The sequence below is a fragment of the Aptenodytes patagonicus genome, chromosome 7 (assembly GCF_965638725.1).
Source record: "Aptenodytes patagonicus chromosome 7, bAptPat1.pri.cur, whole genome shotgun sequence".
NCBI lineage: Eukaryota > Metazoa > Chordata > Aves > Sphenisciformes > Spheniscidae > Aptenodytes > Aptenodytes patagonicus.
The window spans coordinates 52,290,193-52,362,281 of record NC_134955.1 but is presented as its reverse complement, the minus strand read 5'-3'; the positions used below and the strand labels follow the sequence as shown (position 1 = coordinate 52,362,281).

The window sequence follows — 72,089 nt, the reverse complement described above, 5'->3', positions numbered from 1 at the left end:
AGAAGGTGGGGGTGGCATGAATCCCTTGTTAGATGTGCACAGCTTTGCCATTCTAATAATCACAGGCCTCTCTAGTGTAAGCCTGTGCCTTGCTGTTATTTACCATTCTTCTCATCTCTCACCTACTAATTTTTTCTTTTCAGCAGCAATTTCATATTTATTCCTGGATCCTGGATTAAAAAAAATATTGAATAGTGTCAGATTGAATACCATCTCCTCTGAAAACATTCTCATTCAGTGGTGAGTCCTCATTGACATCTACTTTTGGAGATCCATCACTTTTTATTCCATCTAGCATGTGCTTTATTTTGATACAGTATAAAGGTAATTTTTAAAAATCTGAATGTCAGATGTTTTAAGTCAAAAGTATTACAAAAATCTAAACATATTCAGGCTGTAATAATATCTTTATCAGATAAACATGTAATCCCATAAAAGAATTAAGTCAGGTTTGTCTGACAAGGTTTATTTTACATAAAACCATTTTGACTGGCATTAATTATATCCTTATCCTCTCATTCGTTATTAACTGGTTACTGTATTACCTCTTCTGTTATTTTGTCTGGATGGATGTTAGACTAACCAACCTGTAAATACCCTGGTTATTCTGCTTGCCCTTTCTGCATTCTGGCACATCTGTAACATTGTTCTATTGTTCTGGAACATTCAAAATATTTGAAGAATATTAAAAATTAACATTACTGGGAAAATTTTTTAAGCTGGGTCTGATGTTTATGCTTAGCAGCTGTTAAAAACTCTTCAGTTTCTAGTAGGCTGGAATATACTTCATCATCCTCTTAAGGGTAAATACAACATCCTATTTTTTTTTCCATGCAGTGCAGACATATTTATCAAACACATCTGCCAGCTCTGCATCAATTTTTAACAATTTCATTGTTTCCAATTAGTACACCTACAACAATGTAGGATTATTTTTTTCCATTCTGCTTTAAAAAACATCTTTTCTTTGTGGTTAATAATCAGCAACACCTTTAGTGTTTTGGGTTTTTTTAACCAGTTTTCTGCACTTCATAACTTTTAATGTATTTTGTCTCCTACTTTCCACTTTCTCCTTTGCTATACATTGCATTTTTAATTTCTTATTAATGCCTTCATAGTGTCACTGAATCAAGTTTAGTTTTTAACTAAAGCTTTTTTTTTAATTTTGCTCTTCAACAGTTCTCATTATCTGTGGACAAAGCACGGAGCCACAGAAAAGTGCTTGACTTCTGGATGCATTCTGGTGTGGCTGGAACTAGGTGGAGTGACGCTATTTTGTCATCTGCAAGTTTCATAGTCAATGTATGGACAGCCGGCTCAGAAGTCTCTTCATCTTTAATATAGGCATGCTGTAAATGTACAAGAGACTGTCCTTTTTTGTCATTGTGCTTCTGTGTTCCTGTCTGTAATCACTGTGGCTCCGCAGAGACTGCTTCTTGTGAAGTATCATTTAGCAAATGGGAGTGTGCAGGACAAAGAGGTGTCAAGACTTACTCTGTAGAAAACATGGTGTCACTCAAATTTTTTAACCCATCGGTTAATTATACAAATATCTTTTTTCAGTCTTGGCTGATCATGTCGTAACCTTTCTTATTTAAAGTACAATGTACAAAACCAATTAAAAATCCATCTTCCTGGCAGAATACTGTGAGGATATAATTCAAACTTGGTTTTGCAATATATCTTTCCCTATGATCTGGAATCTGAGAATCTTTGATACTCCGAATGCTTATGATTAAATCATTACTCTACTGAAGGGTTTGTGGGGTTTTTTTTTTAAATCAGTCATTATGTTTGAATGGCTGTAGAATCATTACCAAAGATCCACACTTTCAATAGAGTATGTGTGTGTATTATGGTCAGGAACCTGGAAGAGCTGATACCAATTGATCTTCCTTATCTGCACCAAACAGTTCAAATTCTGTAAACCCTGGGGTAATTTCAAGAAAGAGTTAAAGACAATTTCAAATGAAACACCAGCTGGATCCTCCATTCAAACTGAAAAATTCAATTGCAGTTTTACAGTGAAACAACTGTAAAAAAGAAAAACTACAGACCTTTAAAAGCCCCCCAGTAACTGCATCTCAGATCAGTTCATGTTAAAACATTTGTTTTCCTTACCTGAAATCTCTGATTCCATTTGAAGAGAAGACATGCTCCAATTTAAACCTTCCTATTTATTTATTTATTTATTTATTCATGGTTTTTCATATTGGGAAGGCTATAAATTGCTTCTGAACTATGACATTTTCAATTTTATACTCCTGGTGCAGACCATCAATGAGGATACCTCATGCTCTGAAATATCCATCTGCTTTTTTTTATATTTTGAAGTTTCTCGCCTGTGTTTGTTAGTAGTCCATTTAAATATATACATAATACACACACACACATTATGTATGTATAGTAAAAGTACTCCAGACAGATTAAGACAATTCCTCAGGTCCTGACATATAACCTGCCAGTCCAGGAAGATCTGACCTGTACAGTTCAGCTGCACTCTACTGGATCTTTCTGGCCTTTCCTGGACAAAACCTGTACTCCCATGTCATAAGGTAATTTATTTTTGATAGTAGGTTAGAAACTCATCGAACACAACAAAAAAATCTTTTAGATCTAAAATTCTCGTTGTTTATAGTTCCAACAATTTCCATTAACAGAGCAACTTTCATCCAGATTCCAAAGCACTTTGCAAATTATGTCTAACAGGAACACTCAGCCATTAGTGAGTTGAATGGTTCAGTTCTTCCTAACCATTTAAACTACACAGCAAATTACAGTGGTGGAAAATGATTCATCAGACTGAAAATGGTTTGTAAAAATAGGTGTTTAACTAAACAAGGGGGATTTTGATTTAAACACCAGCACTCGTACACCAGCACCTTACGGAAAGTTCTGTAGAAATTTCCAATGCCCAAGAAGTCACCTAGGATAAAAATGTGTCCTGTCAGACTGGATTTCTCCCACCATAAATGTGAACCTTCCCCTGACAATTTCCATCAGGTCTCAAGAATGAACCTGATCTTCTTTAGAGATTTATCATTCATGGTCTAAGCAGGTGTAATTTTTTTTTGTCTCATAAGATCTGACAAAGCTATGTGCCCAAAAAGTGCAGGAAAGCATGTTTTGACAAAAGTATAAAGTCTTTTTATAGGTTGTATGTGTTCCTGTTGGTGTCATGTACCAAGGGATAGTCACAAATGTTTATTTTTACCCAGGCCAAGTCCCGTAAGCTCCTGCAGAAAGTAGATTCTGATCACCTAGATTAAATTTCTGTTATGAAACATCCAGTAGGGAACCAATCCCCAGTATGGTCTCAGAAATGTGTGCCACACTAATGGCTAATATATAAAAACAAATCCATCCATGATTAGTAAATTAATACTGAAAAAACTAACTGCAAAACACAATATATTTTTTCTGTTCAGTGCTACATCAGTGATAGCTGCTAGTATTTCTATTAATTTCTTTCATTAGAGAGTGGTTTTAGTCAATGTATATTATCAAACAGAAAGTATCACTAGTCTTAGAAAAGTGAGAAATGAGGATGTGTAAAACCACTGCTGCACATTTACAGAAGGTATTAAACATGAAGGAAGGTTAGTAAAGTCTTTTCATGGAAAATTTACTCTTTTCAACTTGATGAAGTTATCTCAAAACCCCCCAAATTCAGGCTTTCTCAAGTTCGGGAGAGCTAAGATTGAATGACTGTGAGGGAAAATAAAATAAAAGCAATTTTTAAAAGAAGCCAATTTGAAACAGGAGACAAGTTATAGAACAATGTTCATGAACAGCAGGGAAATAATTGCTCAAGGTCTATAAAGCAACTCCCTTCCCTGACTGGAAGCGGTATAGCTGTCAGTTGCTAACTGAAATTTCCTTAGTGGATGGGCAATGGCAGCATGTTTCTGCTTTGGATATGGCAAATCTTACCAAGTACCTGTAGCTGTAAGCTTTAGTGATGATTTCAAGAGAGACATCCCTTGGGAATGGAGACCGAAAGGACTTTAATCACCTAGTACAGTTTCTTCTAAAACAGCATTTAAGCATGATGGAAAAGTATAATGTTTGTGTTTTCAGTTCTATCAGTAAAAGAAGACTTGGTCTTTATGACAAAGATTCTTGCATTTGTCATACCTCTAAATTTGTAAAACATGGGAGGACAACCTCTTTGTTTCTCATGAACATCAGTACCCCTATACAGAGACATGCATGTGTGCTTACCCAGAAAGACTAGCAGGAGATATGAACATAGACAAAGGGGACAGCAGAAATCAGCTTTTATGAAAGGAAATGATGGTGCAGGCTATTTTGCACTGGAAACACTCTATGGGTCAGATTAAGAAGTCCTGAAACAGCAAGGGTAATAGTATTGATTTGGAAGGAATGTCTGGTTAATTTTTCACAAGGCGTAGATTCCTCAAAGATCAATAACTTTCTGCTGTATCTTTATTCTTCTGAATAAACTGTGTCTGTCTAAGAAACTTGATTCCTAAGCTCAATTAGATTCATAAAACATTCACAGACATACACAGCACAAAAGAAACACAAGCTTTCCCAAGCAGCAGCGAGCATTTAACCCCAAGGTAGGACAAAGTGAGTTATTCTTCCTTGTAACAGTGTTGTCCTTGCACAGGGTTTCTTTTTCTCTTTAGTGCTATAATTTTCTTTATTTTTGTTGGTAATACACAAGCATCTACTCAGAAATTCTTTTAAAATTTTCCCTTTGTCCCATGAATATTACATTTATTGTATCACATTTTACATTTTTAAAGAATATGAAAGAAAGACAACTACTTTTATAAATGATACAAGCAAGGATGCACATGGCATTCCTGCTACGGTGGGCTGGCAAATGCTCTTTGAAGGAGAGATAACACCGCCAGAAGGACAACAAAAGGAAGAAATTGTGAGATCAATGTAAAATCAGGGAATTTTACTTAGAGGAGACTGGAGCAAACTCCACCTTGAATAACACTCCTTGAAACCTAGCTGTGCTATACTAGCTACTAAGTTAATCTTTCTGCATCTGATTTACTTAGCTCCATTGATTACCGAGCCCATGGGGAAATAAAGCTCTTGAGATAAGCACCTGAATTTGCATGTCTGAAACTAAATTGTGTAAATACCTTTCCTCTTTCTTTGGAAAGATGCTGAGTATGACTACACACCCATATTACACAACTCCTGATCTCAGTTACAGTTTTCCGAGTGTATTAAATTTGCCTTTGCATCATACAGTTTACTCTGTGCTAAGCTGGCCTCCAAGCAGATTTTGTGGTGTGCCAGGTGGACATAAAAACTAATCAAGAATTATATCCTTATTCGGAACTTCTTCAGCTCACATGAAAGCCCATAGCCCAGAGTTGTATCCTGAGTAGGAGCCTTCCCTAATCACATGAAAGTCAGTCAAGCAGTAGTCACTGCCATTCCTCTTCTTAAAGGCAGTGAATTAAATGACTTGTGAACAGCACTGCCCTCTCCTCCTTAATCTGCTTGCCCCTTCCACCTCAGTCTGTCTGTTACGAGCAATGAGTGAAAATGCTGGCAGACAGGACAATTTCACACCAACTGAACCCATTTTCTGCAACAATTTCTATGTCTTCTCCCCACCAAATTCATATTTTAAATGTTTTGCAGACATTCATAGACATTTGGTTCCTTTTGTTTTAAAAAGACTATCTAGAAGGTCTCTAACCAATTTGCTGTGGCAATAGGGAGGGAAGGAGAAGTAGTTAATTAGCACTAGAATAACACCCTCTCCTCCAGACACTGAACAATGAAGCGCAGGACTGGGATGCAAACCTGTGGTAGTAGATGTCACCTTGAGTACTGTTAGTTAATCATCATGTCTACACAGGCACAAACACATCCTGTAGTTGCAAGGCATGTTAAAACATACTTTGAAGCTTGAGAGTGGATTCAACAGTCCAAGTAGCTACAGCAAGCTTGGAGAATGATAAAGAAATTGTAAACTAAAGAAGGTTTTTTTTCCCACAGAATCAATGACAGAGACTGTATAAAAACCTGGATACATCATCAAACTTTCTTATTCTAAAATTATTTCTGATGAAACATTGCAGCAGTGAAGACAGGTAACCTCAGCAGCAGAGATGACTGTGGTGACAGAAATTTCCCTTGTTTTAGGTAACCAGCCGCACTGTTGGTCAGAATGTATAAAAAAAAATCTCTAAATCCTAAACTATATAGTTCTATTTTCTCTCATTAATTCAGTGTAGTGCTATCTGAGGTTTGGGTTTGGGTTTTTTTTTGTGGAAAACTTATAGCAACATGCAGGAAAAAAAAAAACAAAACACATTAATTTCACTTCCACTTTTTTTTTTTCTTCTGGATTCTGATTCCGATCTTTCAAATTTTACTTGACAAATTTTAATGTCCTTTAAAAAAATTATTGTGGATGTGGAACTGAAAAATATAACCCTAATGCTTATCACCTCCAATACTTATAGTTATCCTGCTTATGTGGTATCTCAAGGACAAACTGTAATAGGTTAGGAGCAGGAGTGTGCATAAGCACTGAAGTATGTCCGTATCTAACTGGAGTATATCTGTAACTAAGCAGATTCTATAAGACTGCAAAGGTTGCTTGAAATCTTATAATAATAGATTTTCTTATGAGCTATCTGTAATTGCCTAAACCTGATTTCACTCAAGTTACATTGGGAAACAGCTTTTCTCACAGTTAGGCAGCACGGTGTTCCAGCTCGAATCCATGCACAGGACGGTAAACCAACTTTGCATCCTACTACCATCATTAGCGAAAAGCCCTCCCACAGATGAGCCATTCTGATATATTTTTATTTCAGTAATGTATTGCACTGATTGTGGGAAAAAACCCTTTGCATTCTTACTTCTTAATGGGAGAATGATGGAAATAACAATATTCAAAGGTACCAAATTCCCTGTGGAATAACATGATGTCCTAGTTACCTAAATCATCCCAGATAAAGGATCTCTGACCTCCATAGATCTGCACTAAGGATGAGTTTGACATTAGGAGTAAAATTGCCACAAGTCTTACTTTAAGTTTCAAGGTGGAATGAAGTCGAGGCCAGTCAAAACCCACAAAGTTTCCCTTGGTTTAATGTCAAGTCTGTAAGCTTCCTGTAGTTTTCATGAGAGCACATACATCAGCCTGGGATTAGCAAAAAGAGCATCCACATTTTTGCCCTTCTATACCTTCTGCTGCGTTTTATACTTAGAGCAAAATTCGTGTTACCCTAAGGTTACATTATGAACACTTTGCAGCAATCTACTGAGAATAAACAGATAATATATATAAAAAATCATACTATGGTATTTTTATTACTGTATGTATTTTTTCTATACTTTTTCCAAGTACCATTTGAAATCTCTCATTGTATGAAAGATTGTGTCTTTGAATTTCAAATAAGAGAGGAAAATGCTTTTTCGAACTCTAATTTGTTCATAACCATTGGCACTGAACAAAGACAAAGCTAGTTTTTAAACCATGTTCTATAATAACAATAGGAACAAGAATAACATATGCTGAATGCCTAAGCAAAATGCCAACGACTGGAAGATTAAGGCTTTCTCTTGACTTCATGCAAAACATTTCACAGCCGGTATTTCAGCAGAAGCATGCTCAGTGCGAAACCTTGTTGCCAAGGAAAATCTTTCATTTTAACAGCTTTTTCTCTTTATCGGGTGTTTATTTCAGAATACAGAAGGGTTTGCGCAGAATATTTTGGGTTTCAGAGTATAAAAAAGAAACTCATTCCTTTAACATACTTACTCAATTCGTCTTTTTCTTCCCTCAAGTAAATTGCTTTTATTTTCTTTTTTAAAAGGAAGAGCACACTGGATGTAGAAGTGAAATGACATGGAAAAGATTAACTTTTGTAATTGATGACCAAATTCATCAAATACCAACACGTGCAGGACTTGGAAATCAATAGTCCCCCTTCCTCCTGTTCCATCCTTCCTCCCATCTCTTCCCCTGATCCTCTCTATTACAAATCCACTGCATTGCTGTCACTCTTGTCTTATATCCTGTTTGCCTATCAAAAGCAAACAAGATTCATTCTCTGAATCTTTTTCAAGTTGAAACTAGTGATGCTTCAGAGTGGTGGGTGAGGTGGGATAAGCTTCCTCCCAAATAAATCTTTAGCCAATGCTCCAGCTTAGCCTCAGCTTTCAAGGTACCAACTGCTGGCCCTCTGGAGGCCAATGTTAGAACTTGATTACTTTCTATAGGGTCAGTATTTCACCTTCAGTTTATGGCCAAAACTCTTTCAAGACTTCTGAAGCTTTTTGGTAGAAAAAACAAAGTAGGGTTTTTATATGGAATCCATTGTATAGGACATGTTATTCCTTGCAAAAAAATGTGACAAATTAAGGCTTCTGCAAGTATTTGCAGGCAGTTTTTGCCTAGTTAAAAGCCTTCTGCAAGCTAGCTGGCATAGAAACTCCAGATGGGACATAAGAGTAGTGGGAGCTTGCTACAGCTCTCCCTGTTTCCCTCTTTGCTCTACCAAGAATAATTTTCTAGCTGATGTAAGGCACAGTGCTGGACTTGGGAGAGGGACATTCAATGCTTCACTGCTGCAGTTTTGACCAGCAGAGCTTTTCTGGAGCACCCAAGAAATCCTTTAGGCATGGAAGGGCCCGGAAAAGACAGTGAGGAGCTAATGCAACACAGGCAATATTACAAGGTTGCTCTTGTTGCCGGTGTCAGGTTTTAATTTTTTTTTATTGCTTCTATCTGCACGCTATGTCAGAGGGCCTCTTGGGCGACACAGTACCAGTGACATCTGAGGGACCAGCTTGGAGGCAGCTGCTTTAAAAAATTCAGCCTCTAGGAATTGCCATAGTTACATTCATAAATGGATCAACTCTATCATTCAGAAGATCCTAGATACAGTGAGAGTTAACATAATTGTAAAGGACAGCTACATGAATGAATATCTGAAGAACAATAGAAACAGCCCATGGGAGTGAAAGAGCTGGTACAAGAAGATTAAACTTGAACTAAATGCCAAAAGAGAACAAAGGAGAAATATGCTCCAAAACCACTTTGTGATGTATAAAACACTGATAAGAATACACCCCTAAAAATGGTTTGGATTATTACCTGTGATAAATCAAGCTGGTCTTCGTGTTTATGAGCCTCAGCTTTGTACAGCTTCCACAACAAATACTGAATAAACCCTACAACTGTACCAGTTTACTATTATTATTGCAATATTTCTAAAATGTAGCCTACTCCCATTTTTATTACACTTCTAGATCAGGATAAGTGAAAACTGCAGTCTTTTTATGATTTGCAGCATCCAGCCTTGCAGGAGATAAACTACCATAGGCTCCTGATCTTCAGATATACATTAATTTATTAAAGTTAGTAACTATACTGATGAAAATGCTGTTCATGATGCTAAGGTCTGAATGTTAGCACTACTGTGCAGACAGAGGTCGTACAGAGTTCTCAATAGCCCCTTTCAGTGCACCTTAATCCATACTTAATCCCCTGGCTATTACAGGCCTACAGTCTTCACACGTTGCTCTGCCAACATACATCAATCCTGGTCTGGGAAGTGTCCTCTGTTATTCCCGTTCCACACCTTTCTTTAGGAGAAAAATGGATGTCATTCTTAATGGTATAGTGAAATCTGCAATGTGGATAAACTGCACCTGGGGGATCAGATTGAAGCCATTAAAATTATTTTCACTATGGGTCCTAATGCAGAACTGGAGCACTAATCTCCAGAGAAAAAGGACATATAGCCGATTTACCACTTTAGCCCCCACTTTTAGCTTTGATTTTATTATTTGTTTGCTCTGTAACTTTCATCTATTTCCTAGACCCCTGAGCATTCAGAAACTCTTGGCAACATAACTGCATTCAAACGTACTGCATCTGGCTTATAGCTCTGAAGTGTTCAGAACATACCTTCATTATCCAGACTGGAATTAATTGACTCTTTGTAGCACAGATTATATTGATATGAAATAGGCTATTATACAGTAGGAATACAGCATTTAAAAACCTTGTGGAATGGACAAAATGCTCACTAGCTTCACATTGATTTCTCCAAGCAGGAATCATGATCAAAAACTAATTTCAAGCTGAGTTAAGTTTCACTAAGACTGAATAAAGCTTTCTGTTAGTTCAATTACTACACACCAACAAGTGAGATAACATTCAAAGAATGGCATCTTGTTTGGAGTGATTTCCAGATCCCTGAGATTCTCTGAAAAACAGCTGGCAAGATTTACCAATATGCATTCAAGAAAACCTCAAAGCTTGAGGTGCACCACTTTAAAATTATTCTTTTGTTACTTAAAGCTGGGAAATTGATTTTCATGACTTCTTGTTAGTGGAATAGATGGAAGAATATAGATACTATGTGCTTCTTTTTACATATCTGTATTCTTTCTTCTGCGTATGAAATAAGAGATTTTAAATATTTGGAATATCTAAATTAAAGAGGCAATTAAAAGAGAAAAGTGTTATTTTTTTGCTTTCTTAAGGTTGAAGTCTGGCAATGAATTCAATGACTTCACTATATCCTTAAGGGATACTGAGTGTGAAGAGCAAACACCTCTGGAGACAGGTTTTGAAACATTGCATAAATCATGGTCTCCTGAAACAGTGGATGTAAACTGTTTTGATGGTTCACTGAAAAATGTTTCAGTGGCCATTTCGTATAAGAAATGCTATTTTCCTCCCTTTCTATTTGTCTTGGATGGAACACGTAAGGACTGGGAAATTGATTAGTGGTTTGGGAGAACCTGCAAGAAGAAAGCAAAAAGGAGAAAAAGGTACAGCAAAGGAACTGCACTTTCCCTCAATCACCACAAGAGCCATGCTATGATCCATTTGGCTTTGATAATTTTCCGTCAAATATTTCCAGATATCTGCAACAACATGGTCTCATTGTCAACAAATATCAGTATATAAAGTACAGCATGTGGTTATGGGAATAAAACCCTGTAGTGGCTAGACAGAGTTGATATTGGTACACAAATGTTCAGGGTAAAATCTGCAATTATGTGATTGTAATTGTATCACAAAAGATATATTGGATGTAAGATATCTCCTCAATAAATTTCTCCTTTGGACCAAATTCATTTCTTCTTCTGAGGTATAGGTAGCATACCCAGAGTTTTGATTCTTAGATTCTCAGAATATGCCAGTCTTTCATCAGTAGCATTTATTATTATTATTATTACTTTCACAAGTCGCCACAAACCACAACTCTCTTCTGGTCTTTAGATGAATTAAGGAAGTAAAGTTACATCTACAGAAAGATAAGTAAATTATACGCATCTAAATCCTTAATGTGAAAATGTTTATGCTCTTAACTATGGATTTGTTGGAGATGTTCCTAATATATCCACATTTCTTTAAGTGTTAAAAATATCTTTCTATGAATGTTATTGTTTATGTGTATTATTGACTGAAGCCCTCTAGTTTACTTAACTGCAAAAAAGTTAAAGACTCAAGGAGGAGCAAGGCAAGCTTCTCTATATTTCCTGTCAGACAACTCACTCTTCCCTAGAAATAAAAGACGTATCTTTATCTGGATAATGGCCTTTTTTTTCATGAAAACTTAATGAATGAAAGCTGACCAAGAGAAATAATGAGTCTTGAAAAATAAAAATAAAACAAACAAATAAACAAAAAAACCCAAACCCCAGGAAACAGAAAATTAGTTTGTAAAATCCTTAGTGAGATAGGGGGAAAGGTATAGGACAGGTTAACTATGAAGTTGTTATCACAGCTCTCTGAGCTATTTCAAGTCTACTTTCGGTATAATCACTGCTATTGAGCTGATCAATGGGAAAAGAGAAAACAGGCCAGAAGGGACCACTGCAGAATCTAATCTGATTGCCTCTGCACTCAGTATACAATTTTACAGTGATATTCCTTGACCCAGACTCTTGTGTACTGTTTACTGAACTGAGCGGAAAGTAGGGTAACTCTGAGGACCTGGAAATTCTAGGAGGGACTGAAATTAATAAATTCAGGATAGTAATTAGAAGTTGTTTCTAGTCACAAAAGAAATAAAGGTCTGAACCATCTTCCAGTAAGAATTAATAGTGAGAACAAACCCTTTTTCCAAGACATCTGTAGGCAGTGTAATGCGACATTATGAATTACATGTGTAAGGCACTATGAAATAATTGCCTGTTTTTATGGGAATTGTATTCACTAACCTTGGAGGTTCTTTCTAGTCTTATATTCTGTGTCTGTCTTTTTGATCACAACAGTGGGAAGGGTGCTCATGCCCTTGGCCTTTGTCCTGTGAGACTGAAACTCAATTTATCTTCATTACACAATCATCTAACCCTATCATTTGATTTTCTTTCACTTCTCTATGGACTGATTTTTCATGTGTTCATCTTTTTTTTGTAATTTTGTGCTTTAGCAAAGGTTTTCTTATCAATTCCATGTTTTTCACACAAAGTTTTCATGTTTTTCAACCCAAAGTAGAATATAAATTTAATAATATTTGAGTCAAGCTTCTAAACTCACACAGAGCAAGTAGGTTCAGAATCAGATATATCAAACATATCATCCCTATTTTAACACAAGGTCTTATAATATCAGGTGGACACTTGGCAAATTTAGAAACTTTATTGTACAGCTACGTGCATTTTAACCAAGTCTGAAACACACAACTAATATGATATGATGGAAGGGTTTCACATAGTAACTTTGCTATGTCATGTTGGTAGCACAGTAGCAGCTAGGTAAATATGAATGCTTAATGGAGTATGCTGCTAGAGCATTGTATATCAAATTAATGGCCCTATTTATAACTCACATTAAATTTTCCATCATCTTGTTTTAAGACCGGAGGCTATTTTTTTTTAAGTTGATATGGAGCGTTCCTTTTTTTCACCTTCCTCTCTCAGTCCTGAGATTAAGCACCACATTTTGAGCTGGCATAAATTGTTATCACCCTTCTGAAGACAATGAAGCAATTCCAATTTACACTAACTGAAGATCTGTCCAAACAAAATGAAGAACCTAATCCCTAAAGGGAGGTAGGTACATAGCTTCTCTGACTACAGTGATAGCTGGGAGTGTGAGAACATTTTAGGATTTAGGCAGAGGTGGCTTATTTGTACAACTAATTTCTGTAATTAGTGGTGAAATCTTACTTCCATATGTTAGGGAAAGCTATCCTTGTAGGATCCTACACAAGGCACCAGGCATTAAAAGATAGGATGCTAGCAATTATACATCAGTAACTTTCTTATATTGACAGTAAAAAGAAAAAAAAAAAAAACAGTCTTAAGTTTTAAACTCAGGAAAAGTGGCTGTTCATGTGCAGTGTTCATATTCTGTATGAACTTAAATAGCCATGCCTAGCAGCAGTAGCGTTTAATAATTCATTATATCATACTATTACAGTACTGTTTTCTCCCATTTGCAAAGGTCTAGGTATCAGCACTAGAAATACCATGTGATATAAATTATCAAGAATATTTCATAAGCAATAAGAAAGCACACAAAAACCCCAGTTCTGGATACTTACTTGACTTCATACAGTTTCTCCCTACACATAACAAATTTACCGAATAATCAAAATGGGTTTATAGGCCCTTAATGATGGCATGAAATCCCAGGGTCATTTATCCACAATCAAACAATGTGACCTTTACATAAACTTGAAGTCCTGACAGTCACAATGACTGTAGATCAGCTTACGGTATCATTGTACCATCGTAGCAGATGTTTGCAATTGTACTTGTTCCACCACCTCTCTAATGATGTGCAATTGTCTTGAGGGAGAAGCAAAAAATCAACTTAATTTAAGGATCAAAAAAGTGTTTGTTTGAACAAATTAAGAAAAGATAGACAAAGCAGACAGTATGAGATCTCTAAATAAGGTAAACCTCTAGGGATGAATTAGTTTGACTATATCTTTCATTAAGCTTACAAAAAAACAGAGCTGCCAAAAGTACATAATAATATGAATTAGTGTATCTATTCATGTTTTCGCTGTTTCATCTCAATCAATATTAACTTAATATTAAGTCAACATAAATCTAGCTGCTATTCTCAAATGTGTTTCATAGCCACTTCCCTGCAATGAAGGATGCTTTCATTTTATGCTTCACATAGCACAAAAGGATGCATTTGCATCATACCTTCCTCATTTCACCTCACCTCCCAACATTGTTATCATTTTGATGACTTTTTATCCTGTTTCCAGTGATACACAGCCCATAATTATGCTCACAGACCAGAGGCAAAGGAAAATACATCAAGTTAACAACAATTTTGTTACTGATTTTTAAGAAAGAATGGAGGGGAAAAGTAAAAAGAAAAACTTCTTTAAATAATTCCATTAGCAGTTTTTAATTTTAAGACTACAGAAAGGTTGTTTCATCAAAAAAAAATTTCTGCATGGTATAGTAAAATATCGCTTTGTAGAGTTATATTCTGATATAATTTTAATGCAGTGCTTTTAGATTTGTATTTCATTTTTCTCCCTTGCTGGTAACTTTCCTCTGATAGTCTCTGTTAGCATCTTAGGACTTATTGAGAACCAGATTAATAACTCTATGTATCCTCTTATTTTGATTTCTATCAAGCTGTAACCCAATGTTCATTAGTGTCGAAGTTTTTTTAGAAAAAAAAGACATTTATTATTCTGAAAATCTTAGAACCACAGCAGAAACAATGACAACTAACATAACAGAACTTTAAAAACAGGCAATCTACTTTTCCAAACTTCCCAAATCCAATAGCCCTCTCTACTTCTTATTCACTGTACAACATAATCCTGCCAAGGCAGCAGATGCCCTAAATTCCACACAACAGCATTTCACCTAAGCGGGTCTCTGAGGACTGGAAATTCCACAGGAAGCTTCCCTGTACTCAGAAATATTTCCTCCTGCAATTTCTTGGTGGGAATTTGCTGGCAACTTTTTTTGGAATAGCAAAAATCAAACCAACGTTTGAGAAAGAACAGGTGTTGATAAGCTTTTTAAATCCAAAAACTGTTGACAGACTTTGACAAACTTTCTGAGCTTGTTCTCCAAATATGGAATGACCTTCTACCCAATGGTCTACATAACTCCTTCCCATCCTTTACTGCTACAAATATATATATTTAAAGTGTGCACACAGACATACACGTGTGACACACACACATGCGTGTGCACTGACAAACACTCAATTCTATAATGTTTCAATTAACAATCTCCAAGTCTCTTTTATATTTTATGTTCCGATATTTACTTAAGATAGAAAAAGCTATGAAATAGAAGTCTAGCTAGGCTCTTCCAGACACTGAATTAGCGTCACAATTGAAGGCCACCATGTGAAAGCTGTACGGCTCCCTAAGTGCATCTCCTCTGTCTCACCTCCACCTCTTTACAATGACTAAATCACTCCTTCAAATACTCTTACATACTCAGTACCTTTAATACATGAGAGCAACAAATTAGAATAACGTGCCCCAGAAAATAATGTTGCTAATGGTATAGCCTTCTGAAACAGGAAAGACACTGACTTAAATTGCCAGTTGTCCTAGGAAACAGACTGCACTACCTGTTACAGAATAAGGCAAAAACTCTCTAATGTCATTGCCAGTCTAACCAGGGACAGGGAAAAGGGTAAGACAGGACTTTTTCCTGACTGCAAATCTGGAAATGGGTCTAACTCTGACATAATATTGGTTTAATAAAAGTGGGTTTAACCATAACATAATTCCAACATAGTGAGCAAAGCACACCGATCAGTCCAGTTGAGATTTCCCGGTACTAGTAGGTACACAGAAATATCTTACCTATGGACTGACTGGGATTCTTGAAACACCTACAGTTTTCATGACTCAGGGAAAATATTTCTTGCCTTTCTTCAGCTCATTCACTCCAAGAACAAGAAGTCATCAAGGACATCAGTTCCTTCTTTCGGTCGCAAAACAGACTCCTTCTTCCAGTAACACATAATTCAATGCACTGATAAAGCCGATCCAATGCATTTCATTTTATACCTGTGCCAGCTTTGGACAGATAATTTATAAAGCAAGCCTATGGTTGTAAAAAAGGGCATTGCATTCTCATTTGTCTTTAAACTGTTTGAACGTTTCAGTGTTGTACTGAGTTCATGAGTAGTCCAGCATTTCCACACAATGTGCATTACGTGCATTAAGGTATCAACCCAGTACAATGCATAAATATGACTTTGACTTTGAACATGTGAGTTGACTCTTTGAAGACATGTTCAGCAGAAATGGCCAGAGAATAAGATTTTTCCTGAAGTTAACACCTCTAATTTCCATTGAACTGCCTGAGACAGCTATGAGCAAATGACAACAATAAGCAGAGGAGGTCCCACAGCTGCATGGAATGCTGTTGTTCTTGAGGGGTATTTTAACTTTCTTCAAATTTAAGGGCAACAAATCACTCAAAGTCCATATTCTCATCAGCCTGCTCTAATCTCAGCACTTTAGACTTGCGGATGCTGATATGTCAAAAAAAAATTTCCTCTTTTGGCTCAAGGTGCTCATCAGCCATCTGGAACTGCTTCCCTAGTCTCATCCATTATGTAAATGAGATGTAGTATTCATTATGTTTGATCTACTGATACTAATACATTAATGTGGATGTTACAGCTTGAGCCCCTGAGAAGGAATTGGCTTCACATCAGTCACTGGCTTGAGATCACATCCCATTACTTTTAATGGCCCTGTGGCATTTAAGGTCACTTGATTCTTAATACAGCAGATTTCTGTGATGTCAGTAAAACGGTAGCTACCCCTCCTCATTTCCTTATCTTTCTTTTTCTCTCCCCAAGAAATTATAGTATTTCAGACCATTGCATTTCTCATTTGTTCTATGAGATTCTAATTTCTTCATTTACCTTCATGCTTTTTTACTCTTTGAGAATAAAATAGCTGAAAAGATCTTTCTCTATCCTAAAATAAAGCAGGGGGAAAGCAAGATTTAAAATATCAGGGAATTTGTTAACATAATTAGTAAGAAGATTTACACAGGAGCTGAAAAACAGTTCTGTTCAATGTTTCATCTGTCTTTGATTTTTGATACGTTAAATGAGACAAATTCAGTCTGGTAATATCATACCTGTGTAAACAGTCCTTAGTCACTCAAGTGAGTAAGTTGATATCAACGTGTAAATAAGCATTACAGCTCTGTCCTTGAAAAGCATGGTTTGAAAGTGCTGCAAACTCAGTCAGTCACAATTATAACTATGAATTACCATGCAGGATTGAGCCCTGTCAGAATAGGACAGCAGACTTTGATGGAAACAGTAGGCATATTCCAACCCAGTACCATTTAACTTTTAAATGAAGACTCGCTGCATGTCAGGGATTTAACATGCTTGCTCAATATTCCAAATCACCTATAGTGTAAAAGAGAAAAGAAAAGTATAAAGTGCAATTAAAATCTGTCATTTAGCATGAATAATTTAAATATGATTTTCCTGTATCAAAAAGCTGCTTGCCAAATTCAGAGTGGAAATGAACTTTAAATGCAATATAAGCTTTCAGTGAGCTTTATGCAGAGAACTATCTGACTAGAAAATATAACCAAATTGGTTTTTTTCAGTTATGGAAATGCATTGCAATCACTCAAGAAAAGTAAAACATGCCTCTGTATTGAATGAAGTAAACATGCATGTCATTAATAAATAATCTCAAAACTCTGCATTTTTTTCTTATTCAAGTAACCGTTGGCTACTTGAGCAATCCCAGGGTCTTGAGCAGGACTATTTAAATGAGAAGGGACAACAAGATAGGTTTCCAGCAACTACTCCTTTGAAGATGATAGGCTTGGCAGAACATCTCAGTTCATAATTTTTAGCATCGTATAAGGCTACAGCATAAGACACATTTAATAAACATACACATGATAATTTTCAAAACGAAGGAACTAGCTAGATCTAAATTTGTCCGTGCTGAGGTTGGTTCATCAGGTCATAAATGATCAGATGTAATAATGTGCAGTTTGCGATTAGGACAGTTATAAACATATTATTTTCCTCTTTTGGGTTATTTTTCCATTTTCTTGTTATATATCTGTATTTATCATCTTGAAACAAACCATAATGTTTTGCCTCAAAGTAAAATGGTGACAAAAATATATTTTTGCATTCTCTGTTTTATCATAAACAATATTAATAGACATTCATTTGCATTTTCAATTTAAACCCAAAATGAGAATGATAGATAGAACAAGTTTCTGCAAGAAATGGTCTCCCTTCACATCCTGGAAGAATCTTCACTGGTATCAGCAACTGTAAACAAACTACACAATGAGATTATTCTGTAAGACTAGCTCTCATATGCCCTATAGTTGATTCAAGGATAGATTAGATGCTGGCATTTTTTGCATATTCAGCACACCCATATTTTTTTACACCAATCTTCAGTTTAGCAGGGAGAGAGAGATGTTAACAAACAGTATTTATTCTTGTTTGGTAAAGAGAGGTTTTCTTGAATTTTAGCTCTGCTACTCTTTATCTGCTTTTTCACATTATTGCTGCACATTGTTATTTTCATGCTTTCTGAATGCAGTCACAGGGGTGGCATTCAACTTCATGCCTAAACTATCAAATTCAGTATTTTTCTTTAGTCAGCATATGCTATTTAGAGTTTGTTTGTGTGGCAGTATATGATATGCACTTTCTACCTGCAGTAATATCTAATTACAAACACAGTTCTCCTCCCACAGAGTGCTGGAGACTTTTGAACAAATTATGCTTTAACACTGACACCAAATGAGCTTGCAAAATTTAAAACAGAATTGGTTTCAGAGTTTTGCAAGGGAAAAATAATGCCATTTTTATTGCTGCTGTTTACTATGTTGTTATTCACTGATGCTAAATGTCAGGTATGAAGAGTCACTGTTACCAATTAACAGTTTAATTAGAATTGCAAAGATATCTTGTAATTGTGCTCTTATTTCAGTCAGCTGCAAAAATCTGCTACAGATACAAGTGAAATAAGAAATAAAGTAAACGTACTATTTTAAATACATTCTTCAAAGCTGTCTTACTGATGTTAAAATATACTGATTAATTCTTGACTGGAACATTTTATAGAACAACACATGCATAGAAACAGAAGATTACCAAATATCATGGCACAGCTGGAAAGGAACAGACTAGTAACACACTGGTTTCAAAACAGGCTAATTTGATCAGAACTAAACTAATAGCTTTGAATTTCTGCAGCAAGTGCAGTTTGCAAAGTCAGATTAATCTCATTGAATTCAAACTTGTATTGTACTTGTTCACAAACAGAAACATTCATTAATTCGGATTCAGCTTGTAAGTTACATATAAGATCCAAATATTTGAGAGCTGGGACATTATTACAGTTTTGCAAAATTCTGCAATTTCCATTCTGCAATATACTGTGAAATAGATTGCACCCGTGCCAATAACTATAGTGAATACAGGAAGTAAAAGCATCATTTTTTATATCTCAGTTGTGTACCCCTAGTTTTCCATCTGCTCATAGTGCAGGACGGGTTGTTTTGGTCTGCATTAGAAGTAGAGGATCAAGTATCAGCATCCTCTGAATCTCAAGCGTTCCTCATGCCAAAACGTGGGTTTGCTTCCAAGTAGTGTAGATACTTAATAAGTCCAGGCTTGAGAATGGGCTGAGAGTTATGCTTGAAAGCCATGTAGACATAGTCAGAAGCAGGCTGCTTTGGTTCCTCAGGTAAGTCAATTAGTAATATATATTTTTATTTGTTCAGTCATGTTATAAACAATATCCTTTAATGAGCCATAGTGGGAGGCATTACATTATCTTTACTTCTGACATCATGGTATGATTTTAATTATCTGTGTTAGATTTGAGTGAAAATGGACTGATGTGAAAATTCAGCAGTTTTTCAACTCCAGTTACAGATAAGGGTTTTTTGTCTATTTAGGAAGGAGAAATGAAAAATAATTTTATAATAGGAAAATGAAAAAGCTTGGCAATTTTAAAACAGGCTTAAAATTTTATTAAAAAAACAGCTTTTGTTTCTATATGCACGATGATGGTATGACTGTTCAATTTAAAAACAGACAAAAAAGAAAGAGTGCAAGTCTGGGTGTGAAGATCTCTGAAGAATTGATCTGAATTGCTGATTCTGTCTAAAGACAGATGAGATAGGGAAAATAGTTTGCAAAAGAAGCAAATCCTGAAGCAGGTCCTAACCTCTGCTTGCAAGCTGAGAAGGTCAGTTTTCAATGAAACAAGGCTGCCTTTCTACAGAGCAACTTAGGAGTAGATTTGGAAAAACTGTCAGAGAATATGCACTGGACTGAAGAAATCTCCCTGAAATCATACTGAAGCCTTTCTGGATGGATGGGACAAGGCAGATTCTGCATTTTCATACCTGTCAGTCTGCTCAGAAGAGTGCTATGCCCAAACTGTGGTAAACACATTGCTATTATGTGAAAAAGGGTCTCTACTCTCTGGGAAAATGGGTCTCTAACATGTTTGGCCCTCATCTTGCTTTTCTACCTTAAGTACTGATTCTTGATGAGGTTGATACATGTTGTAATTGGTGCACTTGCTACTAATAACACTCCCTAAATCTATCTGGTCTTTTTCCAACAACCAAATTCTAAAGAAACTACTGGTGAAACAACTCATGGCTCGTGAAGCAGAACTTCTGTGGAGGGAAGGACAGGGATGGCTTCTCTTTCCAGTGAAAACAGCCTTTCAAAGTCATTTGTCCAAGAATCATCTGGGAGTTGTAAGTCTCTTATTACAAAAACACAGATGTTGGGACTGGAAATTAATTTTGTGGCTTTGTTTGTCACCTTCTGGAATGGAATTAAACCAGTGCCCTGAAGACTGCTGTCTGTAAAGACTAGTCTGCTTTCTTGTTTGCTGATTTGTTCTTCCTTCAGCAGCATCCATGCAGTGTGAAAATGAAACATATCCTCCCTGCTTCAGTAATGCTGAACTCCACTGGTGTTCCTGCTTTCACGGAGTGGGAGGAGGCAAAGATCTGGATGTGCCGAAATTTCTGGCAGCCATACCAGTTCCTCTTTACTTGTTGCTACCTTTTGTTCAAACAAAGCCATGTATACAATACAAAGGCAATTTCAACCGTCTGCATTCTGTTAATCAACATCAGTACACATCACAGCAGCTTAAGCAAATCGGTTTTTTGGTACATGACTCGCTGCAGGTGAACAGCGTGTGAGAATATACTGTCAGAACTGCACCTAGACAGGGAGCTGCAGAGAATGTCCCTACTTTAAAACCACTTCATTCTCATTCTCTTTCTTCACAAACAGTACTAAATTGAAGACTATTAGCTGCATAAAATCCAGACAGGGAATTTCAAGCTGCTGACGTTGTGGCATTGAATATACAGAGCTCAGCAGCAAGACACTAACAGCAATCTGAAACAACCTTCACTAGACCCCCCATCTAATAACTACGGATTCAGGGCATCGTTGGATGTGCAACCTCCCAAGGTTATTGAATAACAATCCTATTTCTGCTAATAGTAGATGTTCCTAGTTCTCTTATAATTAGCCACCATGGAGTTTTTACGAAGGTTATTGGGTTGAAAGTTATTGTTGTGATTTGTTTTAAGGAGAAAGGAAAACACACACACACTTACACACACTCACACACGCATAGAGCAGGGGAAATTATCCTTCTACCATTCATTAGCAATAGTCACAGTTACCTCCCGTATTTTGTGTGCATATCGAGGGCCTTTTATGCTCTGCATCCTCTGAGTGATTATTGTGCTGGGAGAGGCTGGGACCTGAACATCTGCAGCTCCCCTAAAGCCGGTTAAGTCAGTTCACTCTGCATGATCTGCAATGGCCACCTAACTTAAACACAACAGATATTCCTGAGTCTAGCGGGGAGAACATTAAATCTTTCCTCCAGCAGAAAACGTGATGGCACTTCCCACTGAGTGAGGCTGTTCTCTTTACATTGCGAACTGCAAATGGCTGGAGAGAGCAGAGGTCCTCCTTAATCAATAGTGATCTTTCTCATTTATTTGGTTTTAAATAAAAGTTTCACAACTTTGCCTGGTGACTCAACAATGGTGTGGTCAGCAAGCTGGCATGACATCACATTGATGCCCTCTGTTTTAGACTTCCCCCTAAAGATCAAAGGAATGAGGCGTGAATAGATAAACAGGCTCATCAATAATAATATCTTTTATTTTCCAGACTGATGAGCCGTAAGTCAGATTGTTAGCACACTGTGATGCGTGGAGGCAGGCAGGTTTTAATACCCATAAAGACAGCTGTATCTGCAACATGGGAAGCTTAAATGTTAGTTTAAATATTTTGAGGATGAATACTGAAATGACAGATTCCACAGTGCTTCTACCATAATAAGCCCTGAAAGCTGTAACCAAAAAAACACAGACTGGATTTGGGTCCCAACTGGTCTATTTTTTCACTGCTGAAGAAAAGTAGATTTCCGTTCTGGTGCTCTGTAGAAATCTGACAAAAAAGTGTTGGCTGGGGGGAACATGCTGCAATAATAAGAGTGCTCTGCACAGTCTCAGGGATGTGTGCTTGCTTTGAATGCTCAGATCCATGCAAACACATCGGCATCCGTCTGCCACTGCCCTTGCCTTCACCAGTGACTGCATCACTTGCATTTTAATGCAGAGATCCTCTGCAGAGTTTGCCTAAGTAGCACGCAGAGTTTGTGAAAATGAGTTCAATTACTCTCCCTTCTGGTCCTTCCAAAGTCTCAGAAAGAAACAAAAAGTAGGATTTCTGGATGAACATCAGGAAAAACACAAGCTCTTTTTTCCAATCAGGTAAGACTCAGTGTTTTTAACATTTTCTGTTTGCGAAGGTCTGTGTCATGTGAATAACCATGAAGTTATCCAAACACAGAAGATGCATAGCTCTGCAATCATGTCATTCATTTTCTAAAACAACCAGAAAGCACCACACATTTACCCAGTAGATAACTCAAGCTTCTTTTCCTATAGTATTCCATTATTAACAAGAAGATTTCTTCCCTAAACCATAAAAATTGTTAGAACATACTGCAAAATTCTCAGCCCACCTTTGCTAAACTAAACAAATATATTTATAAATTCCAAATGGAAAGCCTCTTAAAGCCACTTTTAGAAACATATTTCTGTCATTTGAGACACAAATTTCTTTTCTCATTGCCTAAATCTACATTTTCACTTCAAAGGCTGCTATTTTGCATTCAGTTCCTGTATGCTCAGCTATTGTTTCCCCCTATCACATTGTTATCAGTTGTTCTGCAGGTTGACAGTTATTACTATGTGCCAAGAGAAAATGAAGTCAGCACAGTTACATGTGCTTTTTCCATGGCCAGTATCCATGATATCATCCTAATCAGTGTATCATTCAACAGACTTCTCACCTCATTTCCAGGCCTGATTTAAGATACATTTTGAAAACACAAAATCAGTGTGTGTGTCTTTCTGTTCTTTATCTATTCTAGTTCAGAAATAATTTTAAAGTTACATATTGCTGAGGCTACTTGTGATTCATTAAACTAATGTTCTACTCCTGGCAAATGACCTGTATCCTATGAAAGGATATGAAAAGTAGAAGGAAGCTAGACTTGATTATTTCTTTTTTTCAAAGTGACACCAGAAAGATAAAATTTGTGTATGAAATGTGAGGAAAATTTATTGGTAGTGTGCAATACTGCTTTAGTATTCAAAAACATTTTTGCTTTGTATTTCATCATCTTAGACAATGTCTCTGGATTTTCCCATCTTTCTTTAATTCTTTTTTTTTTCCTGATTAGGTGATTTTTTTTTCTCTGACATGACATTGTAGTGTTCTGATACGTCAATATATGTCTGCAGTCCCTCTGCAGGAAGGTTTAGCAAGTTTGTGCATCTTTACACATGCACAATTATTTTAACTTTTAAATACATATTTTATATTAGAAATGTTACGTTAACATTTTAACTTTATATGTCATTGCATATTTTGTATTTATATTTTAATTTAATAGATATACACACACATATATTGTGATTTTGGAACAAGATTATTTTCAGGGTCTCAGCTTTTCTCACTATATGTGTGATTAGAAACTCCGCATGATTTTTTTAAAAATGAAATTATATGTTATATACTGTTGGAAGCTAAGAGGCATTGTGAAAACACCAAATAATTTGAAACCCAAAATAGAACTATTTATTGTCAGTAATGAAAGTTAGAAGATGATTTTTCAACAAAGACTAGGTTTTCTCAAAACAAAAAATAAATGTAAGAGGAAAAAAATTCATACGCTTTCACTAAAACAAGATTTTTTTTGAAACATAAAATTATTGGTATTGAGAAATTTATAAGAAGAATACATATTAGCTCACTGAAGTTCTGATATATCTTCTGTGCATATTAATATAAAGTTGAACTATCTGGGAATATTATTTCTACTTATTCTTCCACAAAGAAAAATGCTGGTTTGTTTCATTCAAAAGACTACTTAGATTTTGAAAAATCTTTGAATGAAGATGGTCAAAAGAAGCAAGTGGAGTAGAGAAATTAGAAATTTTAATCTTCAATTCAAAGCAGCTCCACTTTGAAATTCTTAACATATTAATGGTAATTTTAAAATAAACTGTAAAGATTAAACAAACATTTCAGAATTATCAGGTTATTTCAATTTATTGACCAAGTAATTTGGTAGCTTAATTTTTCTTTAATATTTTTGTTTATATCTTTGATGATTTTGTTGTGTAATTCAATATGAAAGGACATGGATAGCATTAAAAAATATGAAATATACTTCCCAATCAGCTCTAAAATAAAATTTCACCTTTGTGTGAAGTAACCCGCGCAGAAACCTATCTCTGCAAAATTTCTTTCCTACGACAGTGCAAGTATTAGTCTGTCCAAAATAATAACTAATTAGGCATACATCTAGAAATCAATTTAATAAATATGCAGAAGCATGAATCTCCTTTTATATATCATATTCCACATTTAGTATAATTAGAACAACCATATATGTTACCAGGTGATTACATGTTATTATTACCATTACACAAGTTATAAATAAATCTACATCTTAGTGGAATGATAGAAGCTGCACTTATTGAACTTAAAGTTATCGCTGTTTATAACTTTCACAACCGACTACATTAATCAAATTTAGTTTTAATATGTGAATTCTGTCTGCTAAAAACCCTACAGTTTTCTTTGTTAAAAGGCTTTATTAAACAGCTTTTGAAAAAAACCCAAATTTTTGTGTTTTCAAAAGAATAGTTTTCTTTGATAAATAGCCATAAGTATATGGCTAGGAAATTAGTTTTTTCTAACCTGAATGACAATAGCATTATTTCTAATTGTGGATAAAGAACACTACAAAGAAGAACAAAAAAAAAAGGAGGAAACTGCAAAAAGTATCTACTGGACAATGATGAAAAAGTTATTTTCTGGTTTGCCTTTTCCGTGAATCAAAATGGGAATTTCATTTTGAAAATCACAAACTATTTCCTATAAACTAACAAAATACTGTTAATACACTCGTTTTTCAGAATACTGTTTAAATTGAAATACAGTTTTAAAGTAGAATGAAAATTTTAAATCAGTTTTAAAACAGTAAATCTGTCTGTTTCTGAAAAGGAGTGTTTAGAATTTTAAATGTTGACATAGTAACTTCAGATATTGGACATTTTTTCCCATTTTTTTCACTAAATAGTTAATAATTATTTCTCTAAGATCACTTTCTGTTTAAAAGGCTCTGGAGTGAGTGCACTGGAATTAAATTTTTATAAGTTTTTAAATAACAAAATTTTGGCTTCAACTTATGCAAGAAAAGAAATGAAAAATAAAGTCTTCTATAGCAAAAAAAGGATTATCAAACAACACACTACTATCAGTTTTCATTCTGATGTCACTTGATAATGAAACATGTTAATTGGAAGTTTATCCTTCTGAAAAAAATAGCAAAGAAAAACCATACAAAAACCTCTGAATTTGTGGCTAAAAAGTAACAGATCTTCTTATCAACAGGCTTTCTTCTGTAGAAAATGGAACACCTTAATGAAGAAAAAAGACAAGCTCCTCAAAGCAAGAAAAAGCGGGGAAGTAAGATCTTTTTATGTTTTTATTTATTTTAGAGCTCATTTGACCTAGCCTCCAGCCCAAAGATCAAAACCAACTAGTGAGCCACTGGAAGTGCCCTCCTTTGTAATGCACTAAGAATTTCAGGACCTGATTTTTCTCTTTTTATTACACAGCAAATCATCATGGAAAACCTCACCACCTCAAGCATTTCTAAGCAAAGACTGATCAAAACTTACAACAGATATTCATAGGCAATGTAGACTGGAAGACAGACAAGAGACCCTCCTCTTCCTCCTTAGTGCTGCCAGGGTCCTGATGGCACCCGTAGGGCCTGACTGCCCTGGTGAGTCCCCCAAGACCCCCACGCACCCTCTGCCCAAGCCCCAGGTCTCCATTTCATCTTCAGCTGATGATATCTGGGAATGGCTCAAGGGAGAACAGGGCCACAGCTTGCTCCTGGCACCCAGTTTGGGTGAGACTACACCAGCTGGGAAAAAAAAAACAAGGAAGGGGAACAGCATTACCTGCCTGAGCATGAACTGAGTCATTTGCCCTCAGATGCAGAGAATGGGTTCTGGCCTATTTTATTTATTAGTGTAATATTAGCCTGAGACACCTCAGGGACTATTTCTCTTGGACTGTTTCTTTTGGGCTCTGTGCAGAGTAAATAATACTGAGTATGTGAAAGTCAGATGATTGTCATTATGGCTAGATGACTTTCAAGACAACAATGAAAAACCTCACAAACCTCGAGTCTGAGCCCTCTCTTATGAGCCAGAGCACTAGCTTAATAAAAGAAAAGAAACCTCTTGCTGTTTAGGATTCATCAGCACATATAGTTTTCCTGACTTCTTTTTTGGCATAGAAGTCAATATGCTATTCTATAGTCCCTCATGCAGACGCCAGGTTTCAGTGCTAGGCTGTACTGAAGATGGGAATCAGAGCACCACACATCTTTGCTTTGTCATGGAATCTGTCCACCAGGAACACACGTGAAGAGCCATAGGCTCACTGTGGGAAAGGGAGACCAAAAGAGTGAAAACATGTATTTCTGTTATACCACAGCTACTCCGATCAAATGCACTTCCAAAGTTTGAACAACAGCAATGAACTTCTGCTGTGATGCTCCCTGGAAAACACTTCAGAAATCAACACAGTGTGCACATTTTAAAGCAAACTGCAGCTTTCTAGGAGCTTCTCTATTAGACACTTAACTGCTTGTAATCATTCTCCTACCAAAACCATTCCTTCTCTAATAATTGTAATATTAAACAGTTTGTATTTGACAATGCAGTACTGCAGAGAGGCAAAGGCTGGCATGAATCTTACTGTACTAATAATACTTAGCATGATTTATTGTTCTATAATTGTGCATTTCTTGAGAATTAATCCCAAACTGGGTGACATTTGTTACATTCTAAACCTACAGCAATCCATGTGGTATGACAATGTTTGCTTGCCTAATCTCTTTAGATAGGTTTGGCCTCTCGTTCCAAGATATGACTGCTATATTTGGGGGAAAGAGGAGATGAAGGAGAATGTCTCTGCGATAGATATTTTTATTAATTCAACTCTTCCGCCATGTAAATAGGAGATCAGAATTGGTGTAAATTACGTTTTCATATACTTTTCACATATACTTACCATAAAATCAGTGCCTGCTCTCCCTTTTCCTCTTTCCCCCTCAATCCGAATCAAACTTTTACAATATTCTGACCCTATTTTATATTGTTCATCTGGCAGATAGCAGTTATAAACAGTGAAAGATAAAGAACATGAGGTAAAAAGTAGGGGTATATTCCAACACAGTGCAATATATTCTGGGAATAAACAAAATCATAAATTCCAATATTGGGATGAGAAGTTCAATTTTTAAGACTTCTCACTGAAAAATTTTCTTTTTTAAATAGTAGAAGTTTTGCTTTGAGAGTATGGTTTCATGGCCCCAAGACCCAGAAGAATCCTGACAAATATTCAGTGTTTAACTGTACTGTTTAACTTGAGTCAAATTACTAGATTCCTACAAGCAATCAGGAAAATAGGTATCTGTAGAATTCAAAACAACCTTTGGAATCACTCTGCATGAGACAGTGTGAATCCATGGTACTTTAACTGCTGGCTGCTGAAGGTGTGTTAAATGCCTAAATATAAATGAGGTACATTGCATTATTAGCCCTTACTCACAGTAGACTAGTAGGCTACTTTGCTTAGCCTCCCAGGCTCACTGCATTAATGTGGGCCTAAAATCTCCTTTTAAGCATTTATTTTCATATTACTTTTCCTAACTTCTTTGTTCAATAAAGAATTCAAAACCAAGATTTGCTGCATCGTGATCTATGCTTCATGTCAAATGAATTAAGACTACCCTCATTTCCTCTCCTGACTTCAAGAAATACAGAATGCTTCACCCACACACATTGTCTTTCATACTGGGTTCATAAAACACCTTGCAAATGCCATTCTGTTGACTTATGTCACTATTTAGCTATTGATCCTGTCTTACCCTTATTAAGGTGAGAATTGATATGAGCGTGCTAAGCTGAGGACTTTCACAATGCCTGTTGTTTTCATTTAGGTCTAGTTTAACTTTTTTATGACCTTTAACAGAACCAACTACTTTTGATTCTTTAAATCTCTGAACTGTTGATTAACTACTCTTTTTCTTTCCTAGGAAAGTGAAAGACATCTGAGAGTTACACTGTTCAACGCCTTACTAGGAGTACCAGATGTTAACTGGGCAAACCTTTGTCATGAGGGAGATATGTAAATGATATTTTAGGAAGATTGTTCATCTTTCAAAGATTAGAATTAGATAATACTATAGTGAAATCTACAGTTGAAGGCAGTCAACAATATGCAGCTAAGTATGTACGACTGAACCACCTTCTCTGTTTTTGTCTTAATGCAAATGCAGAAATAAAGGTAAATATGGTAATACAGGTTATGCAGGTGAGTTGATTCAAATGAGATCTTCTCCTTCAGTCTCATAGCACAGTCATTGACACCATGTTGTGGTTTAACCTCAGTCGGCAACTGAGCACCACACAGCTGCTCACTCACTCTCCCCGGCCCTGGTGGGATGGGGGAGAGAATAGGAAGAGTAGAAGTGAGAAAACTTGTGGGTTGAGATAAGAACAGTTTAATAATTGAAATAAAATAATAATAATAATAATAATAATAATAATAATAATAATAATAATAATAATAGAATATACAAAGCAAGTGATGCACAATGCAATTGCTCACCAGCTGCCGACTGATGCCCAGCCAGTCCCCGAGCAGCGGTCACCCCTCCCCCAGCCAACTCCCCCCAGTTTATATACTGAGCATGACGTCACATGGTATGGAATGTCCCTTTGGCCAGTTTGGGTCAGCTGTCCTGGCTGTGCCCCCTCCCAGCTTCTTGCTGGCAGGTCATGAGAAGCTGAAAAGTCCTTGACTAGTGTAAGCACTGCTTAACAACAGCTAAAACATCGGTGTGTTATCAACATTATTCTCATACTAAATCCAAAACACAGCACTGTACCAGCTACTAGGAAGAAACCAGGACACACCACAAAAAGAATTGAGTGCCAACCCTTACTGTCTTTGTGTAAATCACTTTGAGGGAACTAATTTCATTGAACTTCAGACAAGCTGCCTAACTCTTAAAAGGCTAAAGTAGTCATTCAAGCACCTTTGATGGGGGATAAAAATGAGCATGTTCAAAGGCAATTACCCATGTTCAAAGCTAGGTATGCTATGCTGTAGTTTCACAATCAGTTTAAACCAGATTAAGCTGGCAGGACTGCACGAAGAAGTAGCCCCATCATTCTTCTGCAGCTCTATTTCTCCCTTGTATCAGCACAAGCATTTACCTTCCAGCTAAAATGAAACAGTTGGTTTTTTTGGCATGTTAGTTTTAAGCAAGATAAGTTCTCTGACCTGGTTCACTGTGCAGCTGTACAAAGCTTCCCCAGGAGGGGAAAGATGGCAGGGAGGTGAAAGGGGAGTGATAGAAACACTTCTCTTGGCATCAGTGCCAGATGCTGCTGCTGTGAACTGATTGTGAAATTACATCATAAGATGCAATAGGTTGCATGCCTCTATTGATTACAGATGGGACCTTACTGACTGGCCTGGGCTATAGGGGAGTAGAAACCACCCTAAAGATGCCTGTACAGAGTAGCTGAAAAGACTTGCTTTAAAACATTACATTTTTTTGCATAAAGATAAATTTCTTAATGAAAAGGAGAGGATTTTCTTTTTTTTTATCTTAGAACACTTCCAAACATGCTGTATACAGAAACCTAAACAGGGTAGTTTTTCAATAGACATCAACAGAACAAAAAGAATTCATTTTCAGAATACTAAATGGATACGTATTGTACTTATATTTTAATTTTTACCATGCACATGGGAACCAAATAAACAGTTTAAGTCATATAGAAGTATGGGAGAGCTAGACCCATGATATATCTTGTCTACAGTGTCTAACAAAGGCTTGAGTCCTTTGGGATTCATATGGATTGATAAAAAAAAAATTAAAAAGGAAAAAAGTAATAAACTGTAATGGAAACCATGTTTCTGTTCTGTTGCCAGAACGGATTATAATATTCTGAGTACTATATACCTCTCAGAATGAAAAGCAGGCACAAAAAAGGGGGAAGAAATAACATGGGGGAAGGGAGGAAAACAAACTTACATTTGTTTTTATATCTTACAGTGTTAATGATTCAGAGGTGCTCATTTGATTTGACAAATAGATCTTTCATCTTTTAGCCCACTGAACAGTGAAAAACCTCAGACAACTGGCACAGTATATTTAGAAGAGGAAGGGTGAGAGGGGAATCTCCTAATGGACTGAAAGCCTCCACTTAGTTTGGAAACAGGACGTTTAGATGCATTTTCCAGAGATAGAGGATGGTGTTTGGGAGACTGATTTGCTTCTCTGCCCTCTAAAGACCTTGCAGTAAATTTCCTCTGCCCATGACAAATGCTTCTAAGTACAGTAGAGCTGATCCTGTTCCAGGGACAGGACTCCTCCACCATTTAAGGGACTGATGATAAAGTTATGCAGGAGTTTCTGGTTTCAGCAGTCTTTTGTGTTGATGCATTTTATTATTATTTGTAGTGGGCAATTTAGCTACAATTTAAGGGCTACATCTGCTATGAGAAAGACTGGTCCCGTGGATGGAATTATGGTTTCCATGAAAATTTGCCTTCAACGTGCCAGAACAATAGTGAAATTAAAATTCTGCTATACATTATGTAAACTCAAAACTTTCTGAGGTTGACCTTCCCTCATATCTTAAACAAAATTTGTCTGGAAGAGTTCGATAAAGCCAGGCAATGAGTTTAGCTCGCACAAAGGCACTGAAAGATATGACAATACAGATAGCATTGTTCTGTTTTAGATTAAAACTTGATTTTTAGATTATCCTACATCATGAGCTTCAGGCAGTAGTCAGATATGAAGTTGGTTGAACTAGCTTGGATAAGATTTGCATTAATTTGTCTTTTTAGTCCCTTTGCTCTGTGTTATAATAGGTCCTTTCCTGGTTGTAGGTATGAACATTATTTATGGCCTCTGAAAAATACCACTCCCAACCAATATTACCAGGTAGATGTAGTCAAGTACTCAAGAATTTTTTCAGATAAATATTTTCTTCAAAAAATGTCTGTTGTTCAAACAAGTTGTGATTCTCAGAGAATAATGGCCCTGGCTCAGCTTTTGGTTTTGTAGCTATGACTGGGGGAAGCTAAAATCCCAAATTTGAAGCAGACTTTTCTAACTTCACCTCTCAATGGAGAAAAAAATCCCTGTGTTTCCAAATTCTAGTAATTTCAATTATTATAATCTGCTTGATTTCAACTGTTTTAAAATCTGACTTGGTTTAGAATTTAGGTTTTCATCTTGCAATAAAAAAACCCAGTGTCTGCTTTTATGAGATTTCTGATCATATTTAAGCAAAGACTTCTCCAATTAACTCTAATGGGAAAATAGCTATTGTCTAACTGAGAAAATGATTCTTCTACACTCCATCAGATTGTCTCATAGCTTTCTTAATATTAAGGTCCACTTGTTTTTCTCTCAAACATAAGAGCTTATAAGTACACAACTCAGAAGTAGTCACTCTACTTAGAGTCGTCTTCTTATAACCTACTTACAGTCTACTTATACAGACTACAGTCTATACGTGCGTTCCATTCTCTTTTACCTAAATATTTTTTTTTTTCCTCTAAGCCTTGATGCCCTCATTTTAAAATACACAGAAATATTTGGGAATTTATTCCAATTAAAAACTGAATATTTTTCTCATGATTGTATTTAAAAATTGTTCTTCGTTAGTTTCATAAACTTTATAACTTTGGGAATCTCAGCTTTTGCCTGTACATTTTTAATTGTTTTATGCCATTCCTCAGCCTCTAACAATATGACTGAAAAGATCACTTCTGCTACTTTCCACATCCCTCCCCACCTGCCCTGGACAATTTTCATTAAACAGGATAGATACTAACATTGTTTTCAATTGCAATTTGACATGATTCTCTCTACGTAATTACTAGAACATAAAGGATATCAAATAGCAGTGAGAAGTCATATTTGATGAACTATGATTATTGTAATTATACAAACGAGAAATGGTGGAGAAATGCTGAGATATGCCCTTTTTAAAGAGTAGCTGGAACAAAGACTGGAAAAAGAGACAGTGTGCACATAACCTCTGAAGTGTGATACTTTGGTTAAGTATCTTACCCACAAGAAGAAGAAAACAACTGTTATCATGGTAAGAAGTTATTCAGTGGGAAATGATACCAACTCTTAAAAGGAATTTTTAAAATCTAAAACTTACTGAGCAACAGAAGCTTTGGGAAAAAAGAAAACTCAAAGCTTTTGTGTGGTCTTTGGCATAAAAACAAAAAAAAATCTGGAGCAAATTATGGTTGATATAAACAGTAGAATCTGAGGTTTGTCTGACATCATTTATGGAATTTTAATTAATACAGAGACTGGTGAAACTGTCAGACAAAGAGACTGAAACAGAAAATTAGGAGTTTGGAAATACGTTGTGTATAACTCCATTTTATGTAATCTACTTTGAATGCTATCTCTTTCCTTTATATGTTAAAATAAAATTATAAAATTAAGGTTTGATTGCCTCTATTGATAGTTTTCCTTCTCACAGAGATACTTTGGTTTCCTGAACATTTATTTAGAGTGTAATGTGTTTAACACACAAAAAAATTAATTATGATATTTTTAAAATGTTGAATTATCTAATCTTTATAGATGAATTTTGATTATTATTCTAAACCAATATTATGCCATTTGTTTTACCCTACAGAAACCTTAAACTTATAGGGATTTTCATTGTTTAGCAGACATTAAGATAGCCTTCTGCGACTTTGAAAAGCAGGTGGAAAATAATTCAAAAAGCCAGATCCTACTCTCATTTATGTTAATGTGAATTGAGCTTACAATGAAACAATTGGGAAGGGAAAGAAAATCAGCCAAGGAATAAAATCAAATACCAGCATAAGATCACGTAACTAATGAGGTCAAATACTGAAATTTTTTCTTATTTTCTTTCTAAATAGATGTTCAATGGATGTTCAGTTTGTCTAGTATCTGAGCCCCTCAAATAGAAACAGAGCCTGCCATTAAAATGTATTTGTCCTGAAGAGCAGTGTTATCTCCTTTTCAAAGGCAGAAAACTACATGTTATTGTTTCTTCTCAGGTTTAAACAGTAAATTTGACTCCTTAGTAAGGAGTCAGCTTGACAGAAAACATGGTCTGTCACTCCATCAGTCAAGCTAGGTTGATTTCTGGCAACAGGGAATCTATCCTTACTTACACACCTTTGGGAAACGGACACACTTATTTTTGAGAAGACAGGAAATTACACCAGTCCAACTGGGAGCATGCCAGCAATATAGTTTATTTCTTGTCTTTTCATTACAGTTAATTTGTTGTTATTTATTTTATAAAAACCTAATGTACCTTATTTGCTCTTTAGATAATTCTCCAATGCCAAATTAATGACAGTGGGAAATGATAGACAAATTCACTTTCTTTTCTGTCTTGTAAATCTATGAATCCAAGGGCAAAGAATTCAAGCTCTATAATGGCGTATACAGTCTCTAAAGTAAAAGAAGGTGGGGATACAGTTTGAATCAAAATTAATTAACTAGCTTGAATTAGTTAGCTAGCTTGATCAACTTAACTAGCCTGAATATTTGACTGGTGCAAGAAAATTAAGGACAAAATTAAGTGACAAAAGCTGAAAAACAAAGTAGAAAAAAATTCAATACCCAGATCACAGGAACTGAGATGAGGAAGAAGGTCATGTCACAACTTTAAGATGAAAAAATAAAGAAGAAAAATTTATAAATAAAAAGGGTGTGGGAATTTCCTAGATGAAAATTCAAAGGCAGAAACATAAAACATACAATGAATGGATACAATCAGAGAAAATAAACAAAAGGCTTGAGTCAAGTGGAAATAGTGCCCTGAAATTAGAGCCATGTGTGACAAAAGGATGGGATACATGTAAGTTAAAGAAACATTTTGTTTTGTAAGATATTGGATGTATGTGAAAGTGGGTCTTATTGCTAAGAAAAAAGAGGCAGAGAAGAGTGAAAAAGATGGACAAGAAAGGGTGAATACAGAAATTAAAGGGGAAAAGTACTGCTTTTGGTCAGTTAGTATCAACACGTGGTGTTAAACTGCAATGAAATAGAACAGCACACTTGTCACTATCATATGAAGCAGTTTATCAGCTTAAAAGAGTAAAATATTCAAAAGCACACAGCCTGAATATAGACACAGACAAAGCTAAAAGCCATCAACAATAGCATTATGGACAGGAAAAAAAAAACATTTTGGTCTTTTCAGTACCCATTCCACTTCTTCTTAATGTCAATTACAGGGATAATATGTGGAGAAGAGGGGCTTCTTCTTGAACTTAGGTGGCATGTGGCTTTTTGTAGATAGCATATTTTCACCTGTTCCTACCCAGTAAGCAGGACAGCTGAAGCATCATTTGAAATACATAAGTGACCAAAAGATGCGTGAATGTTGCATTCAGTGAAGGGGAACTAAAATAAAGAAATTTAATTATTACAAATAAGCATATAAGAAAGAATCTGGAGCAAATAAGCAAAAAGCTGGAACTACAAATAACAAAAACCATGGAACTCATCAAAGTTTTCCCACTGATTCTAGATGTGATCAGTATTTAGCTCAGAAAGGTTCCCTTTTCCATAAGAGACAAAGTTAAAGAGGAGAAGATTTTTAGACAGCTAAGCTAGATAAAAGTAATGGAAAATGTCATGGTAGAATAGGAATGGACAAGTACAAGATTAAGTGGCTTGATTAAACACAGATATGATAACTCATATACAGAACAAATAACAATAAGGAGTACTTCACAGTTCTTTTAAAGTCAGATCATGAAGGTACAGACAGTTACAAAATGTGAAAGACTGCTGTATTATGCACATAAATGGCATTCACAATCCATAGGACAGAGAGCAGGAGATGCTAAAACAGGCAAAGGAGCATATTGAGAATTCAGACAGACATCTTGAAATGAACCATGTCAGAAACAATGAAAATATGTCAGGTCTGGTTTGTTTTCTTTCTCCAACATGATGGCAAAATGAAAAGCTTACATTATCAGAGAGTGGAGAGAGCAATAAGGATTGTTAAGTTGATAATGTCTCTTAAAAAATCTTTACTGCAACTTCCACTTCTAAGTATGCTCTGCTTCTGTTTTACAAGTAGCACGTATATTGTGTAAATGAATGCTTGAAACTGGATGTTCAGAGGACGCGAGCAGCTTAGAAGACAAGACACCACTCACATTTGTATAATTGCTTTATCTCTGCCACAGATACTTAGCATCTGTTTTTGGTAACACATGTGAAGTTATCTGGGAGCTTTGATTCAGCTCATTAGCAGGCTTACCGCAGCCAAGAAGTCAATGAACCACAGAGCAAACTATCTTTTCCAGAGGCAGAAGGGAAACAGGCATGTGAAAATGGACTAATGCACACACTGCTAGAATGTGCATTAGAATGTGTATGATCACTCTATGATCATACCTGCACTGCTTATCAACGTAATAATGATGTATCAGTGTGTTAATGAGAACAAAAAGTAGGCAGCAGGGACTCCTGTGCCTTGTCAGATTCCCTATATGAACTCAACCTTTGGGCTGAACTACGACAACAGCAATGACAATACAAGTTTTAACCTATCTCTGCATTTGAGCACAGTACATATTTATTGTGTCTGTTCTATGCAGTAGGAAGTTGGTCCATACGTACTGGCTCACATGCAACAGGCATTTTCCAGTTCACAGGTGGAGAAACAAGACTCGATCTTAAAATTAGTTTAATGCACATATTTTTATTTCATGCAGAAAGAACTTGCAGAACTACAACTAAGCTGTTCCTGGGCCTTGTGTTCAAGCCAAAGCTGAAGGCACATTTGCAGACAATATCATGTGAGTGGTATTCAAGCTTTGAGAGGGAAAAGAGGTAGTAGGGGAAAATCACAGTATTACTTCTTGTCAGCACTGGCTTGAAACCTACATCACATTAAATATCCTAATCAGGCTGAAGCAAATTTCAATGCAATATGCTTCATGTATTCTTGTCCTTTTACAATAACAGGCAAAGTAGACACTTGTAGCAATACTATTGGGCCTATATATATTTCTCGCTCAATTGGTCATGACCTGTTGCAAACCTTCTCTTCTAGCATCTTGAAATGCATTTTTTGGTCATGATTTTTTGTAATTTAACATCACTGGATAGTTATTTTCATACTTGAAATGAAATCTTTAATATATTTTTAATTCTTAACATCAATGCCATGGGAAAAAAGATATTAAAGTCCAATTTTGAATACTTATTTATTTGTTTTTACAGTATCAAGCAAAAAGTATCATGTAATATATCATGCCACCTTTTTCTTTTAGGCAAACTTTAAAGATTACCTTGACTTTTTAGAATACCACTTAGTGGTTACCAGCCATGTTACATTCAACCAACGTGAAAAAGCATTTTGTAGGTTTTATTCATCCAGAACAAGAAAGAGTGCAGAGTGAATAATAACATTTGCCTGGCAAAGCTACCAGTGATGCACAGGGTAGAACTGAATCCAGCTTGCTTTTGAGCGGGTGATGTGCATGCCTTCATGCTGGCAGCAGAAAACCTTTCGAGTTGAAGGTGAACTAAGGAGCTCAAAAATGGATGCAGTAGATATGAAATAAGAAACTACTCTGGAATAATTTTATGACCATAATATGTTTCTTCATTATGTAAGACTGAATTCCCCCACCTCAGTGTTATACATTTAGAGCTCACATAATTCCACAAACAATGACATGAAACTGAGGTGTTTAACTACTCTGTGCCAAAAGCTTCCAAGATTAAATTCCATACAGTACAGTTCACACAGCTGTTTTTTAACATTAACTGGCAAAAAGAGAGCACAGACATGGATATAGAAGCAAAAATAAGAGTGCTCCTACCTCTAAATAGAAACAGCGTGGGCTATATAGAGGACAAACACACAGCCTGAGAAACAGGCAGGGCTGCTGAACATTTTCATCCTAGGTAGCTGTTTCTGTTTTTTTCTCCTGACATATAATTCTCCGATTAGTGTATCACCTTACAAAGTGTACAGTTCTTCTACATAATCTTCCAGAACATTGCTATTTGGGGTATCTACTGAAAGCCATGCTTCATCACCTTGCTTCTACAAAACACCACCAGGCCTTTATAATCCATGACCTAACATATGACTAGAATTCATGGTGCACATTTTGATGGCTATTTTAAAATTTATCAAAAATTGTGGTATCTAATTACTTGTAGAAACTGTTCATGTTTGACAAGTGCACAAAAACCAAACAACAACAAACTCTTAAAGCAAGTTTTATTTTACTTTATCTAGAGGGATTTTCCTTCATTTTATATGATTTCTCTATTAAGAGGTACTGATATTTTAACACATTATTCAATCCCACTTGGAGATTTTGAGTATATATAATAATAGTCTGTAAATGTTTTTAATCTCTGTATAGTTTGTAGTGGAAATTCAATAACTGGAAAATTCTGTATTAGTATTTTATGAGGTCTGAAGATTTTTCATAGCTATTTGTAGCTATTTGCAGTTCCAATGATTTAATGCCACATAAGACATAGCATTAAGCATCTAGGACCAATTGTTTCAACTGTTGAACCTCAATGATATTTAAAATCAGCATTTTTGTATGCCTAAATGAAAACTTTTTTTCCTGAACTTTCTTCTTGACAATTGATATATTTATCCTTGCAATTTCCTCTGAGACTGGCAAATGCTACACTTCCCTATTTTACAGATGAAGAAATGCAACATAAAGACCAAATGTCTTGTCTAAGATCAGACAGACAGTCTTTGGCAAACTATGAACTCTAAATCCCAGGATACCACTGTAGTCATTGGACCACTCTTCAATTTTTACAGAACTATCCTCTCTGTCAAATATCAGCTTTAAACTTGTTGACTTTTGAAATTACTTGTCGCTTGAAAATGACAAAGATGTGTGAAATGCTTTACAATATTGGAAAATTGGATGTTATTCAATTTTCATCAAAGTGAAATGAAAGCCCTGAAATATGAAAATGACAGTATTTCCCTCTAGTGGCTTTCCCAATATTTCATAATGTCAGTAAGACAAAAATTTTTCCTTTAGTTTTTCTCTTTTGGCCTACTGTTTCCATACAGAGATTTTTCTCTCATTGAATAACCCAGTTTTTAAATTTCTTCCAAATAAATCTTACTTCTTGCACTCTTACTTTACACCAAAAAAAATGAAGAGAAAGAAGGAAGAAAAATTTTATCAATTCTTTTTTAACTCAAACACATTTGAGTAGATTCATTCCCATCCCACATACAGTTAAAAACAAAACAAAACAAAACAAAAACCCCAGGCTGAGGAGTAGAGCTCTAGCAACAGTTCTTTCCATTCCTCTTCTGGTTTCCTCCTTCCTCAGTTCATTGATAATCATGCCTATAATATATAATATATAATTATATATATTATATATATGTATATAAACTATATACATTATAATATATGCCTATACAAAGGCATTTGAGCACCCTAACTTTCAGGAAAAAAAGCATTGTAAGTAAGTAACAAGATCAGTCTTCTTCAGGTACTAAAGCCATAAAAACAAACAAAAAGAAATGAAGAGTGTATATCCATATGTGCCGGTAATTTAGGTCCTCATCTTTTTCCTTATGAAGTAAGAAATACACCAGTGAAAATGTAAAGATTTTTTTTTTTTAAACACATATAAGATAAAATAGAGTTTTTTTAAAAAAATTCAGGATGCTGGTAATTCAAAAGGCAAAAAAGGTTTTACAAATACATGATACGGAAAGTTTGGCTGTTAGTTGTTGCTGGGTTTTCAGTTGTGTTTTTTGTGTGTGTGCTTTGTTGTTTTTTGTGGTTTTTTTGTAGTGTTATTTAAAATTTCCAAAAGGATTCAAAATGGATTGCGTCTCTAACAATATGAAATCGATAAGTATCACCAGATAAAGATTATAACAACCAATTCTTCCCAGGAACTTCCTCTATCTTTATTACTGCTAAATAAACAGATTTCTAACTCATCAGATTATTTTCCTCTGAATCCATAACACTGTTTTCTGATGCAGATCAGCCACTTACCAGTGCTTTTTCCCTCTTATTTTTCAGTACAGAGGGGAGAGCTGGACTGACTTAACAATAACTTGATGCCTCAACAGACTCTGCATACCAGTCTATTGTAATGTAAGTATTTCTTCTTCATGTTATTTATTCTATATGGAGTGTGCTGTTAGAGATAAAGAGCTTTATTACGGCAGTGAGCTTGGTTAGGTTTAGGGATCAGTCTGGATAGGGTTGACAGGAATATCAGCAGCTTCAGAAGCATAAGATAAACAGTCAAACATTTTTATAGAAAGCCTCTAAGCAATTATGGCTACTGTGTATAGCCTTTATTAATACCCTTTCTTCAGAGACCACACATATATTTGGCACATTGCAGAGTATGTGGGGGGAAAGAATTTCAGCCTATTTAGAATATATGTAGCTTTCTACTTTGACCTTTAAACTTCTAAAGTGGAGGAAGAAAGGAATCAATCACAAAAACAAAGATAGGAAATGATTCCACAGGAATCCCCCACAGGAATCACCTGATAATGACCAATCATATTCAAATTTAGCTGACTGGTGGGATGAGAATCTGGTGGTATTTTAATGTTATTTCTTAACAGTAGTATTCTCAGGAATATTAAAGCACCTGCCACTGATTTCATGTAACACTCAAGGTGACTCTGGGAAAACTCAGATACAAGGATCAAGTGAATAGTTGTTATTGGTATAGCACAGAGAACAATCCCAACAGTCAACTGTTCAACAAGTACAAGTAAGTTATCTGTAGCTCCTGTATATTGCAATACGAACTGGTATCCAAGGATTGTTCAAATCAGACCTCATTGAAAAAGGCACCTAACAAAAGACTGAAATGAGCCATACTCATTACGAATCAAAGTGACATAGACTGTTTATGGAGAGCAGTGTTTTAAAGATAACAAGGTAGCTTTCTGTGTTTTATCTTTATCTGCCCTGAAGGGACAGGCGAGGAAGGAAAGGCGGTGGGGTGGCTCTGTATGTTAGGGAGTGTTCCGATTGTCTAGAGCTCAACGGTTGTGATGATGATACGGTCGAGTGTTTATGGGTAAGGATGAGGGGGAAGGCCAACGAGGCAGATATCCTGCTGGGAGTCTGTTATAGACCACCCAACCAGGATGAAGGGGCGGATGAAGCGTTCTACAAGTGGCTGGCAGAAGTCTCTCAATCGCTAGCCCTTGTTCTCGTGGGGGACTTCAACTTCCCGGACGTCTGCTGGAAATACAACACGGCAGAGAGGAAGCAGTCTAGGAGGTTCCTGGAGTGTGTGGAAGACAACTTCCTGACACAGCTGGTAAGTGAGCCTACCAGGGGAGGTGCCTCGCTCGACCTGCTGTTTACAAACAGAGAAGGACTGGTGGGAGATGTGGTGGTCGGAGGCCGTCTTGGGCTTAGCGACCATGAAATGGTAGAATTCTCCATTCTTGGTGAAGTAAGGAGGAGGGCCAACAAAACCACAACCATGGACTTCCCAAGGGCGGACTTTGGCCTGTTCAGGACGCTGGTTGAGAGAGTCCCTTGGGAGACAGTCCTGAGGGGCAAAAGGGGTCCAGGAAGGCTGGACATTCTTCAAGAAGGAAGTCTTAAAGGTGCGGGAGCAGGCTGTCCCCATACACCGTAAGAAGAACGGGTGGGGAAGACGACCGGCCTGGCTGAACGGGGAGCTCTTGCTGGGACTCAGGAAAAAAAAGAGAGTTTACCACTTGTGGAAGAAGGGGCAGGCGACTCAAGAAGAGCACAGGGATCTCGTTAGGTCATGCGGGGAGGAAATGAGAAAGGCAAAAGCCCAGCTAGAACGCAATCTGGCCGCTGTCGTTAAAGACAACAAAAAATGTTTTTACAAATGTATTAATAACAAGAAGAGAGCCAAGGAGAATCTCCATCCTTTATTGGATGCAAGGGGGAACATTGTCACCGAGGATGAGGAAAAGGCTGAGGTACTTAATGCCTTCTTTGCCTCAGTCTTTAACAGGCAGACCAGTTATCCTCAGGGTACTCGGCCCCCTGAGCTGGAAGACAGGGATGGCGAGCAGGATAAACCCCCCATAATCCAAGAGGAAGCAGTCAATGACCTGCTATGCCACCTGGATGCTCACAAGTCTATGGGGCCGATTGGGATCCACCTGAGAGTGCTGAGGGAGCTGGCGGAGGAGCTTGCCAAGCCACTCTCCATCATTTATCAGCAGTCCTGGTTAACGGGGGAGATCCCGGATGACTGGAGGCTTGCCAATGTGATGCCCATCTACAAGAAGGGCCGGAAGGAGGATCCAGGGAGCTACAGGCCTGTCAGCCTGACCTTGGAGCGGTTCACCTTGAGGGTGCTCACAAGGCATGAGCGGGACAACCAGGGGATGAGGCCCAGCCAGCACGGATTCATGAGAGGCAGGTCCTGCTTGACCAACCTGGTCTCCTTCTATGACCAGGTGACCCGCCTAGTGGATGAGGGAAAGGCTGTGGATGTGGTCTACCTGGACTTCAGCAAGGCCTTTGACACTGTCTCCCACAGCATTCTCCTCGAGAAGCTGGCGGCTCACGGCTTAGACAGGTGGACTCTGCGCTGGGTCAAAAACTGGCTGGACGGCCGGGCCCAGAGAGTTGTGGTGAATGGAGTTACATCCAGTTGGCGGTCTGTAACAAGTGGTGTTCCCCAGGGCTCAGTTTTGGGGCCGGTCTTGTTCAATATCTTTACCAATAATCTGGACGAGGGGATTGAGTGCACCCTCAGTAAGTTTGCAGACGACACCAAGTTGGGCGGGAGTGTTGATCTGCTCGAGGGTAGGAAGGCTCTGCAGAGGGACCTGGACAGGCTGGATTGATGGGCCCAGGCCAACTGTATGAGGTTCAACAAGGCCAAGTGCCGGGTCCTGCACTTCAGCCACAACAACCCCATGCAGCGCTACAGGCTTGGGGAAGAGTGGCTGGAAAGCTGCCCAAAGGAAAAGGACCTGGGGGTGCTGGTTGACAACCGGCTGAACATGAGCCGGCAGTGTGCCCAGGTGTCCAAGAAGGCCAATGGCATCCTGGCCTGTATCAGAAATAGTGTGGCCAGCAGGAGTAGGGAAGTGATCGTGCCCCTGTACTTGGCACTGGTGAGGCCGCACCTCGAATACTGTGTTCAGTTTTGGGCCCCTCACTACAAGAAGGACGTCGAGGTGCTGGAGTGTGTCCAGAGAAAGGCAACGAGGCTGGTGAGGGGTCTGGAGAACAAGTCTTCTGAGGAGCAGCTGAGGGAACTGGGACTGTTCAGCCTGGAGAAAAGGAGGCTGAGGGGAGACCTCATCGCTCTCTACAGCTACCTGAAAGGAGGTTGTAGCGAGGTGGGTGTCGGTCTCTTCTACCAAGTAACTAGCAACAGGACGAGAGGAAATGGCCTCAAGTTGCACCAGGGGAGGTTTAGATTGGACGTGAGGAAAAATGTCTTTACTGAAAGAGTGGTTAAACATTGGAACAGGCTGCCCAGGGAGGTGGTTGAGTGATCATCCCTGGAAGTATTTAAAAGACGTGTAGATGAGGCGCTTAGGGACATGGTTTAGTGGGCATGGTGGTGTTGGTTTGACAGTTGGACTCGATGATCTTAGAGGTCTTTTCCAACCTTAATGATTCTATGATTCTATGATTCTGTGATTATCTAGATAAAACACTGTCTAAGATGTTATGGATAATGGCAATACATTATTTTAATGAGCTACTCCTTAGAGTTAGTAGAACATTCTTTTGCAAAAATAGCTCTTTTGATTAAGACAACGTTATTATTCTAGATGGCCCAAAACTTTTAAGTTTATATAAGAGGAAAAACTTGGAACCATCATTAATTCTGACATCTGATTGCATTCCAATTTATTTCTTACTTTCTAGCCTTGAATGATTTATAATTTTGGTCTCCTATCTAAAAGGAGAATACATAATTCTTTTTGAGACTGTTCTTTTAATTAGCCTGTGGTGAAAGTTTCAAATTTAAAAGGTGTTTATTCATTTTCAGAGTATTTGCTCCTGCTGCCTGAAGAAAAACAGAGAAAGACAGGATGAGATGAGGGTGCCTGCAGCTATTGCAGCCCCCTGTTAGCTTGTTTGACAAGATCTTACCGGTACAGATGGGAAATAGTCTATTGCAGAGATGGATATTAGTACAAGAACCATAAGAGAAATACATCTCATACTGAGCCTGATCAAAGATCAAGAATATTGGTATGAAAAAATAATAACCTTTAACAAAAAAAAAAAAAATCATGCCAGTCTGGTTCTTATGAAACCTACAGAAAAAAAGAAAGGCATCTCACATTGGGTCTGATCTAAGATAAAGAATGTAAATATAAAGCAAGAATTGTCTTTAAAAAGTTATGTGTACCAAGACAGTCTGGTCCTTACAAAACCAAAAAAACAACAAAAATTGATTTTTTTTTTTTTTTAAACTGAAATGAAAGCAAAACTTCAAGATGTTAATGAAATAAGTCTGGAGAATCTTCAAGCTGCTGAAGTAACTGGCAAATGAAATTACAAGTAGAATAAAGTTTCATGATTCTTGCCACATGTTGTTGAGAGGCTGGCCTACTCCTGCTAAAACTCCTTGAGGGCAATGGACAATTACCTAAATAAAAAAGTTGAATGAATTTGTAATAAATGAAGTCATGCTGTCAATAGTTAAAAAAGTGAAAAGCATTTTGAAGATTCCTAGGGGTAGGATGACACTAACCGTTGGCTGTCATTTCTACTAAACCCTGTTAGAAAACACGGGTAAGGCTAAGCATCAAAACACTTTCTAACCAGAAGAGTTATCTTTTTTAATGACTCAATCTCTTAGCAATTAAAATATATTTTCTGATATTTATTCTATTTTCTGGGTAATGTGGTTGAAATTTGTGGGTAATTTTAGACAAGCTTCTGATAGACAAATACTATTGTTTCCATAGCCAACTGTTACACACATTGGATTCTTTTAGTGATCCTCAGCACAGGTACCGGCATCTATACATATATGAGGAATAAATTCCTTCTTACACCAAGCTCTCTAGAGAGATCTGTATCTATTGAAGTTTTCTCAATGGCCCATATTTTATGCTGGTATAACTTAGAAACATTTAGTTAACATCAGTTGAACCTACCCTTTTTTATTCTCAGAGCTAAAGGACCAATTTCTAAAAGAGATGCAAATAATCTCAAATCTTTGTAAGACATAGGATTAAATATGTGCTTCCAGTTCCTTTTAGGAGGGCTATCTTCATGGCATGAAATACACCTCTTTCTTCTATCTCATTTTATCAAGTTCTTTTGGGTCAAGTCTTCTACTGCATCAGAAAACAGCATGGTGGAGAAGGGGGAGAGAAACAGAGATGAAATAAAGTTTTCATAAGGATTCTCCTCAATGCATTTATGCAAGTGAATAAATGAAATATTTAGAAACTGGTGATTCATGAACACTTTTGGAAGTGAGAAAACTATAAAGTAATTTGTTGCACTGCACTTCCTGATTCCAGAAAGTCAACTTTCTTAAGAGCTGTATCTCAGTATTCATTTCCTTCTATACCAGTGTGGTAAAAATACATGTTTTTTTTCTTGACTCTTAGAGAGAAAGAAAAAAGGACATCTTAAAATGTTCAGTAGGTTCACAAAGGAAAAGAAAACCTGAAGGTTCTTTTACACTAATGAAACTCTGGGAGTTCAGGTCAGTACAGAAAGCAATTTGGAATGGGAATTGAAATAGTTTTGAAGAAAGTCTTATCCCTCTTTCTTTTAAAGGTGTTATTGTTTCTATATTTGGTCTGAAATATATTAATCACATGCTTGTTAGTCTGTCAGTTGGTTGGTGAGAGACAGCAAGTTCTTTTCAAAGTGCATGGTCCTTCATGAGAGTCTATAGATTACATTATTTTTTTAACCTCTCTCCTGTTTTCCTGTCATTTGCTTAGTAAATGTTGAAGCAGCCCTTATGATCTGTAGTCTGTATCACTAACTTCTTTACTAAGTGAACAAGCTTTTCTTTTACTGAATTATTTTAGAATGGAGCACTTTAGGCCTTTGTGAGACCTTCCAAAGGAGATGGGCAGAAAAATTATCTTCAGGAATTTCCTAAATTCTTTTCAACCACCTGCTTTCTCTGTGCATGAAGCTGGGTTTTGATAAACATGTCAGGTATTTTCTATAACTGATATGAAGACCCTTTCTCTAGTAAATTTGTCAGATGTGTAAATCTGAAATTATTAAACAATCTTTCATTTTGTTTTACAGACTTTCAGTTCTTTTAATTCTTTCAATTTTTTCAATTAAAATTAATGTTGTTTTGAGAATTTCCCATGGACAATGCCAAGTAGCAAAGCATTAAATATCCTTAGGAAACAGTGCAAAAAGAAAGAGTTTCCAAGATCTACTTCTGTCTTTTAATAGCAGTTGTGAGTAACGATCTGTTTGTCTTTCTGGAAACAGAACACAAAGATACAGGGGTAGCTAAGCAATGCTGAGGGCTACACTAACTTGAATTGCCTTGCTTTTATCAATGGATGAAAGTGTACTATAAAAATGGTAATTTCAAATCAGGGAAATCTGCATTTGCATTTCCTATTGTTGATATTTTATTCTAGTTTTAATATTTATCAATAGAGTGAAGAATGGTCACTATTCAAGGACCCTCTATTGTCCATAATTTATTTCATGTCAATGATTACTCCTCTAGTGTTCTTCAGAACTTGAAAATCACAATAATTACCATATTAACAATTAAGAACTTATAACATAACATTTAAAGTTTTCAAATTTAAATAGAGCTGTATTAGGTAAGTGTTTGAAGCTTGTTGCTTAATGGGAATGGATTCAGAGCTAATATTAGATTAAGTAAGCATAGTGAACACTTTTCCATCTCTTAATGCAATAAAATATGTCAGTATTTTTTCAATAACAAGGAAAACAATTTCTATAGCTATATCTATATGTATCAGACTTCAGGGAAGTACAAATCTCTGTACTCATTGTAAATGTAGTTCAGGGCGACTGAGTATGGAGAAATGCATTAACTTCTGGGAGATTTTTTGCCAGAAATGTTTAATATTAATTAAGATACTAGAAAAATACAGTGCTACAGGCAATGAAAGGATAGCTATCCAATCTTGCCATTTAGTTATTGTTCGTTATGGTCTTTCTGTAAGTGAGGTCTGAAGATTTACTATCTGGCAGGAGAACCGTGACTGTTGAGAAGCCATGCTGTGGAAGCTTACAGAAAGAGGCTGAAGCTGCTGCACTTTGCCTGTAATCAGAGAGTCCAGATTAAAGACCTCTAGAGAACAAAGAGAATCAGTTCTGTACTGCCAATAATGTGGGCCAGACAGGAATGACAGTACGCAACTGCCTGTGCCTGTCTGAAATGAAGTGATAGGTTTATAACTAACCTAGAAAAAATTCTAAACAGAAACAAAGGAATGTAAATTTTCCCACAACAGGAGGAAGGTTACATTTTCCCTTGTTGTTTGTTTATAAATAACCCTGACTCATGCTTCATATGCTTCTTTTCTGTCTTCACTTCAACACTGAATATTACATTTTACAGCTGGTAAGTGAGCCTACCAGGGGAGGTGCCTCGCTCGACCTGCTGTTTACAAACAGAGAAGGACTGGTGGGAGATGTGGTGGTCGGAGGCCGTCTTGGGCTTAGTGACCATGAAATGGTAGAATTCTCCATTCTTGGTGAAGTAAGGAGGGGGGGCAGCAAAACCGCAACCATGGACTTCCCAAGGGCGGACTTTGGCCTGTTCAGGACGCTGGTTGAGAGAGTCCCGTGGGAGACGGTCCTGAGGGGCAAAGGGGTCCAGGAAGGCTGGACATTCTTCAAGAAGGAAGTCTTAAAGGTGCGGGAGCAGGCTGTCCCCATACACCGTAAGAAGAACGGGTGGGGAAGACGACCGGCCTGGCTGGATGGGGAGCTCTTGCTGGGACTCAGGAAAAAAAAGAGAGTTTACCACTTGTGGAAGAAGGGGCAGGCAACTCAAGAAGAGCACAGGGATCTCGTTAGGTCATGCGGGGAGGAAATGAGAAAGGCAAAAGCCCAGCTAGAACGCAATCTGGCCGCTGTCGTTAAAGACAACAAAAAATGTTTTTACAAATATATTAATGACAAGAAGAGAGCTAAGGAGAATCTCCATCCTTTCTTGGATGTGGGGGGGAGCATTGTCACCGAGGATGAGGAAAAGGCTGAGGTACTTAATGCCTTCTTTGCCTCAGTCTTTAACAGGCAGACCAGTTATCCTCAGGGTACTCGGCCCCCTGAGCTGGAAGACAGGGATGGCGAGCAGGATGAACCCCCCATAATCCAAGAGGAAGCAGTCAACAACCTGCTATGCCACTTGGATGCTCACAAGTCTATGGGGCCGGATGGGATCCACCTGAGAGTGCTGAGGGAGCTGGCAGAGGAGCTTGCCAAGCCACTCTCCATCATTTATCAGCAGTCCTGGTTAATGGGGGAGATCCCGGACGACTGGAGGCTTGCCAATGTGACGCCCATCTACAAGAAGGGCCGGAAGGAGGATCTGGGGAACTACAGGCCTGTCAGCCTGACCTTGGAGCGGTTCACCTTGAGGGTGCTCACAAGGCATGTGCGGGACAACCAGGGGATCAGGCCTAGCCAGCACGGATTCATGAGAGGCAGGTCCTGCTTGACCAACCTGGTCTCCTTCTATGACCAGGTGACCCGCCTAGTGGATGAGGGAAAGGCTGTGGATGTGGTCTACCTGGACTTCAGTAAGGCCTTTGACACTGTCTCCCACAGCATTCTCCTCGAGAAGCTGGCGGCTCACGGCTTAGACAGGTGGACTCTGCGCTGGGTCAAAAACTGGCTGGACGGCCGGGCCCAGAGAGTTGTGGTGAATGGAGTTACATCCAGTTGGTGGTCTGTCACAAGTGGTGTTCCCCAGGGCTCAGTTTTGGGGTCGGTCTTGTTCAATATCTTTACCAATGATCTGGACAAGGGGATTGAGTGCACCCTCAGTAAGTTTGCAGACGACACCAAGTTGGGCGGGAGTGTTGATCTGCTCGAGGGTAGGAAGGCTCTGCAGAGGGACCTGGACAGGCTGGATCGATGGGCCCAGGCCAACTGTATGAGGTTCAACAAGGCCAAGTGCCGGGTCCTGCACTTCAGCCACAACAACCCCATGCAGCGCTACAGGCTTGGGGAAGAGTGGCTGGAAAGCTGCCCAGCAGAGAAGGACCTGGGGGTGCTGGTTGACAACCGGCTGAACATGAGCCAGCAGTGCGCCCAGGCAGCCAAGAAGGCCAATGGCATCCTGGCCTGTATCAGAAATAGTGTGGCCAGCAGGAGTAGGGAAGTGATCGTGCCCCTGTACTTGGCACTGGTGAGGCCGCACCTCGAATACTGTGTTCAGTTCTGGGCCCCTCACTACAAGAAGGACGTCGAGGTGCTGGAGTGTGTCCAGAGAAGGGCAACAAGGCTGGTGAGGGGTCTGGAGAACAAGTCTTCTGAGGAGTGGCTGAGGGAACTGGGACTGTTCAGCCTGGAGAAAAGGAGGCTGAGGGGAGACCTCATCGCTCTCTACAACTACGTGAAAGGAGGTTGTAGCGAGGTGGGTGTCGGTCTCTTCTCCCAAGTAACAAGCGACAGGACGAGAGGAAATGGCCTCAAGTTGTGCCAGGGGAGGTTTAGATTGGACGTGAGGAAAAATGTCTTTACTGAAAGAGTGGTTAAACATTGGAAGAGGCTGCCCAGGGAAGTGGTGGAGTCCCCATCTCTGGAAGTATTTAAAAGACTAGTAGATGAGGCGCTTAGTGACATGGTTTAGTGGGCATGGTGGTGTTGGTTTGACAGTTGGACTCGATGATCTTAGAGGTCTTTTCCAACCTTAATGATTCTATGACTCTATGATCTATAATTTTTTATTCTTTTGAAATACTTTCATTCACTGTTTTTGTTTGTGTTAGAATTTGGTTAGAACCACTGACGGAACTCATCCAACTTTTGCTTTTTAAAAAAATGACACAGTTCTAAAACACTCCCAGAATCTGCAAATATAGACTTGCCCTTGATTTTACTGGTATCTAAGAAACAAACATTCAGGCAAAACAAAAGCACTTGATAGGACCTAAACAATCCATCAATTCCTTCAGAATTCCTAAGAAGCATAGAAGAGAAAAAATAGCAAGGGAATAAAAATACAGCACCTAAGTGATGAGGGGGGTAAGGGAGTAGGGGGAAGAAATGGGGAAAAGTGATTAAGAAAAAAGCTCACGATTTTCTATTTAAGAATAAATTTGTCCTTGCCCAAACACACACACACACAAACACAAAAGATTTGAGGAAAAGAGGACAAAAGTAATTTTTGAATTTTGAAACAAAAACTCAATTTGTCCCCAAATGAAGAAAAGAAAACCCCAAAACAAACAAAGAAATAAAAGCTTGTGCAACCCTTTGCTTTGGCCAGATGAATTGTATTTACCTGCTCGAAAAGAAAGTTTCATTTTTTTCTTTTTCCTGGATAGAAGCAAATGTCATAGAATCATAGAATAGTTTGAGTTGGAAGGGACCTTTAAAGGCCATCTAGTCCAACCCCCCTGCCGTGGGCAGGGACATCTTCAACTACATTGGGTTGCTCAGAGCCCTGTCCAACCTGGCCTTGAATGTTTCCAGGGATGGGGCATCCACCACCTCTCTGGGCAACCTCTGCCAGGGTTTCACCACCCTCAGCATAAAAAATTTCTTCCTTATATCTAGTCTAAATCTAACCCCCTTTAGTGTAAAGCCATTCCCCCTTGTCCTGTCGCAACAGGCCCTGCTAAAAAGTTTGCCGCCATCTATTTTATAAGCCCCCTTGAAGTACTGATAGGCTGCAAGAAGGTCTCCCCAAAGCCTTCTCTTCTCTAGGCTCAACAACCCCAACTCTCTCAGCCTTTCTTCATAGCAGAGGTGTTCCATCCCCCTGATCATTTTCGTGACCCTCCTCTGGACCTGCTCCAACAGGTCCATGTCTCTCTTATGCTGAGGGCTCCAGAGCTGGACGCAGTACTCCAGGTGGGGTCTCACCAGAGCAGAGCAGAGCAGAGGGGCAGAATCCCCTCCCTCGCCCTGCTGGCCACGCTTCTTTGGATGCAGCCCAGGATACAATTGGCCTTCTGGGTTGCGAGCGCACATTGCTGGCTCCTGTCCAGGTTTTCATCCCCCAGTACCCCCAAGTCCTTCTCGGCAGGGCTGCTCCCAATGCCTTCATCCCCCAGCCTGTATTGATGCTGGGGGTTGCCCCGACCCAGGTGCAGGACCTTGCACTTGGCCTTGTTAAACCTCATGAAGTTCACACAGGCCCACTTCTTAAGCTTGTCCAGGTCCCTCTGGATGGCATCCTGTCCCTCTGCTGTGTCGACTGCACCACTCAGCTTGGTGTCATCTGCCAACTTGCTGAGGGTGCACTCGATCCCACTGTCTATGTCATTGGTGTCAGAGTGGTGTGTGTTGGTTCAGCACAATGCAGCTGAGGAGTGGTAAGGGCCTTTATTGTCCCACAATCAGTCAAAAAAAAAAAAAAAAAAGAAAAGACGGAGCTCTCAGTTTTTGTTAGGATTTCCAACTGTTCAGCAGTCAAAACAAAGAGCTTGGTACTTGCTTTTTTACCTGTGTTGCTGGGAGCTTCTGGTTCAGCATTCTTAGTGTAATGCCAGTGGCTGAAGAGCAACATAAGCACAGCTGTGTGTGCAGCAAGCAGACCATAGACTCTGCATGTGAATATGAGAGCCAGGTTGATTCTACTATTAGCTCATTGACTTTAAATCATTTTAGAGGCCACTACATTTTGAAATTATTCATTTAAATTGTGATAGATTGCATCAGTTTATATCCAGGGAAGCGATAAAGAAGCCTACGTTCACCTCTCAATAATGCAGCCTCTCCCAATATTGTGCCTCAATGATAATAGGAATATTATCCCTTACAGCTTTTTTGATACTTAAAGACCATTAGAGCTTGACAGCATGCTATGCACTGGTAAACATTATTGTTTGACTGATGAGCCCACTTTTTTGAGAGAGTGACTGTAGTACTATGAAATCAGGTAATAGAGAGTTCAGGCACTACAGGTCTGCACTTAACTGTAGTTTATTATATTCTAGAAGTGATTCAGTAGGGTTGAAAAGATACAATATAATTCAAGTACTTCCCTTTCAGCACACAGTCACTGCTACAAACAGATATTTTTTGCAGAGATAGAAAAATAAAAGTTTGGAAGAGGCCTTTGGAGGTCAGGTAGTCAGACCTCTGCCTCAAAGCTGTGCTAACTTCAAATTTAGACCAGCTTGCTTAGGTTTTTCTCTAGCCAAATTTTGAGGATCTTCAAGGAAGAAGATTTCATAATATATCTGGACTACCCTTTCCAATGCTTAACCACCCTCAGTGTGAAGATTTTTATTCTTATGTTTAACAGGAGATTATCTGACTAAAGGTTAATCAAATTAAGCAGAAATACTCAGTGAGGGTCAGAGGAACAATGACAGGTTTGGGATAACCCCTGGGTCTTACAGCCCACCAAAGCTGCCTTTAGCTGACTGGGAAGGAGAAATCCTCTGTCTCCAGATATCCACCAGATTCAGCTACATGTAAGTTTCCATTATTGTAACTGGTGACAGTTTCTTCTTTTCCTTTCACTGTGTACCTCTTGTCCTGTCACTTCCCGGGAAAAGGTTTCCTCCTTCCTTTCCTTCTTCTCTACAACCTTTCTGTAGCGTTGTCTTCTTCCCCTGCTTAAACAAACCCAGTACCCTTAGCCCCTAAGTATTTTAATGATCCTTCTCTTGATTGTCTCTGGTTTGACAATATCTTTGTTGTACTTGGGGAAGGTCCTTATGCATGCTGAATAGCAAGGAATAGGTACTTCCCTCAATTTACTAAAATACTGCAAACACAGGTCTATGTGGAGTTAGCAAGAGTACACTGCTGGCTTTTGCTCAGCTTCCTGTTCACTCGGTCCTTTCCTGCAGAGCTGTTCCCTGTCCAATCATTCTCCAGCCTATACTGATGCAGGTATAGGATTTTGCATTTATCTTTGCTGAACTTCAAGCTCAATAGAAGACTAAACAGAAATACCAGTATGGAAGGTAAGCTGCAAGCCTCTTAGGACAGCAGCTCTCATTGACAGATGACTGTCCCTAGCTCCCATAACAGAAGAGTGTCCTTGACTACTGTTACTTGTGGCTTCTTCTCCTGTGGCACTGGAGCTGATTCATCAAAGCGTGGCTTTCCCAGAGGCATGCCCTGCCAGAACTTGCTTTTCCACTCCTGTTGCCAGAGCTCTATAGTTTTTCCACATCTGCAAGTGGAGAAAGAGTCTTCTGGTGGACAGAACTTACCATCTTTCAGCTTCCACCATTGAGGAAATCCACCTATCTTGACCATAGCTTCTGGCAGTCCCTATTCTTGTGGGAGGTGGAGCTTGGGTTCCTCATCCCCCTCCCCTGCCTCGAGTCTTTGCAAAAAACCTTTTGATCTCCCATTCATTCTCCTTATGCTATGCAGTTTGCTCCCCATATCCCTCACCTGGCAACCCAGTGATTCAACCAGAGCACACACCTACCACTGATGAGGCTGTCATCACCACCAGCTACAGCCTCAGGGAAGAGCTATGAAATCAAATTGCTGCTGAACAGTCATATAATCACTGCTTAACTAGGTTCTCCTGCCACTGATGTAACCTTCCAACCCTTAAGCAGTTTTTGTTTTTTTTTTTCCCAAGTATATTAAGATGCACCACATGTAGGACACCGTAGTAGTATAAATGTACCATTAAACTAAGAGTAAAGAGATATTCCTAGCTCTGCCTCTTCATTTCCAAACACATACACAGGTAGTGAATATTTCCCTTCCACATATTCAGGCTTCTGGGGATTGAATTTTAGTGTGTCTCTGTACAGTGTCTAGCCCTCTAGCGCTTCTGTCTTAGAACTGAACTTCAAGGTGTAACTGCTTTAAGTAAACGAATTATTGCATGTGTTTCTGAATGCAGCTAATTGCCACCTCTTTAGCACTGATACATGACATCATCATAACATCATCATAATTTAAAAATACGGTGGAGACTAAGTAACAGAATCTGTGGATGATCACCAGCCAGCTTATTTTAACGTTTAGCTGATGAGTCTTTGAGTATGTTTCCCATCAGGGCAAGTCTCTAAATGAAGATCTGCACAATGTCATTATTGGTGAAGGAAAAGGCAGCAGCTGCATTTAATTAAAAATTCATAATAGCTTTGATTGTAAACATTCTCTATTTTACTTGGTTGTATCTTTTGCCCCCAGGGTCTTGACCAAATCTGAATTTATTTGGAAAGACTGAACGCAAATGGTCCAGCTATTTTTACACATGATGAGGATTAAAAATATATCATTTTTGTTGTAAAAATATTATTCTATTATAAAAATATTTTCTTGAACAGCTATATAGCTGGAAAGGCTGTTAATAAAAAGTTGAGATTTCACTTGGCATCCAAACAGTCTATGTTGAGGAGACACGGCTGTCTGTGTTCCAGTATTCAGTTCCTGAATTCGGACTGAAAAATTGAGGTCTGCATGCAAACACCCATTCCTCACAAATAAGTTCTTCTACATTTATAAAATTTTACATAAAGAGTGGTTGTGTTTTATATCCAGGTATAAATTAGCTTGAAAAGTGGAAGTTATACAGAGAGTAGGCTGGGCTGAATAAATGCTAGTTGCTTGGGATATAGAGACCCTGAGAAACAGGAATGTTTGGTGGATATAAACTACATGATATTCCACCCTTATGGTCCCCAAAAGCTAGAAAAATCTTGGAGAATAAGCTTCTGTTGCTAATTTATTTCTGTAAACAGATTGTAAAACTCAATATGCAGTTCAATAAAGTACTCAACAGTCAGAAATTGTCCTTGTTAACAATGTACTTATTCTATCACTAGGTGAAATATCATTATCTTTGGAAACACCCACCCTCCCCAAGCAAGTGAGGATGCTTCTCCAGAAACAAGGCCATTTGATATTCAGCATGAACTTTAATGTTCTTCTATGTAAAGTGTACTTAATCCACCATAAAAAGACAGAAAAAAATATAAAGAAAAAAATAATTTTATGCCTTATGTTATCAGTTTATATATTTCATCCAGTTTATATCTCTTCTTCATCATCTTCTGAGTCCCTCCTTCTTGCTCTTTGCTCAAAAACATTGCAGCCTGTAAGATGTCTCTCTTGAACAGAATGTGCTATAAAAGTGTAATAAATTCACATTAACAAAATCCAGTAAATCTGAGGACACAAGTCAAGGTCCAGAATGTGGAGAAGAGTGTTTATGTACCCTTGCACAGTGTGGATGTAACACTCAGAAACACTTAAAATAAATCATTTCTCATTCAAAATTCATTATATTGTAACTACAGATTTAGTAACACACTGGCAGTTTCTATTGATTAAGCCAGGGATATTGTGGAAATTTGAAACATAGTGAAAGTGCCTTTAAAAGGAGATACTGATTTTATTTGGGAAGAGTAGTACACAAGCCTGCTAAAAAAAGGTGAGCAGTGTAATTCTTTTAGAGTAGTAAGAGCTGACGAGCTGTAAGTCATCATATTGTATGTGCTTTTCTATGAAAGTTGTTTATATTTCAAAACCAACCATTTAACTCCCTTATAGCAGGTTAGGATGATAAAGATTGTCATTTGCATTGATGGAGGTGAAAATGAGAGAGAAGAGAGATACATGCTTTTGACTGAACAACTAGAACTCGGGGAGAACCCCATAAATTCAGGAGTAAGACAACTAGTGATTATAGCACATTGTCAAGTGTATGCTACTTATGACTCATCTTGAACTTGCCTGATACTTAGTAGTTGCTGTCTTTAAAATATATGGATTTAAGCAAATATGTAGTGACTTACTGCATATCCAGGCACATGAATGTTGTCAAGCGTTACTGCATTTGATATATTGTAAAATAATCTGATATTTGGAGGCAAATTCTATTATCATTCCACCATAGAAATTCTTCAAAGAAATTTTTTATGATATGAGGGTTGTGACACACTGGAACAGGTTGTCCAGAGAAGTTGTGGATGCCCCATCATTGGAAGTGTTCAAGGCCAGGTTGGATGGGGCTTTGAGCAACCTGATCTAGTGAAAGATGTGCCTGCTCATGGCAAGAGGGTTGGCCTAGATGATCTTTGAAGGTCCCTTCCAATCCAAACCATTCTATGATTTTATGATTCTTTTCTGTAACTTGCTTTTTAAATTTTTTTTTTATCTCATTATCTGGTTTGACACAGTAATAGATTTTCTTGAAATTACTTAAAAACAAGAAACTTGAGAGTCATTTCACAGAATAAGGACTTAAACCATCATGACTTGATGATTTATCTTCACATAATTTATTGCAATATCCATCTTTGCTATTGTTATGCAGCTGAAGTTTCCATAAATTATCAGAAATGCTCTCATTTCAGTTATTGAGAATATGCTCATGAAATTCAGAGGGCAAAGATTTATACCAATGTTGAGCATATTTGAATGAACCACTGTCTTTAGCAATGGTGTCACTGGTAAAATCACTATATGAGTAAAGTCTTTCCTATATATTTTTCATATGTGTGTATATATGTATATGTATGTATGTATATCCACAAAGAAGCAAACAAAAACTTCAAATCAAGAACAATCTCTATAGAAAAATAACCTTATATCATAAAGGAATCTGCAGTTATTTGCATTTACAGTGTTTAAAAAATTTAACAGGAATTTTCTTTTTGAAATTAGCATGTCCTTGAAAGTTAAAGGCAAGGACTCAAATTTTTGGCCTGTCTGCTGTTCTTTAACTAGCTTCCTCTCTCCACCTACCATCTTCTTAACGTGATTTGGTAATTTCATGCCTCTGGAATGTCAGCAAGAGTAATAAAATAGCAATTTAAGAACATGTTAAAAGCTGATCTAAATGGCACTGTTCTTCTGAAGCTATTAAAAACAGAACTCACAGCAAGTCCTCATATTGTTAGACAGCTCTGAAACTTCCATGCTTAAAAAGAATGTTGTTTTGGCTCAGGGGATATTCTATAAGATGAGGGCCAATTCAGAGCTTACAGACTAATATCTTCTCATAGCAGATTACACAGTTTATCTTTTTACACTCTTCTAAAGAATGCCCTCCCTTTTACTACTCCTTCTCTCCACCCTGATTTTTTATACCACAGATGTTGACATATTTTATGACTAAAAAGTGAATATTATTACTGAAGAAGGAGAAATCTTACATGGTTTAGAGTCCTGGCGTGACACCCAAAGGTACACACAAATGTGCTGATTTCAGTTTTTTGGATCTGCCTAACTGGCTTCCCGGTCTTGGAAGACTGATTTTTTTTTTTTTTTTTAGTATCTTTAGTATTTTAGAAATGATGGAGAGAAAAAAGTGGGAGAAGGAAAGCTATAATTAGGAACTTTCATTACTGAGAATCAGGTGAGGCAAAAAATTAGGCAAGAAATTAAGGTTGTTAATGTGTCTCACTCCTCCGTCCACTTTGGGGCCTTCAGCTGACAACACTGCACACGCATCTACATTAGCATTACAGTTCTGATCAGGGAATGCATTTCTGAAATGAATCTCCTGATTGACCAAATATATAATAGTTTAATTTGCACTGGGGGATGGTCTCAGAATGCATGGCTGGATGCCTTTCAGAAGAGAGTAAAGAGGAAGACACGATCCAGGCACATCCCTACTGAACTCCACCATGAGTGAGCAGTCAGTCCATTGCAACAGTCTAGAAATATGTCAAAGCACAGTGCTCATTAATATTAGGCTCTCAACATCAACTGCTTTGCTGTATAGATCCATTCCTATTGGTCTGCATTATATATGTTGCCAGTCTACAAGAACCTTGTTCACACCAAGGTACCCTTCAGGAGTAAACTAACTGGTTCTCCCATCCTTTCCCTATTCCTGCTGCCTGCCCTTCTTTCCCCCCAGAAGAAGGAAGATGAAACAGAGGGTCAGTCTCCTTAAGGGCTGAAACCAAATGGCATAGAAAAGACTTAACAATACTTTTGAACTTCAGACATAAGCAAGGAAATTGCAGAGAGAAAAGTGGCTTGGGCAAAGGTATTACTACATTTTGTGTCCTTATAAATTGTCCCTGTACAAAGCACTGCTTTTGATGATTAGGTGATCTGTAATCCACTGTGGATATTTGCCTCGAGTCTTTTTCTGGGACGTCTTCATCTGACCAGCAATTAAAAGTGCCATTAAATCTTGAAAATACATGTTGGGGAGGCTACACCTTTATATTGGTATCTGAGAGAAAATAAGTAATACCTATGTCCAAGACATGTATCAAGACGTCATTGGAAGAATGACTGAGAAAAACCTGCTTCCTAACCAGAATTATCATATGATTTATTCAGAGAGAGTTTTAATATCCAGGGCATATTTGGTAATCCTTCACCTCCTACAAAGAGAAGTGATTGCAATACACACTTGGAGATACCACAGTGATGGACTTCATCATTCTGATTTAGAAGGGATAAAGAAGTACTTCTATGTCTTGGAGAGCTTTCCAGTCTCTGTAACTGGATATGGCTAATTCCTGGCAATTTTGCCACCTTACTGATAAGATTACTAAGAAATCTTTCTTTTCTGAATAATTTGGTGAAAAATTATTTCTCTGAATAAAGGAAAAGGCATCCCTGAAAAGAGATACCCTATCATAACTTTATTACAATTCATTTTTTTGTGGTTACATCTGTAAAATCATTGACATTTACACTAGAATGTGCTGAAAGAAACTAGCTCCTGAGAAAGGGTTGTAGCTTTAACTCAGGAAGCCTTTTGCATCACAGCCATATTGCACTCTAGGAGAAGATAGTAACACACCTTATCTTATCACCATCAGGTCACCAATCACGCATGGCACCTGTCTTGTATACCCAGCATAGCCTGTGTAGTGTTGTTTGTCCAGAGCTCAGTGTCTATCCTTGTTTCATAAACACACGGCTCTGGATTAGGACTTGGATCAATGGGGTAGAAGCCAAGGCATGGACATGACATTAATGCAGCTGTAGTGTGGGTCAAGTGGGGATTGAGAGAGGACCTCAGTTTAAAGGAAGCTCCCAAGCAAAGGAGAAGGGAGCCCCATCTTCCAGCTCTTTCCTCACAATGGCTCTTCCCACTAGCTGTTCTTGTGCAGCCAGCTATACTCCTAAAGGAGGGGGAAAGTGCGCTTCATGCCCTGACAATTGTTGCTCCAGCTGTATTGAGATAGATAAGCATTACATCCTCTTCTGGTCCTCTTTCCAGCATGCCAGCAACTGTCAGCAGAAAGGAGAATACATACTTCCTCATCCTTTGACTACCGCTAGCTACCTAAGTCCCACATCTGTCCTCTTCAAACAGGTAGCTCAACTCCCTCTTCTCACAAAAGTGATATCTTGTTCCTTCTCACAAGGAACAGGATATCACTAGTAAAACGGTACCTATCAGCATTATGTCACCAAATGTCCCAGAACCATCCCTAGAAGTGAAATAATAAGGATTTTCATGACACATTTGCATGACACATTGCTTCTCTCCCCTGGCACTTGCCTACCTTCCCCAACTGTCTCCCTTTCAGAGATGGTCCTGTGATACAATCTACACTGACTTTCCACTGCAAATTGTGGTCTCAGGTGTCATCTCTCTGTTGGAAGCTAAAAGCATATTTGCAAAAAGCTACAGAAAATGCCATGGACTAGTAGAGATACTATAATCAGAGTGACTATCAACACTGACTCCCCCTATCTGGAACTGAATGAGATTGTCCATATCCTGTCCTGAGCAGATTTAACACTACCTATTTTGGCAGACAGGGAAGTTGTGAAAGGTGTTGATGTAATGTTGTCCCACAGGGAAGCATCCAGCAGTCATGTCCTGTTTCATCTTGTTTCCTTCCTTTCTCTTCCTTCCCTGGAAGATCAACTATGGAATAATATTATTTTGCTCTGTGCCAAATCTCTTCTAAAGAGAGCATAATCTCAAACAAGGAAACTTCCTAGAATGCAGTTGAAATTTTGAATAGATTTTCAAGTGTTTAAAAAGAAGGAGCAATGCAAAAAAAAAAGGGGAAACACCAGGACCGGTAAAGCCATTTTGTGCATTGTCTTGCTTATGCAGTCTAAACAAGTCTTCCAATGGAAAGGGTATCATTAAACTCCAAGGTCATATTGGGAAGCCAAACAACAATTCCAACAGAGTAATTGTTTCCAGAAAGATCCATTGTGTTGCATTCACAGCATGTGTGACACTTTTGAAACTTCTGCTACAGCAGTTGGTCTAATTAAGCAGCAGCTATGTTCATCATTTGGTATGGATGCCTGGAAAGGCCTTCACTCCTCAAGTACAAATACTAAGACTGTTTTTTCTGTGTTTGATGGTCACACAGAGTCTACAGGTCTATATTAAGTACAGCTGCAAGCCAGCTTATGTTGCTCACTATTGCTGCTTCCCAACAGTGCAGGATCTTTCCTGTGTGCAACTCTTAATTCAGAGGATAGGCTGTGCCACTTTTGAAATTTGTTCCTTGTCCCAAAGTCTACATCTGATGACATCATCTACAGCCAAAGATGTCTCCTGGATCCCTGTACCAGCTCATAGTATTAGACAGCATACATAGCACAACCATGCATAAAACACCTGGTACTCAGCTTTTTGCAATCCCTTGAAGTCTGATCTGGTCCAATTTCTCTTTTCCTGTCTCAGTGGCCAAGATACTGGAATTTGGCTCTGACTGGTAAATATGGAATATTGGCACTGACTATAAAAGCTAGTAAAACACTAAAGCTGGGTGATTGCTTTCACTCTCTATATTTTATACATTATATTATTTATAATTGTGATATGTCTAACAAGTAGCCCTTGAAGCCTGGTTCCTCTCGATGGCATAGACATAGGCAGCTTTTAACCTAAGTTTAAATTGGCACTGACCACTGCTGTAACCTTTTGGAAACCTATGAGCCCAGATTAATAAATTAATCCCCTCTGAGCTCCTGACAGGGTGGCACAGCAAAGTGCTAAAAACATTTGGTATTTTCTCATATAAAATTTTCTTTACAGAGAAGAAGAGAGGTGAAATATGTATGTGTTGATTTGTGGATGACAGAAAGTTCTGAAGGAAAAATACAGGAAAAGCCAGTGGGAGTCAGACCTGGCAGAGTTGTATCTGTATTGCATGGAAGAGGATGATCCAAGCATGCAGTGGATTTCTGTTATAGCGCAAGATGGCAACACCAGGCTGGGCTCAGAGGGCAGACCTGTACACACTGTGGTAAGTGGTACAGTGGGATTCCAAGGCACCACTGTAATAGTATTTATGTCTTCAGAAAAGTCATGAAATAAGAGAATGTCTAACAACTTTTTGAAGTATGCTATTTCTGGAGAGCATTTCCAAAGTGGATTGCAATTAATAATCCAGATTTCTGAAGAGAGAAATCTCCAGAGTTTCAAACTGATGAAGACATACAACTGAGAAGTCAGCAGGTTTCTGTTTGCACATACTTTCTACAATGACTTGAATGAGTTGCAACATTATGTGTATAAAAGGGCTTCAGCTTTCAATGGTAGGAGAAAATCTAGTTGACTTAATTCCTTTTTCCAAGGAAACTTAATTTGTTTCTTAATTTGCATTTAAAAAAATAAAATGTGAATACTTATTATACTTCTACACTACTTTCTGTTTATTGACGCATTTCATCCAGCAGTCTCAATGCATTTTACATATTCAAAGCTTTCGACATGCATATGCAGGAGACAACCATCTAGACTGATTGACAAGAGTGTTAAAATAAACAATAGACATGTTCATAAGAATGTTTTACTAAATAGATCCCCACTAATAGAGATATTTTTACTCTGTTAAATTATGTTTTTGTGAAGCTTTGAAATGTGAGTTTAAATAAATCTTACTCTTTGCAAGTCATGTAAATTTAATGAAGCTAAATATAAAAGAAGTTATATAAAACAATAAATATATATTCTTTTAAGACAACTATGAAAGGAAGGTCTTATTTGATGATGTAAAAAAAAAAAAAGTCTTCATTTGAGTTCAATTTGCAATTATGTTTCTTTTTTCTGTTCCATTTTTTACTTTTCCGCTGTGCTAGTCCGTAAATGGATTTTTATAAGACTTTCAGCTGACTGCCCAAGTCAATAAGCCACTCTTTGTTTCAACTACAATTCTCCATTCTCCAGTCCAGGGGGTTAGAAATAAGTGACAATGTATATTTTGAACTGTAACTCATAATTTTTTATAAATGTTGGTTTACATTAATAGACTATTTACATTTCTCCTAAAACTAGTCTTATTTTCTTGAGTAGATCAATAGCCAAACCTACATATCTGTAGCAACATCAGTTTCATCCTGTTCTAAAAACACGACCGGCTTTAGTGTCATGTCTTGTGAAGTGCATGCATAGGTAATACCTATGGAGAGTGGAAAGGAAGCAAAAAAGGAAGATGTGAACAAGTCTGCTTTAGAGCTTAGTAGCTTGCATGTTTGGCCAAGTTATATTATAGCAAAGAAAGGGTTAATCAACTGATTACAAATATCCTCCACCCAATGGTTTCCTCCTTGCATCAGTTTCTTGTCTCTCTCATTTTAGTGAGGACAGCAGGAGAACTATATTTAGCATTATATTTAACTTCTCCTTCAGGATAGTTTGCCGTACACAACTTTGATAAAGCATTGCCCTCCTCCATGCTCCTATTTTAAGTTCCTTTGTAGTTTACTTAGTCAGTATGTTGTGGTTTAACCTCAGTCGGCAACTGAGCACCATGCAGCCGCTCGCTCCCTCCCCTCCCTCCCTGATGGGATGGGGGAGAGAATCGGAAGAGCACAAGTGAGAAAAACTCGTGGGTTGAGATAAAAACAGTTTAATAATTGAAATAAAATAATAATAATAATAATAATATAATACACAAAGCAAGTGAGGCACAGTACAATTGCTCACCACCAGCCGACCAATGCCCAGCCAGTCCCCGAGCAGCGGCCCCCCCCGGCCAGCTTTCCCCAGTTTATGTACTGAGCATGACGTCACATGGTATGGAATGTCCCTTTGGTCAGTCTGGCTGTGCCCCCTCCCAGCTTCTTGTGCACCTCCAGCCTTCTCAGTCAGTAGAGCATGGGAAGCTGAAAAGTCCTTGGCTAGTGTAAGCACTACCTAGCAACAACTAAAACATCAGTGTGTTATCAACTTTGTTCTCATCCTAAATCCAAAACACAGCACTGTACCAGCTACTAGGAAGGAAACTAACTCTATCCCTGCTGAAACCGGGACAATATCAACCCCTTATTCTATACCATCTACGTCATGCTCAAGTCTCATATTTTCCAGTACATTTTCATTAATCACCACCCCCTTTTTTTTTTTATATATATATATATATACACACACACACACACACACAGATATCATTCCCTTAGTCTGTGGACCATCCCTCTAAAATGTTCAGTGAGTTCATTTAAGTCCGTGACTTCAGGCTCCATCTGTCGTAATAATCTTTCAGGGCAGGAAAAATGGAGATGGTATGTGGTGTTGGATTGTTTCATGTTGAAGTCAGTTCTGGTACCATCATCACTGTGTTTTGCTTGGTTTCACTGAAGTTACTCTTCATTAATCTGGGTGATTCTTACTGTAATATCATTAGTATGGCATATAATATTATGTAGTACTTAACATCAGATCATTGGCTATTTCCACCCAAAATCAAATCCCCTTGAGGCACACATCGGACTTCCCCATCCTTCCACATTATCCACCAAGTGCACCCAGGTCCTTGAGCAAAAGCAATCCCACGGATGGGTTTGCCTTTGCCCAAGGCAGGAATAACCCAAACTGTTTTCCCCAACGTATTTTTTATGTGTGCTACAGGGACTTTATTCCCATCTACAGTACGTAAAAGTTCTGACTGGGCAGGGCCTGCTCGATTGGCAGATCCCCGAGTGTTGACTAACCAGGTGGCCTTTGCTAAATGTGTTTGAACGTCCCGCCACCCATTGCTCTCAGTGTAGTCTTTAACAGTCCATTGTATCGTTCAGTTTTCCCAGAGGCTGGTGCATGATAGGGGATGTGATACACCCACTCAATGCCGTGCTTTTTGGCCCAGGTGTCTATGAGGTTGTTTCGGAAATGAGTCCCGTTGCCTGACTCAATTCTTTCTGGGGTGCCATGTCGCCATAGGACTTGCTTTTCAAGGCCCAGGATAGTGTTCCGGGCAGTGGCATGGGGCATGGGATATGTTTCCAGCCATCCGGTGGTTGCCTCCACCATTGTAAACACGTGGCCCTTGCCTTGGTGGGTTTGTGGGAGTGTGATATAATCGATCTGCCAGGCCTCCCCATATTTATATTTCAGCCTTTGTCCTCCATACCAGAGATGCTTTAACCGCTTGGCTTGCTTGACCGCAGCGCATGTTTCACATTCATGGATAACCTGTGCAATAGTGTCCGTGGTCAAGTCCACCCCTCGATCACGAGCCCATCTGTATGTTGCATCTCTTCCTTGGTGACCTGAGGTGTCATGGGCCCACTGAGCTAGAAATAATTCACCCTTATGTTGCCAGTCCAGATCCACCTGAGCCACTTCAATCTTAGCAGCCTGATCCACCTGCTGGTTGTTTTGATGTTCTTCAGTGGCCCGACTCTTGGGTACGTGAGCATCTACGTGACGGACTTTTACAACCAGGTTCTCCACCCGGGCAGCAATATCTTGCCACAATGCGGCAGCCCAGATGGGTTTGCCTCTGCGCTGCCAGTTGCTCTGCTTCCATTGCTGCAACCACCTCCACAGGGCGTTTGCCACCATCCATGAGTCAGTATAAAGATAGAGCACTGGCCACTTTTCTCGGTCAGCAATGTCTAAAGCTAGCTGGATGGCCTTTACTTCTGCAAATTGGCTCGATTCACCTTCTCCTTCAGCCGTTTCTACAACTTGTCGCATAGGACTCCATACAGCAGCTTTCCACCTCCGATGCTTTCCCACAAGACGACAGGACCCATCAGTGAACAGGGCATATTGCTTCTCATTTTCTGGTAGTTCATTATACATTGGGGCCTCTTCAGCACGCGTTACCTCCTCCTCTGGCAATATTCCAAAATCTTTGCCCTCTGGCCAATCCGTGATCACTTCCAGAATTCCTGGGCGACTGGGGTTTCCTATTCGAGCCCGTTGTGTGATCAGTGCGACCCACTTACTCCATGTAGCATCAGTTGCATGATGTGTACAGGGGACCCTCCCTCTGAACATCCAGCCCAGCACCGGCAGTCGGGGTGCCAGGAGGAGCTGTGCTTCAGTGCCGATCACTTCCGAAGCAGCTCGAACCCCTTCATATGCTGCTAATATCTCTTTTTCAGTTGGAGTATAGCGGGCCTCGGATCCTCTGTATCCCCGACTCCAAAACCCTAGGGGTCGACCTCGAGTCTCCCCTCGTGCTTTCTGCCAGAGGCTCCAGGTAGGGCCATTCTCCCCGGCTGCGGTATAGAGCACATTTTTTACATCTTGTCCTGCCTGGACTGGCCCCCAGGCTACTGCATGAACTATCTCCTCTTTAATTTGTTCAAAAGCTTGTCGTTGCTCAGGGCCCCATTTGAAATCGTTCTTCTTTCGGGTCACTTGATAGAGAGGGTTTACAATCAGACTGTAATTTGGAATGTGCATTCTCCAAAAACCCACGACGCCTAAGAAAGCTTGTGTTTCCTTTTTGCTAGTTGGTGGAGACATGGCTGTTATTTTGTTGATCACATCCATTGGGATCTGACGACGTCCATCTTGCCATTTTATTCCTAAAAATTGGATCTCCTGTGCAGGTCCCTTGACCTTACTTTGTTTTATGGCAAACCCGGCCTTCAGCAGGATTTGGACTATTTCCTTCCCTTTCTCAAAAACTTCTCCTGCTGTGTTGCCCCACAAGATGATATCATCAATGTATTGCAGGTGTTCTGGAGCCTCACCCTGTTCCAATGCAGTCTGGATCAGTCCATGGTAAATGGTGGGGCTGTGTTTCCACCCCTGGGGCAGTCGATTCCAGGTGTACTGGATGCCCCTCCAAGTGAAAGCAAACTGTGGCCTACACTCCGCTGCCAAAGGGATTGAGAAAAACGCATTAGCAATATCAGCTGTGGCATACCACTTGGCTGCCTTTGACTCCAATTCATATTGAAGTTCTAGCATGTCTGGCACAGCAGCACTCAGCGGTGGCATGACTTCATTTAGGCCACGATAGTCTTCTGTTAGTCTCCACTCTCCATTAGACTTCCGCACTGGCCATATGGGACTGTTAAAGGGTGAGCGAGTCTTGCTGATCACTCCTTGGCTCTCCAGTCGATGAATCAGCTCATGAATGGGAATCAAGGAGTCTCGGTTGGTGCGATATTGCCGCCGGTGCATTGTGGTGGTAGCGATTGGCACTTGTTGGTCTTCAACCTTCAGCAACCCCACAACAGAGGGGTCCTCCGAGAGACCAGGCGAGGTGGACAGCTGTTTAATTTCCTCCATCTCCAAGGCAGCTATACCAAAAGCCCACCGGTACCCTTTTGGGTCCTTGAAATACCCTCTCCTGAGGTAGTCTATGCCAAGGATGCACGGAGCCTCTGGGCCAGTCACAATGGGGTGCTTCTGCCACCCATTCCCAGTTAGACTCACTTCGGCTTCCAATACAGATAGCTGTTGGGATCCCCCCGTCACCCCAGAAATACAGATGGGTTCTGCCCCTATATATCTTGATGGCATTAGGGTACACTGTGCACCGGTGTCTACTAGAGCCTTATACTTCTGTGAGTCTGATGTGCCAGGCCACCGAATCCATACAGTCCAGTAAACCCGGTTGTCCCTTTCCTCCCCCTGGCTGGAAGCAGGGCCCCTCTAATCCTCATCACAGTACTCATTTCTCATTTCTTGTACGTATGAGTCAGAAGTTTCTTCATTAAGATCAGGAGTAAAATCAGCCCTTCTACTCTCTCTGGGGAACTGCCCGCTGGAAACTGGAGCAGCAATTTTCCTGGAAGAACCTCTTTCTGTGATTGTTTTCCCTTGCAATTCACGTACCCGTGCCCCTAGGGCTGTGGTAGGTTTCCCATCCCACTTCCTCATGTCCTCTCCGTGGTCACGCAGGTAAAACCATAGGGTGCCCCCTGGTGTGTACCCTTTATATTCTCTCTCTTGAGCAAAAGAACGCTGACTCCTAATAGCCAAGATACTGGTCTGTACAGTTGAGGAGTAGGACCTATCCTCTCTGAGTTGCTGGATCTCCCAGGACAGTTTTTCCACAGCTGAGACGAGGGAGGAAGAGAGACTTTCCTCGTATTGCCGGAGTTGACCAGCCAATTCATCCACTGTTTGTTCCTCTCCATCTTTCCAGGTCATCACTGCCAATGAATTGGCGTATGACGATGGTGCGCTCCTTATAAACTTCCGCCACATGGGTCGTGTGCACTTGACTTCGTCTGGATCTTTGGATAGTTGTTCATTGCTCAGGTCACCATAAATCACCTCCAGCACAGCTAATTCTCTCAGAAACTGGATACCCTTCTCCGTGGTGGTCATAGAATCATAGAATCATTAAGGTTGGAAAAGACCTCTAAGATCATCAAGTCCAACCGTCAACCCAACACCACCATGCCCACTAAACCATGTCCCTAAGTGCCTCATCTACACATCTTTTAAATACTTCCAGGGATGGGGACTCAACCACTTCCCTGGGCAGCCTCTTCCAATGTTTAACCACTCTTTCAGGAAAGAAATTTTTCCTCACGTCCAATCTAAACCTCCCCTGGCACAACTTGAGGCCATTTCCTCTCGTCCTGTCGCTAGTTACTTGGGAGAAGAGACCGACACCCACCTCGCTACAACCTCCTTTCAGGTAGTTGTAGAGAGCGATGAGGTCTCCCCTCAGCCTCCTTTTCTCCAGGCTAAACAACCCCAGTTCCCTCAGCCGCTCCTCAGAAGACTTCTTCTCCAGACCCTTCACCAGCCTCGTTGCCCTTCTCTGGACACACTCCAGCACGTCGACGTCCTTCTTGTAGTGAGGGGCCCAAAACTGAACACAGTATTCGAGGTGCGGCCTCACCAGTGCCAAGTACAGGGGCACGATCACTTCCCTACTCCTGCTGGCCACACTATTTCTGATACAGGCCAGGATGCCATTGGCCTTCTTGGCCGCCTGGGCACACTGCCGGCTCATGTTCAGCCGGCTGTCGACCAACACCCCCAGGTCCTTTTCCTTTGGGCAGCTTTCCAGCCACTCTTCCCCAAGCCTGTAGCGCTGCATGGGGTTGTTGTGACGCAAGTGCAGGACCCGGCACTTGTCCTTGTTGAACCTCATACAGTTGGCCTGGGCCCATCGATCCAGCCTGTCCAGGTCCCTCTGCAGAGCCTTCCTACCCTCGAGCAGATCAACACTCCCGCCCAACTTGGTGTCGTCTGCAAACTTACTGAGGGTGCACTCAATCCCCTCGTCCAGATCATTGGTAAAGATTTTGAACAAGACCGACCCCAAAACTGAGCCCTGGGGAACACCGCTCGTGACCGGCTGCCGACTGGATGTAACTCCATTCACCACAACTCTCTGGGCCTGGCCATCCTGCCAGCCCTTGACCCAGCGCAGAGTCCACTTGTCTAAGCCGTGAGCCGCCAGCTTCTCTAGGAGAATGCTGTGGGAGATGGTGTCAAAGGCCTTACTGAAGTCCAGGTAGACCACATCCACAGCCTTTCCCTCATCCACTAGGCGGGTCACCTGGTCATAGAAGGAGATCAGGTTGGTCAAGCAGGACCTGCCTCTCATGAATCTGTCCTGGCTGGGCCTGATCCCCTGGTTGTCCCGCTCATGCCTTGTGAGCACCCTCAAGGTGAACTACTCCATAATCTTCCCCGGCACCGAGGTCAGGCTGACAGGCCTGTAGTTCCCCGGATCCTCCTTCCGGCCCTTCTTGTAGATGGGCGTCACATTGGCAAGCCTCCAGTCATCCGGGACCTCCTCCGTTAACCAGGACTGCTGATAAATGATGGAGAGTGGCTTGGCAAGCTCCTCTGCCAGCTCCCTCAGCACTCTCGGGTGGATCCCATCCAGCCCCATAGACTTGTGAGCGTCCAAGTGGCATAGCAGGTTGTTGACTGCTTCCTCTTGGATTATGGGGGGTTCATCCTGCTCGCCATCCCTGTCTTCCAGCTCAGGGGGCCGAGTACCCTGAGGATAACTGGTCTGCCTGTTAAAGACTGAGGCAAAGAAGGCATTAAGTACCTCAGCCTTTTCCTCATCCTCGGTGACAATGTTCCCCCTTGCATCCAGTAAAGGATGGAGATTCTCCTTGGCTCTCTTCTTGTTATTAATACATTTGTAAAAACATTTTTTGTTGTCTTTAACGACAGCGGCCAGATTGCGTTCTAGCTGGGCTTTTGCCTTTCTCATTTCCTCCCCGCATGACCTAACGAGATCCCTGTGCTCTTCTTGAGTTGCCTGCCCCTTCTTCCACAAGTGGTAAACTCTCCTTTTTTTCCTGAGTCCCAGCAAGAGCTCCCCATCCAGCCAGGCCGGTCGTCTTCCCCACCCGTTCTTCTTACGGTGTATGGGGACAGCCTGCTCCCGCACCTTTAAGACTTCCTTCTTGAAGAATGTCCAGCCTTCCTGGACCCCTTTTGCCCCTCAGGACTGTCTCCCAAGGGACTCTCTCAACCAGCGTCCTGAACAGGCCAAAGTCCGCCCTCCAGAAGTCCATGGTTGCGGTTTTGCTGCCCCTCCTCCTTACTTCACCAAGAAGCGAGAATTCTACCATTTCATGGTCACTAAGCCCAAGACGGCCTCCGACCACCACATCTCCCACCAGGCCTTCTCTGTTTGTAAACAGCAGGTCGAGCGAGGCACCTCCCCTGGTAGGCTCACTTACCAGCTGTGTCAGGAGGTTGTCTTCCACACACTCCAGGAACCTCCTAGACTGCTTCCTCTCTGCCGTGTTGTATTTCCAGCAGACGTCTGGGAAGTTGAAGTCCCCCACGAGAACAAGGGCTAGCGATTGAGAGACTTCTGCCAGATGCTTGTAGAACGCTTCATCCGCCCCTTCATCCTGGTTGGGTGGTCTATAACAGACTCCCAGCAGGATATCTGCCTCGTTGGCCTCCCCCCTCATCCTTACCCATAAACACTCGACCGTATCATCATCACAACCGTTGAGCTCTAGACAATCGAAATACTCCCTAACATACAGGGCCACCCCACCGCCTCTCCTTCCTCGCCCGTCCGTTCTGAAGAATCTATAGCCATCCATTGCAGCACTCCAATCATGAGAGTCACCCCACCATGTTTCTGTGATGGCAACTAAGTCACATCTCTCCTGCTGCACTTGCTTGGGTGACATATGACATCTTCCTTAAAGGGATACCTTTCCTTCACGCTTGACAAGAGTCGCCTCCAAAGGCTGAGGATACGTGTCCCTTTTTGCAATCGCTTTGTCAGTGCCCCCTTCCCTAGAAAGGGATCCCAGCTACTTGGCTCTTTACCCTCTAATTCTAGGCTACTGGCTCCATTATCCCAGCATCGGAGCAGCCAGGTGACAATATGCTCACCTGGACGGCGGCTGAAATCTTTTCGTATATCTCGCAGTTCACTTAGGGATAGAGATCGGGTGGTCACTGCCTCGTTTATGAGTTCTTCCTCTTCTTCCTCCCTGATCAGCGGCAGGCTCTCCTCCTCCTGTTCTCATGATGGCCCTTCTCCAGGGTAGTCTGCCTCGTACACTTCTTCCTCTGGCTCCCTTCTAGAAGAAGTTTCTTCCTCCCTTACTAAATGAGCCGACTTCTGCTTCCAAGATTTCTTCTTGTGTACAGGGGCGACTGATACCAGCACAGGCTGGTTCTTTGGTTCAGCCACAGGGCATGTCACCAGGGTCTGAGTGGCCTCAGTACCTGTCGCCAGAGTCTGAGTGGCCACAGGGCCTGTTGCCGGAGTCTGAGTGGCCACAGTTCATGTCACCGGGGTCTGAGTGGCCGTGGGGCCTGTCGCTGGGGTCAGAGTGACCGCAGGGCCTGTTGCTGGAGTCTGAGTAGCCGCAGAGCATGTCACTGGGGTCTGAGTGGTCACGGGGCCTGTCGCCTGGGTCTGACTGGCCGCAGTGCGTGTCGTTTTACTGTCAGAGCCAGAGACCTTCTCTCCCCTTTGAGGGTACTGAATGGTGTTGAACAGGGCTCAGTAGGCATGGGCCAGGCCCCAGCACGTTGCAATGAGCTGCATCTCTCTGGAGTTGCCAGGGTGACAGCATACTTTTTCCAAATATTTTACTAACTCTTCAGGATTCTGCACTTGCTCAGGGGTGAAGTTCCAAAACACTGGGGGTGCCCATTGGCCTAGGTACTTGCCCATCTTGTCCCACACACCCTGCCACTCATAATTATTCAGCCTTGGGGCAGATCTCTGGATGATATTCTTAAATTGCTTACCATCTTTAGACAAAACCGAAACAGTATTCCAAAGAAGTACCAATAGAAGTATCTTAACTACCCAAGGATGTTTAAAATACTGAAAAGTTACTGTAATGAAGGAGGAAACATCATAGAAGAAGGTAGCGACACTGCCATTCTGTATTTCCTCCGTGAAAAAACTCTCAGAAAAGCTACTGCAATTGCTAGTTGTCTCCACGAAATGGTCTCCGTGGTACAGTAACGGCTTCATTGCGAAATTTACATACCACACTAACGTCAAGGTCAATGTTCTAAAAACAAACCTCACAAGCGAGACATTACTATTCACTGCAGACCACAGCAAACTGCAAAAACCAACACCAATCTTTAACGTGTACAGCAAAAAAAGGAGCACAATACAGATTACACAAATCAATATTGAGAACAGAGAAACCAACATTGTGACCCACAACTACTAACAGATATAAGTTCCTTAATACACTCCAGTTAATCTGTTATTATCTCAAACCCTTCGAGCCCCACGTTGGGCGCCAAAAAGGACTGTCGTGGTTTAACCTCAGTCGGCAACTGAGCACCATGCAGCCGCTCGCTCCCTCCCCTCCCTCCCTGGTGGGATGGGAGAGAGAATCGGAAGAGCACAAGTGAGAAAAACTCGTGGGTTGAGATAAAAACAGTTTAATAATTGAAATAAAATTATAATAATAATAATAGGATAATAATAATAATACACAAAGCAAGTGATGCACAGTACAATTGCTCACCACCAGCCGACCAATGCCCAGCCAGTCCCCGAGCAGCGGCCCCCCCCGGCCAGCTTTCCCCAGTTGATGTACTGAGCATGACGTCACATGGTATGGAATGTCCCTTTGGCCAGTTTGGCTGTGCCCCCTCCCAGCTTCTTGTGCACCTCCAGCCTTCTCAGTCAGT

The 72,089-nt window shown here is 39.5% G+C and overlaps 1 long non-coding RNA gene across 6 annotated transcripts; it reads left to right on the top strand.

Moving 5' to 3' along the window:
* Positions 1-19,604: 19,604 nt before the first annotated feature.
* LOC143163616 (uncharacterized) lies at positions 19,605-61,708 on the top strand. Of its 6 annotated transcripts, XR_012995943.1 has the most exons (8): positions 19,605-19,694; positions 25,979-26,053; positions 28,704-28,981; positions 36,443-36,526; positions 39,776-39,850; positions 43,731-43,936; positions 45,313-45,410; positions 54,652-55,018. It is a non-coding gene; the product is annotated as an uncharacterized LOC143163616 (long non-coding RNA). The 6 variants fall into 6 exon arrangements; XR_012995942.1 differs by lacking the exon at positions 45,313-45,410 and having other exon boundaries at positions 54,652-55,014; XR_012995945.1 differs by lacking the exons at positions 43,731-43,936; positions 45,313-45,410 and adding an exon at positions 26,206-26,375 and having other exon boundaries at positions 54,652-55,010.
* Positions 61,709-72,089: the final 10,381 nt, after the last annotated feature.